We start from the raw sequence: 60,948 nt of genomic DNA, 5'->3' as shown, positions 1-60,948 counted from the left end.
TTCGAATGACCATTGGGTCTTCTCTCGGTCGTGGCTTGGCACCATTCGCATCGTCCTCTATTCTCAACGAAAATAGGATGATGGATTCCGACCTGACTGAAGCGTATTTCATCTGGCACGCTCAGTCTATCTTTCCTTCTTTTGGCACCGGGCTCTGCCGAAAGTGGAATCTCTTTCATTAATCTTGCTTCTGGAGCATCTCCTTTGCGGCCTATCTCATTATTCAGCCCGTAAAGTAAAAGAGAAGTAGTCACGCTTCGCTTGAATTCCAAAAGACTGAGATATCTTTTGTCCTTCAGGAAGGTTTTTCCTTTCTTGTTTTTCATCGTCTGGAAATAAATTGAACAGAAAATTATTGAAGCTTGGCACTCTGTCAATAAAATTTCTGAACTTACCACCAAATCGCAGTAAGTAATCCAGCTATTCACCATACATGTTTCCATGAGGGAGTAAAAGAGACGTTGCCACCATTTTTTTGATTTGCGGTCTCTCTCGTAGTAGGAACGCAGCTGGTTCGCCGTGTCTACACCGCCCATGTTATCGACGTAATCGCCAATAGCCTTTGGACAAGACTTTGTTCTGAACGAACCATCGCGCTGCTTCCTTTGCACCTTGACAGCCTCTGAGACGTGGAAGTTGGAAGCGACCCGAAACGGCTTAGTGTCCTTCCAGATGAAAACACCCTTTCTTCCCGTTCCTGGTTCACCGCCAAACTTGGCAACAAATTCGTCCTGCGGAAGGTTCGATTCGTTGACCGTAAAAATGGGTTGCCCCACTCTGGTTTTAAGAATCGTTCCAACCGCATTGATCCCCCTTTCGTCAAGTTCGTCCAGGAGGGCGATGCTCGTGAAGAAGCGATCAAAGGCTACTACATGTACGTTCTTTGCCAAGGGCTCGCAAAGATCAAGAACTACTCCTTCCACCATCGTAAAATTGGAATCCTTGAGTGTTTCACCAATTTGAGCTCCATGATAGATCTCAAAATTATAGGTGTAGCCTCTATTACAGCATCGACTCCAGATTTTGAAGCCGCTTTTGATGGGTTTGCCCTTCATCGTTTGCTGAAGCATGGATCGACCTTTAAATTTCACCATGGATTCGTCTATACTTTGCCACCTGGGAGGCCGGCGACACTCATTAAATTGCTTATTGAGTACGTCCACCAATGATCGGATCTCATAAATAGGATCCTTTCGCACCTACAACTGTTTATCCTTGTCTAATTCACCATGATCAGCGCAAGCCAAGTGTTTTGAAATGAATTTAAAACGCTCACGTGCCATTGCTTGATGAACGATTCCAAGGCCGTAACCAGTATCCGGCTGCCTTTCCCAATACATCGACAGCTCCGGCAAACGATGATAACCCATCAAGAACTGTATTCCGAGGAACGCAACAAGTTCATATCTGTCGACTAAACCTCCAGGAAGCATTTCGCTAGACTGCCTCCCTTCTGGTCTGCCTCCAAATCTCCTAGATGGTGGATTGCCCTTTTCAACGTAATTCCAGCAGTCTCGGATCCGCTTATTTGTCTTTTCTAGCAAAAGATCAAAAGTTTGGAATCCGCCAAGCATAGACCAAAAGATGTGGAGAGGAGTATCACCCGGATGGAACTTAGAAAATACGGGGCCCACAGGTTTCTCTGGAGTAAACTCGTGGGAATACTGCCGGTACTGGGTCTCCTGATTCTCATCATCATTCTCTTGGTAATCTTCTTCCACATCAGTCCAATAGCTCACTCCCTTCCAATGCTTGTTGATGGCTTTATGGTGTGCGATTAATTTAGCATCGGCCTTTTGTTGCATTCTAAGCTTCACCGCATCTGAATTGACCTTTTTAGGGGCTATGGATGGATGTCCTTTAGAACTGCGAGGGCCACGATGTCTCAATTTTGCATTGGTCAGTCCGATTTTTTTTCGAGCGAAGTAACGAGTCACTTCGTCGTCGGTAACTTGACCGTCAGAAGAGCACACTACCTTGGCGGTTGACCGGGTCATTCTTCTCCTCTTTTCAGGTGGCGAGGAACCACCTTCAAGATCAGCATCTTGTGCTTTATTTTTTTTTGCCTTCGTCGAACCATCCGGATTAAAAGCCAGGCGTTCCAACCTGACGGACACTTTCCGCAAATTGACCGCTGACTTAGCTTTAACTGGAGGTTCTTCGTTGGCAATCTCTCTTTCTTTTTCGGCAATTGGTTCCTCCTCATCAGCCGGCCCCTGATCAAGAACCGGTTCCCTTTCAGGTGACAGCTCCTGACCAGGTTCCTTAACCGGCTACTCAGAGGAACCGATTCCTCTACATTATTTTGAGCCTCATCTCCGGTATCAGTATCGATGGACGGCTCTTTATTCCCAGCTTCTCGTTCCTTTGCCTCTTTTAATTGCTGCCTTTTTAATACAGCTGCTGCGGCGGCTTTCTTGGCTGAATTTTTCACGGTTCCCGACTTAGTATATCTTGGGTCTCTCTTTTTTTTTATTTTTCGCCATTTTTAATCAATCTGAAAATAAAGAATCGAAAAAAAGGCACGATTAGTCTTTGTGAATTCGGCAAAAGGACAACGAATTGCCTTCCGTCCTAAGCCTTATATGACGGTCTTATTTTATCATGCAGGGGAAAAGCATGCACATGCAGGAGTTACCGGGGCTGATTCTTATCCAGCGCCTTTCACCGCCTTTCGGAGTTTCCTCACGAGACAGCAGTAATCAACGCACGGATAAGAAAGTACAAGAGGCTTTGTGTAAAATTTAATTACACGGGCACTAATAGCGCCTTGAAGACTTCAAAATCAATTCAAAAGAACCGTTGGACGGAAAGGAGCTCAGCTACGATGGAAATGAAACTACAACTAACGCCGAACCGGACAACTTCCCATTCTGCGTCTTCGTTCCATTTCCCAAAGCTCCCCGTCGATACCAAAGTTTTTGCGTCGAAGCTACTAAAGAAGTTTTGCGCCTTCTCTTCGCCTCTTTCGCCTTCCCTTCGATATCTATCCAACCACCGGCTTCAAATTCACTTGAACCCTTTTTTTAATTTGTATTTGAGGCATCGCGGACACTTAAGTCGCGCGGCACCCAGATAGGAATAAAAATAAATAAGGAGCGTCGGGCGGAAAGGAGCTCAGCTACGGTGGAAATGAAACTACAACTAACGCCGAACCGGACAACTTCCCATTCTGCGTCTTCGTTCCATTTCCCAAAGCTCCCCGTCGATACCAAAGTTTTTGCGTCTAAGCTACTAAAGAAATTTTGCGCTTTCCTTTTCGCCTCTTTCGCCTTCCCTTCCATATCTATCCAACCACCGGCTTCAAATTCATTTCATTCGACTACACGGACCGGAACGGAATAAAAATACCGCCTGGAAAAAAACTATTTAGAACTGACACTTCCCGTTCTGTTTTCGCTAATTCCCAGGGGAATTCATTACAACCACCCCTTCAATTTTCTTTCATCCGTGTAGACCAATATATTTCTGACATCTCTGATCTTTGAATTTCTGACATCTCTAACCGGCCAGTCTGCTCTGGCTTAATCGAATTTGCACCCGGCTCTAGGATAAATTAGGAGCCAATTCACGAGACATTCGTCTCTACGCCACTTCCAAAAAACTCTTAGGACTTTATTTTTGATTGCCATGTTTATTCAAGGCTTCTATATTGGCCAAAAGGATCCAATTTTATTTGATTTCGACGGTCTCCTCATGCTGGGACATGCATGCACATTCAATAATACGGGGTTTGTTTCTCATCTTATCCAGCGCTTTTCACATCTGCCGCAGATTGCCGCACATTTATGAAAAACGCACAGAAAAGACAAGACAAGAGGCATTGCTGACCACCCAACGGGCACTATAAATCCGGAAAGATTTCTGGTAAGATCAGGATCATTTCAGCCTCGGCCCAAAACCCGACAATCGGGCAAATGAATCGGAGTTACTCTTGTATTGGAAAGATTACTAGGTTTTTAAGTTTCATCAGTATTCGAACAAAATGTTCAGCAGGATGAATTGCACCGTTCGTCTATTATTTTGTCTTCCACAAGCTCGCATTCATCAAAGTCCCGGCAACCACGCCACTACCTGGTCGTCGGGACTTGGCAAGGTTCGATTTTTCAAGACTTAACGAATGGCTCATTGGTTAATTAATGAATTAATTAACGCCCGGTACTGCAATGGGCACGGGGACCAGCCCAAATAAACCTCATGAAGGAGTTATCTGCCAAAAAGCGCTTTCGTCTCTGATTCGAACCATTCACCGACCGCTTCGACCATATCCATCATTTAAAACCATTACGCGAACTGTGTACAGAAGTGGAATTCCACGATCTTGGACCGGTGAGTAGAACACGAAAGATGAAAACTACTAAGATTCGAATTGGGAATGAATTCTCCTCTTTTCGTCCCCAATCTTTCGCTTTGCTGTTCCATCGGTTATCAAGGAAGAATTAACAATACTATCACCATCAGGTATTCACTTCCTGATTGAGCAACCGACTTTCGAGACTTTCTTGGGTAAAATATGGTCGATACCCTCGTCTATCTCATAATCTTTCGGTTCGGATTTATATCTTCCGGCCGTAGACAGGTGGGCACTATAAGACCGAGAAGCGATGCAACGGAATCGAAACTGAATTCATTTGAAGCGGCGGATAGGAAAGGAGCTCTGGCCACAAGGAATGAAACTAGTAACCCCGAATCGGACAGTTCTGATTCTTCGTTTTTGACCCATTCCAACAGAGCTCCCCATCCAAACACAACTTCGAATTCATTTCTTTCACCCGCCATGCTCTCGAACTCATATATGCCCGTGCGGAATCAAAATAAAACCAATTGATGGTCGGAAAGAAGCTCAGCTACGATGGAAATGAAACTACAACTAACGCCGAACCGGACAACTTCCCATTCTGCGTCTTCGTTCCATTTCCCAAAGCTCCCCGTCGATACCAAAGTTTTTGCGTCGAAGCTACTAAAGAAATTTTGCACTTTCTCTTCGCCTCTTTCGCCTTCCCTTCGATATCTATCCAACCATCACTCGATCCCATTTCTTTCGACCGCGCCTGCCTGGCTGGTCAGCTCTACTTCTTTGTTTTTTTTTTAAATTAGGAACACAAATAAAAACTCACAATTTCTGACATCTCTTCCGGGCTTTGCAAATTGCAGCCGCCTAGAGGGACATATTTGGCGGAGACTTAAAAGTCACGACGGTTCGCGATCAAAAGGTTCTCGTGTAGACTTCGATCGGAGCCGCCTGACGTGCCAGAAATGTCCCTACACCAAAACCTCGTAAAACACAAGAATGGCTCGTACGAATCGTTTGAAACTCTTACCCTCGATCAACCGATGGACGATTGACATATGCTGAAAAGGCGATTCAATTTCGTAGGCAGATCATTGAGAAAACAGCTTAAGTTTTAGGCACTTTGTCTGGTTTTAATTTCTCGTTTCTGCCTACTAAGGCCCGCAAATTTTTTTTGTCCCGACGGTAGATAAAGGGTTATGGGAGCAGGATTAGAACGGCACATTTAGATTTTTTTGGGGAATATTTAACTAATTTTACAATTTTCTTGATTAAAACCACTATGTAGGGATATATTTACTTTATTAAAGCAGTATAACCGCAATATAACGAAAAAAATCTAAGTATTTTACACAAAAAAAACTTCGGACGTAAGGTACAGCTTTTTGAGATATAGAAGCAATTATGTAAGTGAATTATTAACATAAAATCATAAAATTTTGAAGATCATCACAAAAACCCTACGTTCTTCAAAACCATACGAATAAAAAATAGAATTCGAAAAAAGAAAGCAGGGACAATATTCCTGGATCTGATCAAGTTTGATCCTCGGCCACTTTAATCTTTTTTCGCATATAATGTTAAAATTACGCAATTAAACGTATGCAAATTGCACATCAATCGATTTGTCTCAAAATTCTACGTCGATTGATGTGCAAATATGATAAAATAATGAAAATTTTATTTTAAGAAAATTTTATGTCCGGCATTCGCATCAGCTGTCCGAACATTCGCAAAATGTAAATATTTTCTTTTTATGCTGTAGTTTCGTTAAATTCTACACAATCTTGACAAATGTTTATATAATAATGAAGAGCTTTTCAAGCTCTATCTTTTCATATAATTTTTTATTCGATTGTTCTAGTTAATACATAATAGTGAAATATTATTTATTTTATTTATTTTCACATCGATTTGATGTCTATTAGCACTGTGGTATAGCACTGGATTTTAATTGGATTGGTCAGTGGTTCAAATCCGAGATCAGGTGAAATTTATAAATATATAATGCTATTTTATTTTAAAGTATGGGTCAATCAAGATTTACTTTACTTTTTATTTTAATGTATATTATGTTATCCTACTATATTATGAAGTTCATTGTACCATATATATACAACTTTATTCCAAATTATTTTACTTAACTTTATTATGATATTACTGTAAATATTACTAAAACATTTTGCGTATCAAGGTAGTGTCGATTAGCGCTGTGGCACAGCACTAGATTACTTACATAATGGTTATGGTTCAAATCCAGATAAGTAATATCTATATTTTATAAAAATAGTATTTTAAAATTTTGATTTCATAATTGTTGGGATAGGGTAGTGGTATTGTATAAGCAGACGGACTTCAAGGATAATGGTTCAACTCTGGGATCGGTTAAGTCTTATGGTGACTGTATAGCACATCAGGAATACAAATTTTACTGTATTTTACTTAAATCTTTAAATACAAAGTAATTGCATTTATTTTACTTTACTGTATAGTAATGTTCATAGTACTATGAACACACTACACTTTACTTTATTACTTTACTTTATTTTGTAAAATATTATTTTCATATTCCACCATTATATGTTCATATTCAACCACTCAAACGTGTAAGTTCTTCTATAGACTGCTCCTTGGGTCTTGAGTATCGGGTCTTCCAGACGGGTACCAACTCGTCTTCTTAACCGTCTACTTTTAGGTGGTGTGGCCGAACTAAATTCGATAGTCCGGCACTTGGTCTCACACCTTGCGGAACTGAAGCGCTCTTGCTTACGGGTATATTTTGAGTATCGGGATTCGGCTCAGGAGTCGTCTACCGATTGGGAGATAGCGAAAGCGGTAGATTTAAGACGGTCTCCGTTAGGTAGCGATCTCCTCGGGTTCAACGGATCGGGTCGGTCCAGAGAGCCCAACCTATTGTCAATCCGCTTTGGCAGTAGCTCGTCGGGGTAGTCGATTCTACCGCAGCGAGAACGGTCTTAACCTTTCGTCTTATCCCGGTCAGATTCCAGTCATCTAACCGGTCTCTTTTCATTCTTATTTGTATTTTCAGATGAATACTGAGCAAAGCGTTGGCACCCAAACCATTGCTACGAAACGTCGACGAGCCTATCGTTCCGCCGACGCCAGTAAGTATTAGTTGCGACTGGACACCGTCATACGGTCTTAGTTCGCTGAACCACCCGAGAGAAATCTCGGTAGAATTTTCCTCCGTCCAAGGAAGTATTCAACATGTACTTTATTACTTAACTTTATTTTGTAAAATAAAGTAAGCAATAAAGTAAAGTATATTTGAAAAGCAAACTTTAATTTACTTAATTAGAGTAACCTATTAACTTAACTGTAGGCTACTGTAAAAAGTTAGTTAACTTGGTGGCGTATTATGCTACGTTATTGTATAATTTATTGGCTGAAAAATATAACCATGATAATCATATAATCATGACCATAATAAAGTATGGTTTTATGCTTTATTAGAATTTACTATACCCACCCAAAATCCTTGTATTTCCTCTCTACGCTCGGGCTCATTCCCGCTTAGTTACTTAACTAGATTAAGTAAAGTAAAGTGAATTGGATAAGTAAAGTAAAGTAAGAAGTTGGTCGGGTAAAATAGACTTTAACCCTTGTTTTCAGTGAATTATATTCAAAATTAGAATTCCCCGTTAAACGATAGGCCTACAGTGTTTAAAGGGAACTTTATTAAATATGTCTCCAATTAGAGTTCCTGCACTAGCACTAGATAGTGCAAAAGAAGAGCTTAAAGATATCTTTGTGTCCAGAAATAAAGTTATATGGAATCAGTGTTGCTCTAATGATTTTAATTTAGTTTTTGTAGCGAAACCAGCGAATAGAAATCGAGAGAAATTGAAGGGATTTGAAATCATTAATGCAGATGAGAATAATATGCAAAATATTGAGTCTGTTGCCCAGTTGCACAAGCATTACTGCTTTCAGTCATGGAAACCAAAGCACGATTACCAGTAAGCTAAACAGTGATAGCCTTTCCTATTAATGTTGTAAATTCACAAGCAATTATTGAATTTGCAGTGCATAGCGTGTCAAGGTCAACAAGGTGCTATATTTTGTAGAATAACATACACATGTGCCCTAAATGTCTAAGAAAGACTTTCAAACCCCTGATTTAAGCCTCCATTCTATTTTGTGGTTTTTCCAAATGAAAATCTTTTCTATTGCATTAAAAAATCCATCCCTGAAATGATCTCCGACACCCTGATAACAGTGTATGGTGCAACTCGATTGAGACAACTACCTCTTGAAGGCAATGATTTCCGTTCCCTAAGACAACTACATTTAAACAAGATTAACAAAGGAAGGATCTGTAGAAGACCTGTCAAAACTACACATCCAATCGCTGTAGACGTCGAGATGAAAGAATCTCATTCGGGTAATTGGTCGTTATTCTGGAAGCAAATTTTTTGAGACATAATTATATTTGTTTGATTGCAGATTTAAAAGTAGACTCTATAGAAGATGAAGATAAATCATGAAAGAAAAGAAAAGATAAATACTATTCTGAGCATTTCTATCCGGAGAAGGATCCTGTCATTACCGAATTCACTGTTTCGGTAAAACTTTGTTTCTCTTTCTGGATCCAGTTCACACAAAATTTTTTATTTTCTATTGCTTAGTCTTAGTCCAAATTCTCCGGTACCCGGGCGACTTCGAAACTTAAGTGCGACCTTAAAGTAACCTTACGATCAGACAACCTCATCGAGTTTTTTAACTATGCAATGGACAAGGGAATTCTCTTGTACCCTTTAAACCCGTTTTTTGAAAACGTCGTTAATTTAGGGCGCACCTCAATTTCAACAAAGGAAATCTGATCGGAAATCAGTGCATTACAGCATTCACAACAGTTTGGACAACACACAATGCTCCCCTGTCGAGTTAGAGGCAGCCATCTACGCCGCATCCAAGTTTGCCACACAGTCTCGAACCTTTTCCGTCATAAAAATTTACACTTGATTTGGAATCAGTGTTGCTACACTTGAGACCGATCTGATGCAGCAAAAGCAGATCAGCTACTTGTCCAACTTGTAATTGTATCTAGCAAACAATATTCTTATTCGTCCTCAGCGCCCGAATAATGCCAAGACGCTGCCCATGCTTTCGAATCGCTCATATTTAGCCTCTGCTTGTTGGGAAAGACCGAAGAGAGGGAAGTCAAGAATGCGTTGTAATCAGCCGCCCAGCTGAGTCGTGTCGCCAGAAATCAGCGCCACCGTCATTGATTGCCTCATTCGCTTGTTGCTTCAATTTTCCGGTTCCATGTTAGTCCTGCTGTGACAGGCCCTGGCTACCATCGGAAATACTAAACCGCCATTGTCCGCATCTGCAGCATTTGTCGCTATTCATAGCAACCAGCCGCCATTGTGGTTTTCTTCCGTTCGACGAAAACTTGTTCAGCTGTAAGTTTGATTCTCATCCTGTATTTTTATTTCTTGCATGTATCATTATTACCACCATACCTGTACTGATGATTTTGAGGATACTTAATTCTGAACTATGTCAACATCTTCTTATGTTGTCACTTCTGGCCGGCATTTATCAACGAACTTATCCACTACTTCGCCCAACTGCAGCATAGCTCACATTCGGAAGCTCACCGATTTACGTGTAGGAATCTGAAATCAACAAATAATAAGATTAAATTTGGGTGTGAAAATGACCTTTGACTGTCTTATTTTTCAGGAACGGTTCAAAAACAAAAATTTATAGACGCTGTTCCTTCGTTATCAACAGCGGCTCATGCACGTCGATCTTAAAGGCTTTTTGCTGCTATAAATCTTCCTTCCTCAGTTCCGTTTTTATTCTCACTTTACTTTGAATCAACACGGACGATGAAAGTCGGGCCCTTCCGGAAATCATCGGTCGCGTCATCATCCTCTTGCTGACCGCAAGTCTTTGCTACGGTGTTGCCTACAGAGAAAAGCGATTCAATAAATACCAATTCCTTTCCATGCTCATGACCGCCGTCCTAACATTCGTTCTCGTCGCGGTGGATCTCGGGCAGGACCTCTGGTTCGCCTATCACAACTCCAGACGAAGGTGAAATCAAAGAGAACTGTTTATTTTTATCAATGTTAATAATCGTTTAGATATTTCTACTACAGTCTTCATTTTCCAGGTTCCTGCTTCTCTCTACATGATCCTGGCCGTCTACAATTTGCTAGCGACAACGTTAATCGGCTTTTTCGTCGCTATCGTTCACTTGACAACGAACGCGTTACTTTTTCAGACGAGAAAATCGGTCAACAACGAAGTTGACATTTCTCTGATCATGGCTGATGTCGAATTGTATTTGACGGCCAACGTTGTCGGCATTTTCACTGAGTGCCTGAACGAGACTACGCTGAGATGGGCCTTCCTCGACCGTCGCTGGCGCATCGAGTCCACCATCAAATTGGACTACGAGAAGAGTCAAGAAGAGCAGCTGATACTGTCCATCTTGCCCAAACACATCGCCCACGACGTGGGCACCGACTTCAGGGAGGGAATCCAGTTGATGACAAGATCCAAAATGTCGCAGTCGTCCAGGAAACCGTTCGAGTGAATAAAACGCGATGATACACTTTTTGCCTTTCTGTGAATAATCATCCAATCGCTTAATTTGTTTCTCATACCAGCAAGTTACACGTCGAGATGATCCGGAAGTCAGTGTCCTTTACGCCGATATCGTCAACTTTACTCTGTTGACTGCAGCTCTCTCGGCGTCCAGCCTCATCTCCATGCTCAACGAATTTTTAGGCAAATTCAACGAGGCTGCCAAAGTAAACAAATTTTCATATGATTATTTTGTCTTCCCTTCAATTCAAACATTTTTTAAATAGGAAAACGATTGTTAAAGAATTAAAATCCTCGGCGACTGTTATTGCTGCGTGTCTAGAATACCGGACTCAACCACCACCCATGCTAAGAATTTTGTCGGAATGGGATTCAAAATGATTTAAATCTATCGCCAAATTAGGTAATAATACCCGGGGTACTGAACAAGAAACGGCGGAATTAGTCATTGAGAACTACTGTGTGTTTTGGAAAAGCAAGAAACAAATAAATTCTCGATATGATTAGAGAGGATCACCAAGTGGATATGGACATGCGGATCGGCATTCATAGTAGCAGCGTTATCAGTGGTCTGCCTCCGCAAGTTTGATATCTGGACCCGTGACGTGATCATAGCTAATCACATGAAACAATCGGTAATAGCTGGGTATAAAATGTTCCATACGAATCTTTAGCTTTTGTTATATTTTAGAGTGAGATGTATGTGTTTTATCATTGTATAAAGCTTCTTGATGTGAAATTTTTCTAGAGATAGTTGTTATAGTCAATTTAACAGAACTTGTTTTTCACCTCATTCGGTTAGTTATCACACGTCTCATTTAATTCCCTTCCTGTCTTTTTTCCTCTTTAGGTGTGTGCAACCGAGAATCTGCTGGAAGATTCTAATCAATTTAAGCCCGGGAACGGAATGAAACGTGATCCTTACCTGGCAAAACTGGGAATTGAGACCTTTCTAGTAGTTTCAACGAACGCCAATCAATCGAAGGAATCTGGAGTCTAAAGGATCAAAGTTAAAGCCGATCCTTTCGCATCGCTTCCCCGTATGAACGCTGTTGTTGCTATGACGTGTTATGAAGGGAGCTTCCACAAAAAATCATTGGGTTGACTGTGAAACAAACCATAAGCTCAATAACGATGCTGAAAAGTGAAAACTCATCGCTTGACATAGTCTGGGAGCTGGGTGACCAAAAAATGTTTTTTCTTTAGCAAAAGGTTTGAAGCTAAAATATGGTTAGGGGGGGTATGACACACACGAAAAGCCAAGTCTGTCGACTGGCGGCCGGGGCGTTCAAGCGTGACGCGATCCCGAAGTCGGCGGGAACCGTAAAAAAATACACTTTGTTTAGAAAATCTGAACTATATCTTAAAAAATAGAGGGATATCAACTTTATTTAATTTCCGACAGACAGACGTCATAATCTGGGGCCTTGGGGCCATCAGACGTTGGTGTGTAAGAAATTTTAGGAAATTTCAGTAAATTGTGAAAATGGCAACGCTGCATCCTTAGCGCCTAATTTTAAATAGAGAGATTTGGGGAGGATCTGTGAGTTTTTAACTAAGTAAATGTGAACAGAAAATGCATTTTTCGGTTTTTTAAATAAGATTATGCATTAATTTGGTTGAACCGATCCCTTTTTGATTATTTGGTTTGTGTTATTGGCGGTTATAATTTCTTCCCTATATATTCCCAGCTTTTTTCTGCTCCTCTTTCGTGAGCGCATATCGAACGTCACGGGAAACCCTTGACTAACAGACATTATGCTTTTCTCCCCTTCTCCGTGGTTGTGTTGACCATCCGCCGGCCTTGGCCGTTTCCGTAATCGTCCACCTTTTAGGCGTCATTCGGTCATCCGCGTTCCAGTGTCGCAGGGCGTGGTAAATGGCCACCAAGGCAGAGATGAGCGTCTTCCCTTCGCCGGTCGAAATTTGTCCCATCCGTCGTGGCATCCGTCCGGCTTGCTGCTGTTGATCATCGGAAGAGACGAAAGCGACGATTGCAGTGAGTTGAACGTCTCTCGGCACGTAGTCCTTTTTATCGTGAATCAATCGACAAGCAACGGGAAGAAAATAGTCCACCTCCAATCGCGCCTCCAATGCCTTGTCGCTTGGGTCCTCTTTTTTCGGCGTCCGTTTTCTAGCGTGATAATATTCTTGCCGTTTGCTTTGTATTTTTCCCGGATGCATTCGATAAGCTGGGCCATTTCACTGCTATTGCCGATGACTTTGCACGACTCAGAATCTCGGCTCATGGTGGCCAACAAGCCTAGGCTCACTATTTTCCTGTGAACGTGAAGATTTAAAAAATGTTAAGTATTGGACGGATTCCTACTTATTCAAATTCCTACTTATCCTACTTATTCCTACTTATTTCATATTGATATTTCTAACAAATGGGCTTTATTTACATGATTGCATTCAACCATTTCATGAAAAAAAAAGTTAAAAAAGTTTTGAAATGTACAAGTTACAAATGAGAAACGAACTGGACTATTACTAACATAGTTTCATTGGCTGAACGGTGTCGGATCTTCGTTTCAATCGACTTCTGGCAAATCCGACAAGGATGCCAAATCTTCTATCTGTTGTAATAGGACAGGTAGAAATAGGACAAGTGCATGGTAGAAATAGGACTGCTCGTAAGGAGAAATAGGATTGGCAATAATCAGTTGCAAAAAGTAGTCCTAATTCGACCAGTCCTACTTCTACTTAGTCCTAAAACGTAGTCCTAGTTCTACCAGCCCTATTACGTTTAGTCCTAAACACCGCCCATCGCTGGAGTGGCCGGTTGAGCTGGTGTAGCTAGTGGAGTTGAAGTCCTCTGATTCTACACACTAGTAGGTAGTATCAGCAACTCGTGCTGGAAATGTGTAGTGTTTTTGTAGAAAACGTTTCACTACTACCAACAAAAATACTTAACTAAACAGGCAACTTCGGACCAAGAAAGACTACGAACGGTCCAATGAGGAACAATAGAATTGTCTTTGATCATTGATCCTTGATCATTTGATCTAACATAAATTCAATTGTTTTAGAAACTATGTTGCTGGTGTTTGAGATTCTAAAGTAAAAATAGTTGAAATCTCATGTTAAATAACAATTATTTGCTTAATTGGTTTTACTTTTTTTTCTAAGTTTTTCTTTTGAGTAAATGTACCGTAACCGACTGATCTTTGATTCTTGTAGTAGGTTTGGGGGTTAAGAGGTCTTGGTGAAGCAGGTATTATTGCAGATTCGATCACTGAAGGATAGGTTTATGTTGTAGATGTGTTGTAGGTCTACTTTGGCGACGAATACATTTTCATACATGTAAAAATTTACATATAGGTAAATAACTGATTCTTTGGACGATATTGACTCCATTTACTTTCGCTGATGTAAAATTATAGGTTTGCTCATAACAAGCAACAAATTCTTTTTCATCAAAATGGTGAAGACCTCCTATAGATACAGTTTTATGTTTGAAAGAAGTAAGAAGTAAGAACCTTCATTCTATGGAAGCAGATTAAGGATAATGCATCCATTTTTTTCTTTCTCTTTGTGGGCAAGTGAGGTGCCCGGTGTGGATTACATTTAAGTTTCACTCATCTGATTTTGGTTATTTTCTGGTTTAATCTTTGTTGTGTTGGGAAGGGGGGGGGGGTTCTTCTTCGAGCAGCTTTTAGAATTTTTTGTAAGTTTTTTGTATGAGTTTTCTAGTTGTTTCAGATGAACTTGAAACCTTATTTGTGTTTGTATCCCTTAAAGGATACCCAGCTCTCAGATAAGCGCTGTTTCCTAATAGGAAACCATTGTTTAGAAATATCTAAACAAGAGTCGTTTGCCACCTCCTCAGGGACATCATGTTTCCAAAATGTTGGAAAACAAATTATGTTTCCCCTTAGCAAAACCTTATTTTTTTAATTTCTGGGTGTATCAGAAGACATTAGAAAACCCCCAGTTATACTGAAAGCAATAACCTTGTTTTATTACGCCCCTTAGTTGCATATTTTGCAATTAGAATGAAGTTTTTAGATAATGAAAACTTTGCTTAGAAATAAATGAATCAATTTAAAGTTACAGCATTTATGAAATTCTGCCTATATATAGCTCTTTCATCATTTCTTATTTAATAGATTAGATCTCGTGATATTACATGCTATATAGAATGCCAATGCCTATTTCATATTGCATTTTCCAGATCGTTTGTAAAATACTCTGATGTATTAAAAACAAGTAAAGAAGGAGTCACTTTCACTCTTTATTTTGAAAACCAAAAACAAAAGAAAAAAATTCTTTTAGCTTCAATTAGTTATTTCAAAAAGTGATTCTCATTTGTTTCAAGAAATCTTAACACAATTTTCAATAATGGTGGGAAAAAACTATCGAGAATGTGGTAATACATTAGGAGGTAACCTATTAATTGTTCAAAAGATTTGGAATCAAGTGCGACTGCTGTTTTATCAATCTTTATGAAATATGCCCCATTAATATCTAAAACACCAGGTAACTTTTTGTTGGGCAGGCTGTGTGTTGGCTGCGGCGTGAAGTAGCACCTGAAAGGCCCATTTCGTTTGTTCAACCACATATGAGAAATTTTTTTTATGAAGTTTTATATGCTTAATATTTATACATTATACTAACCGAACTGTCCTACAGCTTCCTTTTGTCTCTTTAAGATTGCCGAAATGGTCAAGAAGTCTCTGCATGGCAAACTCTCGTAATTGACTCTCCGCCTTCTGCCAATTGGACAGGAAGGTTTCCATAAGTCCTTTCTTCAGTAACAAAAATCTTCTTTTATCTAAAAAAGAAAATATTTAAAGAAAATGTATAATAACTAAACCTCATGTCCCTCAAAACAGAAAATCTTACGGACTCCGTAAAATCTTCCAGACGCGGGTAAATCGCTTCAGTTTTGAAGTAATTTTCATCAAACATAGCATTTCGTTGCTATTGTGATTTCTTATATCATATGAATATAAAGGCGTCAACCTCATGTATTCCTCGGCCTCCATTTGTTCTTCTTCTGTGTAAAAATCGCTTTCTGGAAACATGACCATTGTACCCTGCCTACAAAATATTCTAAATGTAAGATACTTAAATGAAATCAGAAAAGACGAAAAGTTTTTACCGTTCAGTACGTTTTTCTGACAATTTTTTCCTGAATCTTTTCCCTCACATGTAGGATTCCAGTGAACCTTTACGGGTACATGGATCAAATAACATATCCTGCAATAATTATGTAAACCTCTTACATGCTGCATGCAAACATTGTTGATGTCGACTCACCCATGGTGTCTTGCTATTGTAACTCCCAGCCGACGTGAATTAAAAACTATGGACTTTGCTATTTGCAGAATCTCGTCGTTACTAGGAAAGTTTTTTCGCCTATAAAATAATATTTAAGTTACCGTAATGATATTGTAAAAATATAGTATTAAATTAAAGCCTGCATTTTTCATCAGCCAGGTTCCTGAAGTCCAAATAAGGTATGACAGGTCCTTTTGTGAGCACTGTCTACTCGGGAAATCGACTGCCTTGAAACGGGCAATAATTTCCTCGCCTGTATCTCCCTTTACCCCAATCATGTCTTCTTTAAGAATGTCAGCCACAGAGGAAAGTTTGTCCTGAGCAAATAAGAATGATTTTAATCCCTTGCGGGATGATGAAAGGGAATTAGACAATATATATATACCGGCTGAATACGTTCCACAGCTCCTTCCTCAACTGGCCCAATAATTTCTTGATCTGGTGTAAGTGTAGGCTCTGCTGCTATAACAATAAACTGGATTGGCTCATTTTCTTTAGTCGCAGCAGGTGCAGCAAACTAATTTGTCACGACGCCAGCAAACTTTAGCATAGAGGCATTATTGCCTTTTTCGATTTACAGTATATTAAGAACCTCTGATTGGTCGTTAATAAGAAATAACACTTAATTATCCGAGAGAATATCTTCAGATGATGTGATTATTTCACACTTGCTTTCAAGGAAAAACGCAGTTGCACCTTAAAACTAAAAGACAATATTACGCATAAGCCAGTGAGCAGTGTAATAGGAAATTCTCCATTGACAACTACTTACCTTTTGAAAGAAGCTCAGCTAGGGTGGAGACGCAAAACAATTTAGCTCTGGTGTTTTCACGAGCAAAGTCGAATAATTTGACAACGTGTTTCGACATTTTATTTGGGTTTTTTAAGAGAAGACGGCTAATGGTAACTAACACACGGCCTGCACCGACAGTTTTCACTGATAAAACTGATAGTTTGCATTTATAACACTGATAGTTTGCACTGATAACACTGATAATTTGCTGTGATAGTTTTTCAATTAAACAAAAGAGATGTATCACTTGCTAGATTCAGAATAAAACTAACTAAAAGTACAAAAACAAAACAAAAAGGTTTTTCTCTGGAGGGAAGGATTCGGATTGGACTGACTGGGAAGGGTTCGGTTCGGACTGACAGCGAAGCTCCACACAAAATATGGTAGTGGAGTCGAATAAAATAGTTTTCATTTCTTGTGTACATATCGAGAGGATGGTAGTCGCAAATGACTTTGATAGTGTAAAGTCTTGAAATGGCAGGAGCTTTCGGCATTAAGAAATAACTATGCAACGGGGAATGAAATTTGACGGTGTCAACCAATTGAACTATGAAAATTGGATCCTTTACGCTTTCAAAAATGATAAACAAAATTTTTCCAAAAACGAAACCGTATTTCCCCCATCCCATAACAAGTACTAAATTTCTTTGATAGATCGTGCCATTCATTACGACGCTTTCCCTGATTATGATGTTGTCCATTTAAAAATCATATTGAGAGAAGTTTTCAGCGGTTGAGACCTCATCCGTCAAGATGTCGCTTGCCTAATTGTAAAAGAAACGAAATCAAGACTTGTTTTCTCTGTAAAAGTAAAGAGAGTGACGCGCATAGCCTTTTGTAAGCTGTAGTGTATCAATGATTTTTAAAAAATTTTCATGATATGCACAGGAACTTTGACGGCACCATTTAAACGCTCAAAGTTCATGCACCAAAAATTTCTTAAGGGAATATTTTTGTTTTCTATGGAAGGATAATGGATTAGGAAATGCATTGTTGGCCTCATATTTTCGCGTGGATAGCAAGCTTTGAATTTGGAAATGAAGGAAGTAAGTAGAGACGAAAAATATGCCAAAAGTGAATCAGCTGTTAATTTGGGCGCCAATAGAAGGTCAAATATTTCTTTTAATGTTAGAAGCAAATCAATATATGGAAAAAAGCCTGCTCACTTTCAATAAGCACACAAAACACGTGTGGCAAAAAACAAATCAAATCTAAAGACTGTGCCGCACTCATTTTTGGTGAAAAGTCGTTGTCAGGTGCTAGCATTTGTTTAAGTTCAGACGGCGCGCTACGGTTACCGACAATTAAAGAGCCAAAAAGTTTTGAAAATTCAAGATTAATATTGACCACATCTTATATATCCGAGATTTAGTCCAATACATTCCCAGAAAACACTGGGCCGAAGCCCTCAAGAACAGAATACATGGAATAATTGAAACAGTTTTGCATTACGTGATAGTACTCAAGGTCGTTTAAGTCGCATACAGACTTTACACTGCGAAAGTGAGTTCTCTCTGGAGGTAAATTCTCCAACATTGAAATGTCAATTACATATTCTCTTTGACAACGCAATTCTAATTCTTCTTTCGAATTCGTCTGCATGTCTTCGCGAGTTGCATATCAAAGAATACAACAGCAGTCCCCTTTATACAACTTTCCAACCATCAAAAAATTTGGTTCATGCCTAAATTACCAGCTGTGAATTGCCCTAGGTTCACGTACAGTGTCATTTTCTCGCCTTTATAAGTTTTTATAGCGATCCCATTTCCCCTAAATCATTAAATTCTTAAACAACTTTACTCAACAGTTTGTTAAAGGCGTCTTTATTTTTTTTTGTTATTTGTTTGGCACATAGCAAGGAGGTGGATGTTAGCTAGCGTACTGCTGTATCTTTGGGGAAAGGAAAGATTCGTAAAGTAAAACATTCCGCTGTTGTTTTTGGTCGCCTCTGCCTTTAGTGGATTAGTGAGTCCAAGGTTATCGTAAAATATTTGAATGTATGACTCAATTTCTGGTGGGTCATTAGCGGACAACTCCCTAAATCTTGATCCACTTTGAAAGCAAGAATAAATACAATTTTCAACTTGAAGTTCTTTCATGAGTTTTTTAATGTAAATTAGGGTCCTTACTAAGCCATCACGTAGATAAAGAAAACTAGCTAGCTGATCAACTATATCATCAGACTAAGGCACGAAAAGTTCGAGCAACATATTTTGAATATGCCTCACCCTAAGCGAAAAATCATCTTTACTCAGAAAAGAATAGAAGCCCAACTACTTAAAATCACTTAAAACTTGGCAAAAGAAATGCATTCAATGACAAATCCCTCAAACAACTACGATGGCACCACCACAAAAACCGGAAAAACTCAGTGTGCCTCCACAGACTACGGGTTGACCACAACTACTTTAACTCGTTCAGCCACAGGATTTAACAAGATGCAGATCTCAGATGCTGATTCGGCTACGTTTCCGTAGAAAACCCCTAACACATACTCGTATGTTGAAACACAGACTACGAAGGAAAGACTGAAATTGGTGCCATTAGCCTGAAAGGAACAGCTTGGGAGATGTTTGAGCTTGTCGCTAGGGCGCAGGTCAATAGAGTTGGAGAATTTTTTAGGTATTTTCGCCGTTTCCTTACTGATTACGTGCTTCACACACACGGGATTTGCGAATGTTCTATTAGGTGCATTTTTTTGAAAGTTGCAACCATTATTATCCATTGCCCTTCACAATGACCCGTGAATTATTTCATAATATTTGAAGGTCATAATATCTGATGGATATGGTGTTTCCTATTCACAAGAATTTTTTGCACCTGAAAGGGGTAGGGATAAAGACTGGTATCTTGTAATTCATTAAGACAATGTAGACTTGAGTATATATAACTGTTTCTAATGCGATTTCAGGTCTGTCCCGCATTGGGAGGCGTCTAACTTGGGTTACATCGTTCTAGTAGGGACTCTAAGATTTTGTTCTCTTGGTCGTAGGTGTGGACGCCAAAGATAACTACGTTTTTTGTGGAAACCGAGAATTTGGGGAGATAGCTTTTGATTTGCCTGTCTGCCAGATCGATGATTCCTAGGAGGGAAGTTTGTTTGGGGTGTTTCCTATAGATTCGATTCTTCTTCTTCTTGTATCTCTTGAACTCTCTCATCTCCAGTGGCAGGAAGAGCTCTTTCACGATAAGAAAACAATTTCCTAATTTTGTATTTTCTTTCTAAACAAAAATATTTTAGCAGCAGCATCCGCCGCAGTAGATAAGCCCATCCGAACGTGACCCAATGTTCACAGCTCCTTCTCTCATCGAGAAAGGGACAATATCTTAAGCTTAAGCTTTAAAAGAATGTTGGTACGCAATTTTTTTTTACAAAAATAGTACTTATAAAAAGGATGTAAAACAAAAAGATTTATATGTGATTGACTCGGTAGGTAGAGTTATTAAAACAATGTCATTTGGCATCCTTCAAAGTTGTACTTTTTTATAATCAGAAATAGTGCATGACCTGAAATGGCAAAAATTGATCTTCAGTCTCTTTGTATATAACTGTGTACGCTTCAATTTAAGTATAATAACAACAATTGTATAACAAATTGTAAACAACAATTGCTGCATGCTGAAGTGAGAACTATTATCTGCTTACTTCCTTTTCGATTTCAAATATCAATGTGTGTGTTCTCATCATTCCCGTATCAATTTTTTTAGGAGATGTTACTACATGGTCAAAATAACCACTCACCACGTGACAGCGGATGTGAAGTAGGGCTGACTCAGCGTATGAAAGCAATCAATCATTTTAAAAAGTTTATGGAATGAAATTGTTGTGAAATTCAGGTAAAATTTTATCTAAAATTTTTATTGAATCTTCATTAATTTTTTATATTTGTGTTCTATCATGTTGAAAGTGAGTGAAGGATTCTTAAATACATTTGAAAACCAGCCTAAAGTGGTGGAGGTGACTTGCTGCGTGGTGAAGGCGGTGGAGATGGTGGGAAGAAAAAGAATTCTCATCTTTCTCACGGAGGCGGAGATGGAGGTGGGGAACCAGGTAGCGTACCAGGAGGTGACGGTTGGCCACCCGTAGGAGATAGAAATGATTATTAAGCAGGAGGTGAAATCAAGGTAGGTTTAATTTAATGAATTAGTTTACAATACATTTAAAAAATAAAATTTCTGGTTTTAAAGTAGGTCAGATAAAAAAGGGCAAAAGGTGTTTTTTTCACTGCCAGAAAGGGAATTTTGTACATCGCCGGCGTTCGGTTTACCGTATATGCATTGCGCAAAACTCATCGCTTTGGCCCTGCCGATGATCGCGAATTGCAAGCAATGGAATAAGAGCAATTCCGCCCTCCCAAATTACCCCCTTCTCTCCAAAGAAGCCCACAGCATTAGCCGGAATCAGTATCTGTTGGAGCTTCGTCACATCGTCACGTTACCCTGACAAATTATTTTGATTTGTTTTTTTTTGTGCATTTGACAAAAATTCTTAACACTTATAGAATATGTGAATGATGGATGAATGAAGTAACACAATTGTTTTTATCGTGTCTAAAGGTCCTTTCACACTGGCAGAAACGCAAGGTTCTGTTGCAAAGGGTAGCTTAAGCAGCACAAGGTGTCACGGAGGAATATGTACTGTAGCGTAAAAGAGTGTTTGAAGCTCCTTCCCATACTCAACACCCTTCACTAGCGTGTGGAGGAGCTGGGGCTTTCGTTTCTGACCTCATATCACTAAGGTCACCCATCATGAGATGGGCACTAGTTAATTGACGGCTGTCAACAGCTAGACTAGACTCTTAGTGGGTCAGCATGGTTGGGTCCAGGGTAAAAGTCGTGACATAGGGCAGAGGTATACCCAAGATTAGTTAAGCTGGTTGGCTCGCCGGCATCCAGTCGGACGCCACGTCGTGGGACTTGACATTCGATCGAAGGTGGCAGCAATTCATGTTAATGATATGAAGGTCGTGAATGAAGGAATCGAAGGCAATGTTTGCAGTACAAGGCATGGCATTTTGAAAGGCGTACAATTTGCTATAATTATCAATGCAAATGATTGCAATTGCAGTGCAATTCGCCTTTGCCAACAATGCCACCTGTGAAAGTAAAATATTTTAATTCAATGTATGAATTTACATTTTTAACCATTTTCGGACATTTTCAGCTCCCTCCAAAAGCCCATTTAAAAATTCTCCCACCACTGGAAAAAGTTGTTCAAATTCTGGTAAGGCCGTTTTAAAACGTACTTTTGTTGCAGTATTTTTAAATAAAATTAATTTCACAGTTGCATGGATAGCTGCATCTCGGTAAGACCAGAACGCGTCACGTCAATTGACGCAGCAGAACGAAGTCAATCTGGTAATTTTTAGAACCTTGACGAACGAAAATTTCCTAACTATCAGAATAATTTCGTTCGGCAATAGAAGAATTATGCTGCATGCTATTAAAGTTAAATAAACAGTTTCCCCATTGATCAATGTAAATCAATTGATAGGGTAGTGTCACTAATTCTGGACACTTTTGTGGCTATGTCATATTTGCGTGCTTGAGATAGGCCAAACGTCTTCCTAAAGTTGGACAACCGTCAAAAATCTTGGACAGTTTGTAAAAATTCTGGACAACCACCAGCGCCATCTATGAGCAGAAACCACAACTTAATAAAACGGGTCTTCTTTGAATGATTCGACTGTGATTGTGATAAAATAAACGCATAAAGTGGCACCATAATAATAACGTTTTCATCAATTCAGTTTTAATTTATACCTCTCTCAGAGTGATCTAAGACCATTTTCATAGTCTATGCTGAAAATATTGGTCAGCATTATGGTTTAAAGTTACCCTTACCATAGTAAATTTTCGACCCACATAGCTAAAGTAGTTAGAGGCTTTCCTGAAGAGTTAAGGTTAACCAAGAGTTCCCAGGTTCGAATCCAGAATTGAATAAAAATATTTTTTCATGAAATTCAGTTGAAAATCGCCTCAGGCTGTCCAGAATTTATAACACGCTAGAGATGGCATGGAAATGTATTATTTTGGGAACTTTCATCATTCTTCAAACTGTTTCAATATTTGCTTTGCACAGAGATTACCCATGTAGCTAAAGTGGTTGAGGGTCTGCCTGAGAAGTTGTGGTTAAACTAAAGTTCCTAGGTTCGAATCCAGGATTCAGCAAAAACATTTTTTCATGAAATAAATTTGGAAATCGCCCCAGGCTGTCCAGAATTTATAACACGCTAGAGATGGCTTAGAAATTTATTATTTTTAAAACTTTCATAATTTTTCAAACCATATTAACATCTTTTTCTCTCAATAACAGCCGCTATAGCTCTGTTGGTAGAGTGCATATTTTCCAACGGTCGTCACTATCGGCGCCGTTGTTCAAATCCTATTTCAATTGAAATCAATTTCATTAAAGTAATTTTGAATTCTGGGCGTTCTCCGCTTCATGAAAAATAATTTTCGGAATGGGATTTGAACCATGGCCTTAATCGTAAACACAATCAGGAAGTAAGCACTATACCGACATAGCTATATGGGTTATCGGAAATTGAAATCGATATTAATCTGATTTTTAAAATGGTAGAAGTTTTTAAAATAATAAAATTCTAAGCCATCTCTAGCGTGTTATAAATTCTGGACAGCCTGGGGCGATTTCCAAATTTATTTCATGAAAAAGAGTTTTAACGGAATCTGGATTCGAACCTACATACAGATGATAAAACCAATTTATCGGCAGGACGGCATTATACCATATTAGCTACATGACTTCTTTCATTAAATGACAAATGTTGTAATACTTTGAAGAATGATCAAAGATAAAAAAAGGAAAAAATAACCAAGCCATCTCTAACGTGTTATAAATTCTGGACAGCCCCAGGCAATGCCCAAATACTTTATAAAAAGAAAATTCTTGGAGCAAAATGGATTTGAACCTGTCCCCCGTGAACAGGCCGCTCAACAGGTGGACGCTATACCGATACAGCTACGAATGATAATATACTGCAGAATAGATGTCTATATATTTTGGTTAATGATCTAAGTTTAAAAAAGAATATATTTCCACGCTATCCCTAGCGTGTTATAAATTCTGGACACCCTTAGGCAATTTCCAAATTATTTTCATGAAAAAATTTTTGTTGAGATTTGGATTTGAACCTTAAGACACCCAAAATCCAAAGTATTACCAAAGAAAGCTCTTACCACACAACCATGGAAGCTTGCTAATATATGAAATTGTTTAAATGCAATCGCAAAATAAAGCAATTATTTTTTTTTTATTATAGTCTATTTTATTGAATGTATAGATAAGACACGAATGAGGTCAGTATAAACATAATTGCTTTCACATGTCAAGAAGCTGAAATCAAAAAGAACGAAGAAATGTGGCGTACACCTCAACTAGCGACACCCTGTGGCTTCTACAGTTGTCCAGATTTAGAAAGGGGGGGTGTCCAGCTTTTGTGTAATGGGATTTATCGCCAGCAAGCTTCTACTTAGATTTCTTCCATGAATTTGCAGTTTTGGCGCAGTTTTAAGTACTGAAATGTGAAGAATGAACAAAATTCTTTCGTTTGAGCCCTAAAACAGCAAGAAATATCATCTAGAAATGTTATTCCAGCTTGATTTATGAGGCCAAGAAACTTCATATTTTCTAAGTTCTTTTCAGAAATTTTATTTTAATAATTTCCTGAGATTTCAGGCATTTAGAGTAAATATTTTGCAAACCCAGATAGAATAGCAAAAATTCTTCATAATGGTATAGTTTTCGCGATATTTGCTCATCATATAGGACTTTTAAACCAAAATTTCTTCGGTTGTCCAAAATTTGTAGCGTTCAGGCCTGTCCAGATTTTGAGACATTACCCTAACCATTTTTTTCTTTAATTAGGGCTGTGCCACTAATCACTAGTGTTGGATGAAGTCGGCCTACCTGATTATTAAAGACGGGATTAAGGACGGTGGATGGTTTTCATGATTCTGGTTTAATTCAAAAATTGCTCTCAGACACGATTGTGACTGTCAATTTTATGTCTTATGTTTGTCTTGAGGATTAAGTATCACTGTTTATATACTAATATAATATATATAAATACAAATATTATTAAATATATTTTTGTTTATATTTCGGTGTTTGAAATGCTGTGCTGTTAATTTTCATTTAAATTTGTGTTTGAGGGAAACAACTGTAGGATGGGAGCTGCTCAGGTTTCGAGGTGATTAATTTCTTTCTTTTTGGGAATACTTGGTTTGTTTCTTTCAATTATTGGGGAGTAAGGTTGGATTAGGGACCATAAAAACCCCTAGTGTACCTCCAGCGTCCGTTACACTTTAACAATGAAAGAACCATTCTTCTGGGCTCTTTACCAAATCATTTGTGCGTAAGACACTCGTTGCCAAGAGACAAAAGATCGTAATTATCCCACCAGCCCTGAACTGTAACTTGGCAGCAGTGATCACGCCACCAGTCTTCACGCACATCGGTGAGACCCAACCTCTGCACGGGGCTACTCTATCCTTGCACTCTGTCCCTCCTAGTCTGTACAGGCTCAGTCACTAAATTACACAAAGCTATAGTGAAATTTTTCAAGAAACAACCCTTGCAACCGCTTCCGAGCCCAACAGGTAAACTTCTAACTCGGCAAAAGTAGAACTTGACCTCAAGCTCACCATAGATGAAATAAAAACGTGGGAAATCAGAGGTAAGCAACAAAACGTAAAATTAATTCAAAAAGTTTTAACGAATTAAAAATATCATATTGATCTTATACAGCTTCTTCCTGATTTAAATTTAAAATAACGATCGAAAATTCACCGTCAATTTCATGAAAAAGACGAAATACAACTCAAAGTGCTTACTATCCTAATTAGTCTGGAATTTTAGGAACTCTGATACATAGTTTACTGACTTGCAGTCGTACATGTAATGACATGTACGATACCAAGCGCGGCAAAAAGCTTATAAGTAACTTGAAGAATAATGTTAATAGTGAAGAATAACAATATTGAATTGGGAACGCCTTCAGAGACCGATAATTTAAATTACATTCATCATTGATTCGTGTTGGACGAATATACATGTTGCCAACCGATCTGGCCTCCCAATAATTTTTTCCACTTTTTAAACATATACAATAAATAAAACTATATTGAACCGAAAAAAACACATACAATAATAATCATAGCCTATGTTGAACAGTGGAATTTCAAATACTGTAATCTCTAATGTTAAAAAATTACTTCCATGTCCAAAATAAAACTGAAGTTCACGTCAAAAAGTTATATTATTCTTAATGAAATTATTATATGTTTCGCAATCTGTCGAGAGACGTGAGCTTTTTACTTACGATTTCTAAAGATTTTACTGAGGTTTGCAAACAAAATATATAGCATTGCCAATTGAAATTTAAATGTCACCACAATAGGCCTTCAAATGGTAACAAGGGTTCGTCTTAACCACACTTTGGCTAACTTAGGTAGCCTTAGTGTGCATATAAACAGTTAGCTGATATTTCTTAATTTTTATTGGTTGATAATCGATATTTTTTCAAAGGAAAATATCAGCTACGTTACCAAATGAAATTTAAGCCCCTCAGCTGTCATTAGTGTATATTGTCATTAACAAGGCGAAGAAAATGAATGGTCTTCTTACCAAAGTTTTTATATCATAACGATACGAAAATTGTAGTATTAAAAATCCATATGTGGCTGAATCGCAAATCATTTTTCCAATGCTGATTAAATTGGAAAAGGATTTATTTACAGACAATTTAAAGAGACAAAGTAATTGGAATGTTTAACTTTCTGCACAATACTGTGACACGCTATCCCGATATTCAATTTTAATTTAAATTGATTTTCATTTCAATTTCAAAATAAAATTGTACCTGTGCAAATACCATTAAACACAAATTTAATTGATGATCATTATCCTTCCGCAGGAAACCTTTATTCTAAATCTTAAATTAAAACTACATTAAAGAAAACTATTATAATTTCAAAACTCATGGAAAAGTGATGAATTCTGAAAGTGGCAATGCTGTTATCTGTAAATTAATTCAAGCTGTACAAGAACTTACAAAATCAGCTGATCGAAAACTAATTCGATCGAATGCCAACTGGACGCACCCACTGCTTGGAAGCCCAATTTTTTTTGGGCATTGTTGTTACTTGGCAACATCGTTCTTTCCCTCCTAGAGAGTTAGAAGAGATATCATTTCTCTTATTCAATAATGTTCGAAGAAATCCTGCATTAAACATTCCAATAATTAAAGATGATTATTTCTGGACCTCAAACAATAAGATAATATAAGATATAATATAATATAATCAGTAATAACTTCAGATAAAAAGCTAATATAATATCTCATGTTATATATTTACATTATAGGTCTTCTCCGACGTATTTTACGATGCTTAGAAAACTACACAAATATTTACGATTTAAAATATCTACAATTTTATATATTCTGAAATAAATAAAAGTGGGATAATTTGCCTCACTGATTATGCACAGTTTGTTACAAATCCATAAATAGTATCGTTACTTCTTTGTTGTACTCCAAGTGCAATCAATATTACGTATTTTAATTGTTCTCCGTCAACTTGTTAAAATTAAGCCATTGTTCCTAATTAAAATGGTTCCTTTGTCATATCCATATGCTAATTTTACCCATCTTAAACTTATCAAAGCGAATTAGTGTTCTTTTCGAGAGGAAAATAGTTCCCTTTTTTGAAATACGAGTTACAGTTCCGATTTCCTCAAAACAACCAATATTGGCATACTGTTTTATTTTTTAAGATCAATACAGAAGAACCAAGAGTCAAGAAACAAAAGGCAGTCAAAAATGAAGGAACAACATAAATTAATAGGTCATTACAATTTTTAAAAAAGAAAAAAAAACTAACTTACTTCGCATTGATTCCGAAAAGCGATGGCTTCAATTTTACAGCGTACTGAGAAAATAGTTCCTTACTCCTTGAACTTTTGCATACAACTAGCGGTTCTCTCCTCGAGATCGTATCATCATCACTTCATTTCTTTCCATCTCATTTTTTTATAAATAAATAATAAAAAAAAGGAGGGACGACGGGAACAATCGAACTGAGCTAGCTTTTGTCCCCACTAGCTATTGGATGGTAAAACATGAATAAAAGACACTCCACCATCTTGATCTTCTTGCTTGGTTGGTAGGCATGGAAAACTCTTGCTAATGGCAGCTGCGTAAATGTGTTTAGTGTTCACAGATGGGAAATGTTTTTTGGGTTGTATTCTATCGCACACAATATTGACAACCTAGATGCGTTCCTTGTGTCACAAAATCTTCATTTTCCAATATAGTTCACAAAAATTGCATTCCCTTTCTGAAAAAATTTAAGAATTTAAATAATATTTGGTGCAACCTGCGTTTAAAAGCTTCGTGTTATCCATTTTTGCATCATACACTAAATGAAATGATTTTAAATGTTCTGTTCAGACTATTCCTGTGTTTCATCTTCAGTTTCATTTGGCTTCCTATTTAATAGTACTTGTGGTTTTCCAGCACTGATGTCGCCACAGCGTAATTTTTCAATAGTTTACGTAGCCTAATTTAGAATATGGACCAACTTTAAAACCCACGCTTGACACTTCCGCGTCATTAAGGAGAATAATCAACGATTATCCGTCAATATAATTTTCTTTTGAGTAATCCAGGTTGAAATTAGAATAATTATATGCCACTAATGACTTTATTTAGGAATTTATCTTTTAGAATATGGTTACCTTTTCGCCAAACCCGTTGTTTTTATAAAACACTTCTATGTTTCATATTCCACATTTTCATTCCATCATCCATTCATTCATTCCATCAGTTGGTCCCTTTTGTTAGTTAAGCAATTGGTTTTCAGTATTTCAGAGATTCAAAGATAGTTCGCAAGGCAAGGGTCAATTAAAATATAGCAAAGAAATAAAATTAGTTATCTATATAATGTAACGGAGCCTGACCTATTTTTTACAATCAAAGAAAAAATAAAAAACAAATCAAGTAGCTCAATCAATATGCATGAATGGATACTTAGAAATAGAAATTTTTCTTGATTCCACGAAACTCTGTTTTCAACACCGATAATACAAGGAAAATTATGGAATTATTTTGAACACTAATTTTTTTCATAATAGAAAATTTGGGAAAACCAAATTGAGTCTTGTGTTTGCTCCCAAGCGGATCAACAAATCTACATCATTAAATAAAACTTTGAACCTAACCGTAAAAGGGAATCATTTTAGAAACGGATGATTCGAAAAATTGTCATCATCCCTATGAACGTAAACAACCGTCAGTCAATTTCCTTAAATTAAAAAAAAAAGTCGTCGTTTTTAAAACAACGATGTCAGTGTGTGTTTGACACTGATGTAGGGGAGAAGGGGGCTAAACAAGACGAGTTTCTTATTTTCATTATTACTTCCGAAACGAAACAAATATACTTATTTTCTTTTAACAATTCCATTCACCGTGCCAAAATCTTTTAGTGGGAATGTTTTAGAGAAGATCTGTTTGAATCTAAAGGTGAAAAAGGACAAAGGAAATTTTAGAAAAAATAACTCGCTCGATTCAACAAAGGGGTAAGTAAGGAAAACTTGTAACGGTTCCTTAACCGTACACATAGCAACAGCCGAGACACTCTCCTTATTAGGCGGTAGCATGCAAGCTACACGCCAGATACACGTGAACGATCCCTATCTGGATTGTCTGGAAACTGACCTACAGTCTGTGCCCTCAAGGCACAGCCACGTCAGCATCCTCACTAGTATATAAGCGGAGTCTACCTGAGACTCCGCAGGACTGTATAACCCAACTGTTACTGTATGTAACATGTACATCTGTGTTTCATACCAATACAAGTTGTCTCCCATACTTTGAGTTCGTCCATTTACTTATTGTAACTACCTGTTACAAACTCTTTGTTAGGATAAAGCCAATAGCTCATCAATGGTTGCAACTAGAATTTTCTAAAAAAATACAGTGAAGTACGCTATCTTGTGACAAATCATAATATATACAAGGTGCTATGTTTTTTTAAAAAAAGGGGAAATTTATTTATTTTCCGAAAAGCCTTCAAAGTGATTATACAAGAAAATGAATAAAATAAACAGAGGGAAGGGGGAATTTTAAAAAATGGAGAAAAATACAAAAAAAATTGAAATGAACACGGAAAACATTGTAAAGTATACGGAATACGAGCATGATAACTGAGTTGACTGTTTACTGGAAAAGTTGTCTGGAAAATATTACATCTCCGGTCGTCGATTTGGATTAGTCCTACGATCGGCATGAGATGTTGTTTGCGCAGCGGTGATGTAGGCAGGTCGATAAAGTGGATCAATTTCCTTATTAAATTAAATTATATAATCATCATTATCTTCTTGGGGCAAAACGTTTTCGTCGTTCACGGTTGTCCACATTGCAAGTTTCCGCTTGCCCCGTGACTGTCCAGCTGAGGACTTGGGTGCTTTTTGTTTTTCCGCCTCTTCAATAGCATTCTTTTTTGGTGTTGCTGTAAGAATTCTTGTCTGGCCTTGTGTCCTTTTGCTTCCTCCTAAAGCGGAGACCAGGCTTACTCGAGGAAATGGGCGTAAGCTTTCAGGGATTACAATCTGTGGACGGCCATTGTCAGACCTGTGATTCTGAACTGGAGTTACTGGGGCTCCATGAATCAGCAAATCAGTTGAAGGAGTTGCCACCGGAGACAGTGGCTTTTTCCGAAAATTCATTGGCGCCTCGGTTGGAGCTGGCAGTTTCGTCACGTCGGCGCCAAGTTGCACATAATTATTAATTATTTGCATCATTAACAATATATTAAATCAATGAAAAAGTAAAAAAAAAAGATAATTGAGCTACCAACTACCAATCGGTCGATCAGTGACAAATGACGATAGAAAGCTAGAACAGGAAAAACATCTCTGTTTAAAGGAGAAATGCCGCTATTTGTGAATCCCGAGATGATGCTTGCTGGCGTGCATGCTTTCGAAAAAGGATTCCGGGTCAACTCAGCAACTTCGTTAATGCTGTCCTCTTCCCAGGATTAAGATTGGTCTATGTTTGAAAACTGTTACGCAAAGCTTCGTTGAACGGACCAAAGATACTGACGTTCAACGCTAAAGGCAATGCGAGCAGAGCGGCGGGAAGGTTAACAAATGAAGCCCACTAGGCTTGGTAAAAAAACCACCTTGTAGTAGAGATGACTGCTGTGGTTGTCCAGTAAAAGAAAAATTGGGTTTTCGAGGAAACTATCTACAAACTTGATGAAGCGTTGAAGCGCCTTCAAAAACGTGTCACTGTTTATCCAACCACTTGGATCAGCATGACCAAGACAGCCAGGGGTCCGTGGCGAGACATTCATGGGAGAAAATTCTTCCGATGAAATACAGTCATCCCTGAAAGTTTCTTTAGCCGGCAAATGGCAATCTTTTCTTTCATTTGAATTTGACGGAAGGGATACTAGGTTGTCTACCATATCCCCTGAATTTTTCGCCTTTTTCTCTTTTTCTTTCCATTCTTCCCTACCTTTACATCTTCTTTCAATTTTCCCACCTTAAATGCCACTCCCTTTTCGCGTGTTTTTCGGGGGGTTTATGCAACCAGCTTATGAAATTGACGATTGCTCGTATTGCTCGCATTATTACTTCAGTTCACAATTGTTGATCGAAGATGGCAGACGAGATTCAGTCACCTCGTTTAACTTAAGTCGAAAAAGAAAAATTAATTGGTTTTCATCAAGCCGGCTCGTCCCTAAGAAACATCGGCAGAATTCTTAATCGTTCACGTCAAACTGTGAATCTTTGGATTCGCAGATATCAAACTGAAGGAGAACAAGGATTAGTAATGCGTTCTCGTTCAGGGCGGCCACGTTTGACTACTATTGAACAAGATATGGCCATCATTGTTGCACGTAGGGTAACTTGGATATGTCGTTTAGAAAAATTAATTATTATTTTTTAAGGTATTGTTAACCCCTTTGATAGTGCGGAAGAAGTGAGGGAAAATGCAAATGTTCACCAGATTTCTCTCAGCACTTTAAGAGACGGACTGCGCGAGGCTTGAATTTATGGTTGCCGTCCAGCAAACAAAATTACTTTACTGATGTACGCAAGGCAGAACGCTTAACATTCGCTCGTGAGCATATTCATTACACAAATGAATTCTGGAGGAAAATAATTGGTCCGACGAAAAAACGTTTTCAACAGAAGGCTATTCGCCGCAATGGGTTCATCGCGCTATGGCGACACCCAAAGGCTGCTATCGCTCCAAAACGGTACAGCTGCAGCACAAACAGCAGCAGCCGCAGAAGCAAAAACAGTTGGTACAGGTACATCAGCAGTAGCAGCAGAGGGTAAATTTTCAGCCAAAGCTGCCACCAAAGCTGCAGAAAGAGCTGTGGATAGTGCTGCAGTGGTGTTGACCATATTTGTTTCTTTGTGATTCATCTTGATTACTTTGAAGAGTCTCTTTTCCTCTAAAGTTCTATTTTGGCTATTTCGGTTGATCTTTCTAGCTTGTTTACAGCTCCGGCAGCTCAGACGTCAAGTACGGGTTTGGTAATTAACAGTTGGGACAATTCCAATGAGCCCACAACCGTCTCCACTACCACCTCTCCCTCAACTACCACCTCCGCTTCCACCTCCATCTCGACTTTTTCCCCTGCCTCCACCCTAGCCTTCACCTATTTAAAAAAATGACTAGATCAATTATTAATTATCATTTAACTACAGGCCTCTTTGCAAGCCAAGAAGAAGAGCACCTACGCTTCCGCGTGCCAGCAACACTTTCGTTCGTGCGCGAGGGGTTGGTGTAAGAGAAAAATGGAAGAAGTGGATGAAACTGAAATAAACTACCAACCTTCAGGGAAAAGCCGAAAGCTGCTGCTGGCGGAGTTTGATAATGAGGGGGTTGTACAGAGTTGCTGATTCGCCACAGAGCTGAAAATATATAAGGGGGAATCCGACAATCCTGGCTGACGCGATCTTTTGGCCTTTATTTCCTGTGCCATGGCTATCTGATGGCTGATGATTGTGACGTTAATCCCCCACCTTATGGTTACACGGCTGTCAATGCGCCGCACACCACTAAGACCGTCGCAATAAAGTTGCCACGTAATCCGTGCCGCATGACCATACATCCAGCAACTACTACTATGGCATCATAATCATAATCTAGCTTCTTTCTACACTATCCACAAAAAATATAAGTATCAGCTGCCGTTATATTGTTTTCTGCTTTTGTTTCACGAGACAATTATTAGTACAGTCAAAGGAAACAGCAAAAGAAAGAAAGTTTGGAAGGCCGTTGTCAGTAAACGGAGCCCAATGACAAGAAATATATTGAGTATGTAATTTATGTCACTATATGTGGAAATGTGCAAAATGTTTCGATGTACGTATAAGAATACAGAAAAAGAACTCTAGCGAATAGCGACTTCCCCAAAACATAGACGGATTTACACACGGTGAAGCTACCCACATCAGTAGCGGATGTGCCAGTTCTTAATTGATCGGCGCTCGTTTTCTCAGCTTCCACTTTCTGTTGCCACTCCGTTTTCTCTCTCTTTCTCTTTCGCTCTTTTCTATGTGCTTCAGTCTCTTCTTCTTCTCCTTTCACATCTTTTATTTCCTCTAAAAAAATGTATTATGGAAGGGGAAAAGACGGGCATCCGAAACGATCTCCTTCCTATCGCTCATCATCGCACACCCCCAGCTATTAGATGTAAAATGTTGGAGGCATTTATTTTCCAGTATGAATTTGAGCGCGCAGCGCAACTGTGTATCTATGATTTTTGGTGCTGCCATGGTGATGAAACGCATCAAACTCTGAAATCCTGATGCTCCCAAATTTCCTCTTTAGATTTCTGCACTCGGTTCTCCTCTGCCCGTAATCATTTCCTGCCGTCCCACACTAATATTATACTCCATTCCCCCTTGCCCAGCAGCAGGCTGGAGTATTCTCCCTTTGGCTAAAAGAAAAAAAATAGGAGCGCTAGGTGTGGGGTCGCTCTTGTATGTTTGTACAGTTGCCCAAGTGATCTGACTCTCTACTTCCCATCCCCATAGGGTATACCACCTCCGAAATGTCGGTCCTCCTAGTTGTTGACTTTTCAATCGGCGCTCGGGAGGAAATAAAACTGTCGATCACGGATTTTCTGTTCTCAGTATCTATTCGAGCTAATTTTGACTGAATTAAAAATCCTTGTAAGCTTTGGCTGCTGTCGCAAGCAAAAAAAAAGGTTGACGGAACCAAGGCTTGAATCTTCTTTTTTTCTGATCGTCCAAATGAAATGATTTCCCATTCGGCAATTGAAGCAAGACAGCAGAAAAGAAGCGAAGAATAAGAGCTGACAATAATTCTCAACAATCCGACACAACACACAAGGTCCCAGCTCAAAATAAGAAGAACATTTAGATCGCCATTCGCTGATAAATTAGCAACGACTAACAAAACCATCAAGGAGTTTGCTATTTTTTTTTTACTTTTTAAGTAGAGTTTTGCTTTTTCTTGAAACCGCGTGTTTGGTTTCCAAAGGAAGATGCAGAGATGTGCAAGTCGATAGAACCGGTCACTCCATGGTCGCTGGCTGGCGCTGACCGATCAGTGACTGACTCTATTTACGATCGCTGATGGACGGTGGATTGACGGAAATTGTCGACGACGCAGACCCAAACCAAGCTAGCTGCTAACTATCCTGGAAACCCCCTCTTTTGACTGGCCAAGTGATCATTAGTTTGCCCAACGAGAGGGCAATTATAATTCTAAACGGAAGAAAACCCAGCACAGGGCCACCAAAAATCACCTACAAAATTCAACAAATAAAAAGTGAAATATAAATGAAATGAATGAGAATAAAAAACCCAAACCTTTCGGTTGCCATTTGGGTTGAAGTGAGATTTATCTGAAAACGATGAATGACCCGTTCGGTGATCTGCCTGATGTGCTCATCTACTTTGAATACTTTTTCGCAACAGGAGATTGAAAAGGAAAGGCTTCTCACCAACCTCCATCAAGCATGTGTACGTTGCAGTCGACACAATTTAAAACTTCAGTTGAAAAAGTGCCGGTTCTTTCTCCAGGAGCTTCCGTGGTTGAGTCATGTCATTGGCCAAGGAACCCTAAAGCCGGGCATCAACAAGATCGCCGCAATCGTTAAGATGCCTGATCCATCCTGTCCAACGGATTTAATCCCCCTCCTGGCCATATTAACGTACCTGTAAAATTTCTGCCTAAACCTTGGCGGTCTCACTAGACCACTACAAGATCTTCTTAAAGCGGTTGATGCGTGGGTTTGGTAGGAGCCTCAGTTCGCTTCCTGTACTACGCCTGTCTGACCATTCGCTGCCGCTGGACGTGTCAGTCCATGCCTTCCATTTCAGCATTGGTGCGGTGCTTCTTCAAGATGGTCAGCTGGTCGCATACTCGTTAACATCCATCACCGTGACGCAGAAGCGGTACTTCCTGGTCGAAAAAGAGCTATTGGTGGTCCAGTTTGGGCTCTTACGCTTCCGGCAGTATGTTTATGGACAATATAATGGTTGTGGTGGAGTCTGACCCCAAGCCAATGATTGGCCCTCTGGACAAACCTATACCGTCTTGTTCTCCTCGGATCCAGCGGATGCGCCTCCAGCTAAAGCGGATTGACTTCAAACTCATCTACATGCCAGGCAAGCCGCTGTTCATCGCCGACACGCCCAGTCAGGCCCCGTCACCTAGCCTTTTCTGTAATGATGTCACTCAGGACTGCGAGGAACAGGTGCATGCTGTTCTTAAGCTCACGATTCGACTCGTGTAAAATTCACGGCGGAGACAGCGGCTGACCTGACTCTTCTTCTCGTCAAGGAAATTCTCGTTTGAGGATGGCCAGAACAAAAAGTCCAGTGTCCGGTGGCCGCGAAGCCATTCTGGTCAGTTCGCCATCACCTAGCTGAAGTGGATGGTCTTTTACTTAACGGCAGTCCCCTGGTTGTTCCGATTAATCTTCGCCAGGAGGTCTTGGCCAGAATTCATGACGTTAGGTAGAATCAATGCTGGAGGAAGGCAATGATACGCAGCGTCTTTTTGGTGAGGTCAAGTGCATCCTCCACACCTGGTCGGCGGTATACTGGCCTAGTTGCGAGGACCAAATTATGAATATGGTGGCCAGTTATCCCATCTGCCAGGCTCATCGTCATTCGAATCCAGCAACACCTGTTCGTCCGGTACTGTTGCCTGTATTTCTCTTTCAGTGGGTGTCTGCGGACATTTTTATTCACGGTGGAATAAAATACCTTCTCGTGGTCGACGCTTATAGCAACTTGCCAACATGTGTTCCATTGCACACCTTATGTTTTTCATCGGTCATCGCGGTGTGTCAAGTGGAGCGCATTTTTAGCGACTTTGGGACTCCTGAGATTATCAAGTATGATAATGGTTCGCCGCTTGACTCTGCTTAATTTAGGGCGTTTTATGACAGCCGCGACGTTCAATCCGTCACGTACAGCCCAACCTATGCTCAGTCGAATGGCCTGGTGGAGCGCCATATTCAAACGGTGAAAATAACTCTCCTTAAAATGTTTGAAAGCGGACGTTCCCTGTGGGAATCTTTGGCGGCCATTCGATCGACGCCCATTTCATTCGATCGACGCACATTTCATCCGATCTTCCGTCTCCGTTGATGCTGTTGCAGAGTCGTCACCTTCGAGGAAAGCTGCCGTATCTCCTCAGCAGTCGTGTGCCTCAGTTCATGCCAGCCCCCGCGTCAGCGACCGCGTCAGCGACCGCGTCAGCGACCGCGTCAGCGACCGCGTCAGCGACCGCGTCAGCGACCGCGTCAGCGACCGCGTCAGCGACCGCGTCAGCGACCGCGTCAGCGACCGCGTCAGCGACCGCGTCAGCGACCGCGTCAGCGACCGCGTCAGCGACCGCGTCAGCGACCGCGTCAGCGACCGCGTCAGCGACCGCGTCAGCGACCGCGTCAGCGACCGCGTCAGCGACCGCGTCAGCGCCGTCAGGCAACCGCTTGTTTCTATAGCGGAGGACGTCCTGATGTTACGTGGAACTTGACCGTTTGTGTCCATCCATAGACCCACTTTTGCTGGTGGCCTGCTTCCGGTTTTATCATCGCCGCTGCCGATTCCTCAAGCACCAGCTGTGTGCTATCCTTTAGATCCAGTCGCTACATGTCCATCCCTCAATCAGCAAACGCTTTCTCCTACCGGGCTGGTTCCACCCTCTTTGTGTGCCTAATACACCAGAGACACGCTCGGCTCAGTTTCCACGTAATCGCTCGACGCCAGACCCACTGTTTTTGTCTGGAGTCGCTCTGCCAGTCGGCGATATTCATAGCCTTAGTGCTACTTGTTCTGGCCGCTCTTACTTGCGACGTTTTTGACGTGATTCTGGATTGTGTGTCATCTTTTACTGTCAGTCTCTCATAATCATTGTTCTTTCCTGTCTTATTCCTGTCATTGGTCATTTTTACTGTCACGGAATGTTGTTTTAATTATGTGGTTTGTTTTTTATCATTGTGCGAGGGTGGACATGTTAGAGTGTCTTGCTGACCGCTACATGCCAATCCAGTCAGAGTGGTGTATGTCCCCGCTATGCAGAGCTTCCAATACAGAGTCTTACACATATACTTGCCGTTACAACAGTACCAAAGCGCAATAGCCGCTTCGGTCCAAACCCTACTCACCCGATAAAGGAGTGAAAGACGTGTACTGTCAGGCATAGCTTACTCGATGAACTAGTTCAATTCTGGAGCTTCCCTATCTTGCCGAATCCTATCTTTTCTCCCTATCTTCTCTATCCGTGCTTTCGTTTTGACGCAGTCTCTACCTCCTTTTTCCCAAGGTCGAATGTAATTTAGCGCATTCTAGTGATGGCGAAGGACAACTTTAACAAGCGATTCGCCACTCAAAGAGAATGTTTTGGGGTTTGTTTATTTAGCGGAAATCGTCATTTGGGGTTTCAAAAATTAAGAAGTAGATGGGTTTTGTGCAATCTTTTTTGATTAGTCGATTGGTAAAAACCGCAATCGCCTAGTTTTTGTAGTTTGGGATATATTTAAAAAAAAAACTGAGAGGGGGAAGCCGAAATTTGGACTTTTTTCTGGTTTTTATGCAGCAGTTTTCTCGTCAACTGCTGCACCTAAAATATTCTAATCGTTTCAAAATAATGGGATAGCCCACCTCTTCAAATCATTTTCATGTTTTTGCGATACTCGCGCTCAGAAGCCAAGATATTCACGATTGAAATTTTGGAAAAATCCCTAAAAATGTCTTCGTTATTCGGCCATGCCAGGCTTAATTCTATAAGCCACCTAGCGCCTAGGCCTACCTTCTAACAGACTAGAAAAATCAATCTTTTATGTATGTGCAGTTGTACATGCCTCCTTGGAACAAAACAAATATTAAATTATCACTCATTCATACTCTCAATCTTGCAAGGTATGTTTAAAAGTGAGGCATAAAGGATTGGACAAAACAAACATTAAAGTAACAATCTTGCAAATTTCTTTTAAGGAGAGGCATGAAGGAACGAGAATCTATGAGTAATAACCAAAACAAGTTTCCAAATCGAAGGAATTTAAGAAAGAGTTAGTTGCTGAAGTTGGAGGTAGTTTTTACATTTAAATTAAGGTTAATTTGTAAAAAATTTTAACATTTAAGTTTTATCATAGTATGTATTATGTAATTTGTCTTTAAGTTAATTTTGACAAATGTTAACTTTTCTAGGAGGTTTTGACGTGTACAACGTAGAAACAGTGCTTCCCAAAATTAAATGGGACACCGTAGAGGCTAATCTTCGAGCAGCCAGTGACGAAGAAAAAAGGGTAAGCATTTATATATTATAATGGACTAAACCAATCTAAGTTAAAGATTTAACATCACATGTCTGATGTTAATTTTCACATGTCACTTCAATTTTCTTTGTTAGACATTTTTTCTTTATCCCCTGCTTCTTGAATCATTTGATATTACTAGATCGTTATGTAAAAAAAATTTTGAAAACAAAATGTTCATATTTTAGATTGCCGGAAAATCCATTTAAAGGAAAACCTATTTAATTGTTTATTTTTTTAGGGCATGTTACCTGCACGATTCATCGATTGCGCGCACAGGAATTTTGGGGAAACTAGATCAGTCCCAATACTACATGTTATTAAGAGATTATTTACGGGTCGCCATAATTCGTCATCGTCATCGTCATCGTCTGCCCATAGGGGGCTAAAATGCGGGATCCGCTGTGGATGCCACCAGGGGGCACCACTGGATTTCAAATAGTCATAGGCTAAAGTTGTGCAAGTTTATCTAGATTTTTATGCTTGTTTTATTTTAAAAATAGGCAATAATGAATTAAATCGAATTTTTATATGCAAAAAAATTAAGAAAATGTTCCTGTATTCTGAAACATTCACGCATAGAAAACATCAAACTAACGTTAAAAATAAAAATATACGTTAATTCCGAAAAAATAGTCGGCGGATTGTCGTAGATAACTAGACATCCTATAACAAGTTATAAAACCACGCTTCAATCAGAACCTCTGAGAATCTAATTATAATTAGGATTTCGCAAATAAAATAGGGTCTGATACATGTGTATACGTTTATATAAGAGGGTACACAAGATACGGAAGCACATAGAACGGTCAAGTCCATCAAAGCATGTGATATTAAATATGATTATATGCGGTTATATATTATTGCACATAATTATATATATTTTAATATATAATGGTATATATAAATATATAAAGTCGTATATGCACGTAGAACGGTCGCGTCCATGAAAACATGGGATATTAAATATTATTATATGCGGTTATATAATATTGCATATAATTATAAATATTTTAATATATAATGTAACAATATAATGTTATATATAAATATATAGTCGTATATAAATTCAAGGTATTCTCCTATCAAATTAAAGACAGATAATTTTCCAGAGGTGACATGAAAATATAATAACTAAGCACCACGTATTTTATCTTGAACGGATCACATCATCGCACTCATAAGTCATAATGTCAATATATAGTTTTAAGTATTTAATGCATTACACCAATTGCATTAGCATTACGCTAATAGAGCTAGACATTCAAAGATATTTGTACTACCATGTTCGAACAACAAAAAACTGTAGTGGTTGTTCGAAATGCCAAGTAGAAGTCAAGCGGCTCCCTCTGGTGGCCGATTCATGATTTCCACAACACATTCCGCAGTTTAGTCCCTAAAAGACGATGACGATGACGATGACGATGACGAATTATGGCGACCCATTATTTACTTTCAACCTGAATACGCCACCGCAATAAGAGAAATTAATTTTATTTCCCTCGGCCACTATTTTTAATTAGTCACGATTTTTATTCGGGAATTAAAAACATTATCTATTAATTTTTAGAATTAATAAAAACAAAAACTCTTTATTAAAGTGAAATTTTTACAGAAATATAAAAATCCGTTGTTCTAAGGAAATATGTCGTTTAAGAAATTTGAGCCCAAAGAAATCGCATGTTATTGGACAGCAACGTACATGCTTGACTGACGAAGTGTTAACCACAGAGGGTCAAGGGTAGCATAGCTTATCCCTGTCTCTTAGGCTATATTGATAAACCCGCCTTCACTTCCCCAGCCACAGTTAGAATGGCTTCGTTTTTTTCTTTGCCTGTGAATTCGATTGAAAGTTGGTTTTCTGTTCAAAAATGAAAGAGTTACATGTTAAGTAACAATTGGAAAACTGAACAAATTGGATTCGTGATAAAAATTGTGGTGACTTCAGCTAATACGAGTTGTGTAAAAAATTGGCCTGGGAGTTGTTTCCACTCGTGTTTGTCATAAGAAATTTAAGTGTCCGTCGGAATATTAAAAGAATGGGTAATCCGAGATACGATCCGTTCCGTCGTCATTACAAGAAAGATACACGATTCCTACTCGATCTCTACACTCTAACTTATGACTCGGGAGAAAGTCTTTGCACAGTTGATTGCAGGGTCGGTGGAAGCCATGGACGTAGTACGTGATATTCTGAAGTTTTTAAGTTGTTTCCAATTCAACTTCTGGAATTGGCAAAATTGTCTTTCCATATTTTCGACATTCTTATCTATAAAAGGGTATTCTAGTAAATTTGGTTTGAATAGCTGTGGTAAAAATTCTTATTTTGTAAACTAAACCTGTCGACATAGAAACCACGTCTACATAAAAAAAGTACCGCTATGACGGTTGCAAATGTAGTTCCTGTTTCAAAACCCACGTTGTACTTTGTATTTAGAAAATTTCGTGTTTGTTTTTTAATGCTAATTTACATTTTTCTTTTCTCAAAATTTTTGAAAAATTTGATTTCGATCAAATCTTTTTTTCTCGATAATTAAAGTGGCCAAGTGTCGTCTGTTCTTCGCTCTTGCTGCTCTCATCTTCTACTGCAGCAAACTCAAAATCGCAAGCTTTCGTTTCAAAGAATTTCAAGGTTTTTCAGAAGTCGGCAATCAGGAAGAGCACTCTGTAGTCAACGGTGAATAGCCTTTATACTTCGTCCGGATAAAAAGCAGTGGAATCAAATAAAAGGCACAAACAAAAAAAGCAGTGGATTTGGAGGAAATCGGACCCAAAGCACTTTTTCGGTAGTGGATGTGGAGAAAATAAGAGCCGATGCACTACTTAAAGCAATGGCTTAGAGGCAACTGGAGAATTTTATGGAATCAAGAGAGCACAAATAAATTATTGTTATGAGAAAAAGTGTTATGAATTAATACTTCTTGTGACCGTAGAGTTGATGTGATCTTCAGAAATTGGGTGATTTTTGTGCTCATGTTGAACGAATCAACAAGGAACTTCTTTACGTCTGGCTTGGAAACCACTTTCTATTTCTTTTTCATGCCCTTGTATCTATCAACACTCTGGACCAAGTGGAAGGAACGCGAGCGTATATATCAACACTGCTGGCCAGAGCGGGATGCCTTTCAGGGTTTCTCCCATCACGAATGGCCCAAGTCGAAGGGGAAGCGCATTTCAATGAAAATATTGACATATACGACGATCCATCATTTACTCACCAGGGAGTTGTATTGCTTCTTACTACTTAGAAAATATAACAAGATAAAATGGAAAATAGGCGAAAAGACAAACCAACGTTCAGAGAATATAAATACGCATTAGATTACTGTTCAAGCCCACTTACGTGAAAGCTTTTTATTCATCTACAGCCCGATAGTCCGTCGTGCCAAAAAAGCAAAAGCTACCTATTAGTTGTTGTTGTACTTGGTGCGTCGGAAAATTCAAAATAACCGGCAGGTTTTTTTTAGTTGTTTTTGCCTTCAATAGAGTGCGCTGATCTCTAAGAACTTCGCTTAAAAAGAGGTGGAGACTGCGTTAAGACGATAGTATGGGAGAGATGGGGAAGCTCTAGGCTTGAACTATTCCATCAAGTTGGCTATATTCAGACACGCTTCAGAATTAGGAACACCTCATTCAGGCAGCGTTGCAGAAGAAAATTATATTGATTATTAAAAATCGTGTTTTTATATTCATATTTTGCATGGGCATTGCTGTATATTCAGCCTGCAATCCTGTATCTCAGTCAATCAGGCGACAGCGTCGTCAGCAGAAAGTTTCCAACAGATAAATGCAAAGAATTTCAAAGAATTTAATCCCATGGAATTGTTTTGGGGGGGGGGGGGGATTCACAAACTCAAATGTATCTAAATTTTATTTCTGATCAAATGCTGAATAGCAGAGTCTTCAGCGGAGCTGCCTGAGCTACCAGAGCTACCGGAGAAAAACCGTTTCCTTTACAGACCGTTTCCAATAATGTAACAGGTAATTTAGAACATTCCGTTGAAATTTGGATCAATTTCCTCCCTGGCATAATCGGCAAAGAAGCAAGCGAGAACAGTTCTCGCAACGTTGGGTAGCCACTGTTTCTGGAGGGGTTTAAAATGAAAAACGAACATTATTAAATGTAAATTTTAAAAAATATATATTCTAATCTTAGCATACTGATGTTGCGCCATTCCATCGGCTCAGTGGGAGACGAGTTGATGGATGGATACATACCCATGGCAGAAGAAGCAGCACCAGCAGGGACAGCTGCAGAAGGAACAGCTGTGGCAGGTACAACTGCAGCAGCAGAAAGTACAGCTGCCACTAAAGTTGCGACTAGTGCTGTGGATAGTGCTGTTTTCCATCTTTCTCTCCTTTTTCTTCTTCTATATGACTTGCTAAATGCTAAATGGGCCCAACCAACACCCCCACCTCCACCTCCATCTACACCTCCTCCACTCCAACCTTCACCTATTGATAAAAAAATAAAATAACCAGACATATTATCAGTTTTTAAAATGTATATTTTCTGAAGGAATTAGTGACGACATTTGTTTAAAGGCCCGTCAGCTGACAGCTGTCAGCTCTACAGAATACAGAAATCCGGCAGTCAGCTCTACAACTAGCTGCAACTAAAGATCCAGAAATGGAAATCAACAGAGCTGCTGTTGCATCGAGTATTTTATTCTGCTGCTTTGTCTTTTTGATCGCTTTGAATATATTTTTTCTTCTTGAGTAAATCTTCTGTTTCTTCTGCAGGAAACATATTGGAAACTGCCATAAGGGTTTGAAGTGTTGCAGTTAAACCAAATCCAATGTTGAGTAGGCCCAGCTTCCCTCCCACCAGAACCTCCATCTCTGCCTCCATTCCAGCCACCACCTATTCCTTAAAAATAAAAATAAATATATCATACCTTATAAAAAGACATACCCCATGCCCTTAAATACATAAAAATATACTATACCTCGGGACACAAACGTAGACATTTTGACAACAAGCGATGGCCTTATGGCAAGAGTAGTCGCCCCTCAAAAGTCTGTAAATATACATTAAATATGACAACTTTCAGCTCCAAATCTTAGACTAATTAACTAAATCTCACCTGAGATACACAAATTGCACTAAAAAAAATAGAAAACACTGCTTATTAAAAACAAAACCACTTTCAAACGGGGCACATTAACCGCGGTAAAACTGAGCCAATGATAAACTCTCAATCTGCTCTCAACGGTCAAGTTTCGATACGTTACCGCTGCAATTCAAAATGCAAACTGCATTCAGGTTTTACCTGAATAGTTGCCCAGCCCAGTTCCCACCAGGAGTTCCTCCATATGCCTCCAGGATTCATGACCAAAGATGACCGGAACGTTATAAGGTAGGTTCCGCGTGGATGCTGAAGTCCCCACCAGGTGCTTCTAATTTTCCGGATGGGGAGCGGGCCATTCGCCCAACACCATGTCCCAGTCTTCATCTGGGACATGGGGGCGCCTGGGGTGCGTTCTGCCTCGCATTTGAAGCATTTTGTTCTTCGTTTGAAATTCCATTCACCGAACCACTCATATCTCCAATCACCATCTGATATAAAAAATATATAATTAATGCCTTAATTTTTTGGTTAATGAATTAATTAAATTATACCTCCACCACCACCACCGTTACCTTGACCACCACCACCGTGACCTCGGCCACAGCCACCACAATCGCCATCGCTATCGCTAGCTCTTCAACCACCACAGCCGCTACCACCACATCAGCTCCACTCGCTGCTGAATCACCTTCGACTCCTTCAGACTTAAGAGGATGTTTTCGTCGATTTTTTCCACATTCGGAGACCGAATCTTCATCGATCCTGAACTCGGCAAGTGACCGGTATCCTGGGAAGCTGAAAAAAAAACAAAAAAAAACATAAAAATGTTAATTTAAAAATAATATTTTAATCTGAACTACCTTTTTCTATGCAGTCCATAGGCTCTGTGTCATCATTTGGGTTGCTGGCAGGAGTCACGGCAGAAGTATCATCATAATTTGACTTACTAGAATTGAACTCACAATCTTCTTCTTCAGAAAGAGTTGATGAGGCAGCCGAGGCAGTAGCAGCAGCAGCGAGTATTTTGTTCTGTATCTTTGTCTTTTTGACAGCTTTGAAGAGGTTTCTTTTTCTTTTCTGTTAAGTCTTCTGATTGTCTTACAGAACACACACTAAATTCGGCCATGAGGGTTTGAAGAGTTGCAGGTGGAGCAAATAAAATGTGGCCCAGCCCGGCCTCCATCACTCCTTCCAGAACCTTCATCTCTGTCTCCATTCCAGCCACCACCTATTCATTAAAAAGACAAATAAATGTAATCATACCTTATAAAAAGACAAACCCCATCCCCTTAAATACATAAAAATACATCACACCTCGGGACACAAACGTAGACATTTGAACAACAAGGGAAGGTCTTCTGGCAAGAGTTGTCACCCCTCGAAAGTCATATGACGATTTGTAACTCCAAATATATGACTAATTAACTAAAGCTCAACTTAGGTACACAAAGTGCACTGCTAAAAATAGAATAAACTGTTTTTGCAAACGAAACTCACTTTCAAATGGAAGACACTTAAACCGTGGTTTAATTCAAACCAATGTCTAAAATCTCAACGGTCAAGTTTCGATACGCCATCGCTTCAATTCAAACAGTAAAGTTGCAAATGCAAACTTTTCAGTGTCCGGCTTGATGTGCGTCAACCCAGAGCTATAGATATGGTGGTAGAACCACCAGGCTCCGCCAGATGCATTAGTGCAAACCTGGGCGGAGCACTAATAAAAAAATATTATTAAAAATACAAATAATTTAAGGGGAAAAAAAACCTTGTATCGCATCAATGAGGATTCGTCTCGCCCCGAACGATTCGATTCCGATTGAGGATAGGTCCGCGTCAGAAAGGGTAATGAACATATTCAGGTAACGCGAAAAATTTTCTAAAAAAGAGAGGAAAATTACTGTAATAAATTAATTTTAATAAAAACAATTTTGTTTTACATGCATAACCAACGATTTCAACTGCATGCAGAACATTCGTCAAGGTACGCGAGGATTCCATGCTGAACTGAGTCCCATAAAAGACCGTTTGTGAGAAAACTGCGAATTCGGTCCCCGAAGAGATATCCGGTGGATCGGTTTGGATGGAGGGATCAATGTATGGGAGTCAGAAAACTCCCACTCCATGCAATCTTTAAAAAAACTGTTTTTTTTTCGCAGAAAGCACAGTTGAACCTCCCATGCATGATAGGCATATTGCAAAATGAACATATTCGGTCAGTGAGCCCAGCTCCGCCTCCACTTCCACCAGAGTTTTATCCCTCGCCTCCACTTCTACCAAGGTTTTGTTCCCCTTTTTCACCCCAACCAACACTCCAGACTCCACCTATATTATTATACATTATTATAATAACAAATAGTTTTCTAGAAAATGTAGTTTTAATTTTATACAATAGCTATTCAATATTTGTCTCTACATCGAAAAAACAATTGAATTCGAATAGTTATTCAAAAAAAATCAATGTTGTTAGATGTATCAAAAAACCGAATTCTATTGAAAATTATTTACCTCATTAGTTGTGTTAATTAGTGCATTTCAATAATTGTTTGTTAAAGTCTAAAAAGAAACTCGTCTGCTTGTTTACATCTAAATTTAAAATCAACGACTTTGTGCAGAGGCGTCTGCTTTATTGTTGCATTTATTTTAGTAAGAAGCTCTCCCATTGCCCTTTTTATTTTTCTAAGTCTAGTATAAAAGCAAAGTCTTGATATGTCTTGTTTTCTTAAATGTAGCAGTTTTGGTTAGGTTGGGTTAGGTTTTGGTTCGGAATCGAACTTAAAATAGTTTCTGAAAAAAATTGACTTCGGGTTGCTTAAAGACTAAACTTGAAGGAAACTTGCACTAATTGACTTAATGATAAATAATTTTCAATGAGTCGTAATTATTCTTTTCCTGTTTCCTTTGTGGGGTTTTCACCGGGATCGAGATCCAAACATCGTTTTTTTTTACCTGATCTCTTATCCGGCAACGATCTGCTTCTCTTTGGGAATGCAGGGGAATTCGATTTTTTAGATTTTTCATTCCTCAACACATAATGGCAACGGCCGCACTGGAACGATATCTTAAAGGAAACAGCTGTACCAAATAGTTTCTTAAATGACCCTGTACGATAAAATTAACGAACTGCATGTCAAAAGACACTTTTTTCTTTTCTATTTTATCCATGGCTTAAGTATATGTTGTTAGATGATGTTCTGTGTAAGCCATGCTGTCAGTGGAAACAATTTTTCCTTCCAATTTTGGCTTGTCCAAACATGCTTCTTTCCTCAAATTTGCATTTTTTAGATTGATAACAATTTTATCAACAACCGCAGCTCCGCTCTTGATGTAAAGTGTAACCAAATACATTATTCCTAAGATATCTACCTCTCATGATTTCCCTGTTGTAAAAGTTGCTCAGTTCAAAGAGACTATGCGCAATGACGTCAATCGTAGCTTCCATAAATTCAAAGTGGTGATTTCGCTGTCACCATAGCAGGCCCAAAAACCCAATTTGTCGATTGCGACATGGATTTTTTTTATAATAATAAGAGAATTGCGAAGTCCAATTTTTTTTAAACCTAGTCAGTTTCTCGAAGTAAAGCAACTTTAGTCGGCTGCATGAACAGATTTTTCACTTCTCGTTTCAATCTTCCTCTTAGGAAGGGGAGGTATTTTTTATTGTTTTTGATTACGGAAGCCTCATGATCCGTGTTGAGATTGTTCTCATGAGAAAATTATTTGCACTTTTAATTCCGGTACAAATTTAAGAAGGTATTGGGAAAAAATCGTAATGATTAACTTGATTTAAACTTACTCATAGGCTATTATTTACTTTATTTTATTCAAATTAAATTAGGTGTGAAATTTTTATTTATTATTGGGGAGAATTAGTTAGGGGGGCTTTAGTATGAGGGCAATAGTTTTGAGGGGCAACAGTCTGAGAGGGAACTGTAAAAGACGCGAGGGGCATTTGTTAAATGTGGCGATCTTCGCTATACCAAAGACACAGAGGTGGCAAATCGGCCTGATTGTCGGTCGCTTTAAATTTTTCCATTAGATTTTCGTAATAACAAATCATCGTGAGATCCTCATGAAGAATAGTTCGTTTGCTTTATCCAGTTTCAACGGGCTCCAACCAACAAATTATACAAGCTTTCCTGTGTCCAACGTTTCAGCGCTCAGATTCTGTTGTACATTCCGAACTTGCTAGGTCACGAGGCGCATTAGTTCTGTGACTTCCCAAATCACTTAGCGCGCTGTTTACCTATGTCGATATAGTTGCTTCGGTGGTTTTTCAGTAGTCTTCATTGCTTTTTGTACTGACTTTGCAGTTCGGTAGAATTGAGTCTTATTTTGTTATGGAGTGGCATTTCCGAGACAGAAATTAACAATTTCGTCTCCATTGTATTCGATTAAAACTAATCCAGGGATCGTTGGATGATAATAAATAATCTGCTTAAAGTTGTAACTGAATAACTTCCCTTTTTTGGGGTAGATCCCGATTTCCAATTTAAAATACCCACATATCCCTTGATCACCATCCAGTTGAAAATTCTCTTTGCCATTTTGCCTCCAACGGTACCCATCGGCACGCCAGTCGTTCAAATAGCAACACCTGTTGACTCTACCACATTCTTTGAAATCTCAACATACACTAAACTGTGAGTAGGAGTAAGAATATTGGTTATTTGACGACTTTCAATGGAATTTTACACGACTACGTAACGGACAGTGAGAGGAAGGAAAAAACAAATGAAAAGCATTTTTATACTTCAAACAAGAATATTTGTGGTAAGACACGGCTATAACTAATAAACCAATTACCAAAAAAGATCAGTTCATCAAGTTATTGATACCATATTATTGCTGAGTAGTTGTGACTTGTGCGTGTAAGTTTTAGTCTAATAAATCAAATATTTTCTTAAAATAGATAATATACGATTCCCTTTCTCTTTGAAACTCCATATACTGCTGTTTACCCGCCCAAAAGATATTCAAATAATCATGTATAATTTGTGATACTTTTGGGATGTTTAAATATAATGCATTTAATGCATCAAATATATTAAATACAAGTAGACGAAATATGAATTATTACTCAACCACTTTCGATAGCACAAATAATACATGAAATTGATAATTGGCATTATTGAAAAGGAAAATAAATTGGTCCTTCACGAACATTATAAACTTGGATCTCCGATCTATTTCTCGATCTCCCACATGCTAGTCAGATTCTCTGCCAATGAGCTATTTCTGTCACTATATCAATGAAATACCTTTTTGTTTTTCAGTTTTTCGGGTCTCAGAATTGGGACTTTTGTAATTCGGAAATTTTTTTTAAAAATTTTTTGTAATTGTTTTTTTCTTAAGGGATGTGATTTTTTCCCTAAGATGGGTAGCCATTCAATAAATCGCTGGTGTAAAACCCGGTAGCATTTCAGATTTTACCATACATAAAAAAACTTTTGAAAAACTTTTTGTAATTGTTTATTTCTTTAGGTGATGTTATTTTTCCCTAAGATTGCTGGAAATTCAATTAATCGCTGATGTAAAACCCGGTGGCATTTCAGATTTTTCTATACATAAAAGATTGGATTTTATTTATTATTCTTATCAATTATAGAAAACGAACTTTAATCTTAAATAAATTTTACATAAAAAATCAAAATGAAGTCAAAATACTGTGTTCCACCTATTATAGGAATACGATATACTTTTTATCGGTAGTCGAAGTGGAATTAAACAAGAATCATTCCTAAAGATCAATTTAACCAATCTCTAAGCCTCCTACATCAAAATGATGTAACTGATTTTCTTTATTAAGTATATCATTCCTTAAACATTGTGATTACGTTGTCCAATGTTGGACACCATTGTATTTCATGTCATATTTCATACACAAAACTTTAATTTTTTCAAATAAATTACAGAAAAATTATGTGAAATTGATGTCGGGATTTTTTATATGGATGTCTAAATTGCATTAGCATATCTTATTGACATGGAATTTATATGCCTGTGCTACCTGTGTACTTCAAGAATTAGCAAACCATGGGAAACGCAACATCCACGGGAATATTACTAAATTATATCCAGTTTTGTTTTATATATTTGTGAAAAAACTCTCATTTTTGACATTGCAGATCAGAACATAAAATGTCTTCATTTGTCTCCTTCATACCATGAAAGATTTGACAGTTTCATTGTCACTGCAAGCTGATACCATCCCCTTCCATGTTGTTACGCTTGGTAAAGTTATAGCCCGGTGATCAACTGATGCCGGTTGTATCGTGTAGCGGCAGCATATAGCTTGTAGTATCGTGTAGTCCGTATAATCATGCCGTTCATGTAAGACAGGTTTTCATGTGCAATGTACGGGTATGGTTAATAAGTACGGAAGCTTTCTCGGGGAAGAAGTTTTGAGTCATTTTGTCGAAGATAAAGTCGCCAATAAACTTATTTATGAGATCCGAACGAATTCATTACAATATTCTTTGTCGTACATGAATTTAAAAAGATTTAAATTAACCCAAGCTTTTCTTACGTCAAAATTTCACGAATTATTTTTTATTGGAGGCTTCTACTGGAAAAAATGGTCTTCAATATCAATAACTACGTATTGCAGAAATCGACATGGGGAATCAGGGATATTATTGATTTCGGAGGTAGGAAAATATATTCTTTGTTTGAAAGGTATAGGCTATTTACCCTTCTTACAAAAATTAAACAAAGGAGGAATTGGTATAACACCGTGGGGTGGAAATGTGACTAAATCCCTTTTTAATTTCAAAATGACCTCTGTGCGAAGTAACAAAGGTCCCTACTTTAAAATTTTTTTAGTCGTTTTAATTTTATTTTTTCTCTTCTTACAGACCGGCAAAGTAGCTGATTTTCAATCAGGTTCTACGGCGTAATCCCAAACTTTTATATTTATTTCTAGCTACTTTCCCCTTAACTACAAAATCTGGAAAAAATCTGGAAATAGCTAACCCATATGGCTCATGGTAGTGCATTTTTTGAATGCCTTGCCAATGGACCAACCAGCCCAAACAAAATATTGGAATGGAAGGAAATAAGAATCAAATCTCTGAAAGAAAATGCTATTTTCTCAGTAACGAACGGAGGAAGTAAACCATCATAGCATTTTTAAAGTAGAAGCGTAGCGTTAGAAGTAGCATCAGCAACTCGTGTTGGGAAGTTGTAGTGTTTTTGTAGATAACTGTTCCCTGCTAGCATTCAAAATACTTAAATATGCAGGCAAATGTGTACCCAGAAATTCTTTAAACGGCCCAATGGGGATTGCTAGTACTTTCCTTGGTCATTGATCCAACATGGATTTAATTGATCTGGAAACTATGTCACTTTTTTCGAGATTTTAAAGCAAAAAAAGTAGAAATCTAAATTTACAAAATAATTATTTACTTACGTTGCTATAAATTTTTCTTCTGAGTTTCAATTTTAAATACATGTACGTGACAGGTGTGTTATGCTTGTGACTCTCTGATCTTTGCAGTGTTCGGAACGTCACGGAGTTTTCAGTGACTTAGAAAAAATTTGCACGTCATACGTCATTTGAAAACCTAACGTCAAAAGTCAAAAAAAAAAAGTCAACGTAACTGCCAAAAAAAATTACGTCACCGTCATGACTTAAGTCACAAAATAAGTCATGTATTTTTACGCTATTTGACAGGTGGTTTTTACAAGTTTAAAGCAATTTTTAGAAATATTAACATGTCCAACATTGAATCGGACAACTTATTTCTTCTTATTGTTAAAATTAATGCTGCTAAGCTAAAAAGACGCTCTACTGGAGCGCTAGTTGGAATGACAGTATTATATTTTACAAACAAAGATTTAATCTGTGGATAATTATCAAGCATTCCTATAGAGGTGTCGCGATCTTTTAAAAATCGGTCTACCTCGTCATCCGGTCTGCCTGAAGGTTGAATTTCATCAAACAGCAAAAACTCTTCGGCTAAAGATAGCTGCCTGAGTTTTATTTTGGCTTCTTCTTGGCTCCTTCTGTCTTTTATCCAATGTGCCTTAAAGCACGGATGAGTAAGTGCTGCCATCAAATACCAAAGATTACAGACGAAAAAATCTTCCGATCCACGGCATTGTTCGTTAACATTGCCAGATGACGTTTTTATTTTGACTTTTTTTAAGATTCCAAATTTTTTTCACGTCAAACGTCAACGTAAAAGTCACGCATAAATTTTATTTCAGTCGCAGTCGACGTATACGTCAAAATTTGACTTAAGTCATGACTTAAGTCAAAATTTGACTTAAGTCAATTGGTGACGTTCCTAACACTGGATCTTTGATTCTCGTTGTTGGTTTGGGGGAATGGAGATTTTGCTCTTGGTGAAGTGTGAAGTGAAATGTGAATATTTTCAGTTTCGGAGACATTCAATTTCTATAAATACTAAGTTTTTTGTTTGACAGAAGTATCTGAAGGTTATAGGGTAGCAGATTAGGAGGACGACCTCGGTCGATATATCGATGTCATCATCTCGGGGCTGATAAGCGCCAGTGTTAGGAACGTCACCAATTGACTTAAGTCAAATTTTGACTTAAGTCATGACTTAAGTCAAATTTTGACGTATACGTCGACTGCGACTGAAATAAAATTTATGCGTGACTTTTACGTTGACGTTTGACGTGAAAAAAATTTGGAATCTTAAAAAAAGTCAAAATAAAAACGTCATCTGGCAATGTTAACGAACAATGCCGTGGATCGGAAGATTTTTTCGTCTGTAATCTTTGGTATTTGATGGCAGCACTTACTCATCCGTGCTTTAAGGCACATTGGATAAAAGACAGAAGGAGCCAAGAAGAAGCCAAAATAAAACTCAGGCAGCTATCTTTAGCCGAAGAGTTTTTGCTGTTTGATGAAATTCAACCTTCAGGCAGACCGGATGACGAGGTAGACCGATTTTTAAAAGATCGCGACACCTCTATAGGAATGCTTGATAATTATCCACAGATTAAATCTTTGTTTGTAAAATATAATACTGTCATTCCAACTAGCGCTCCAGTAGAGCGTCTTTTTGGCTTAGCAGCATTAATTTTAACAATAAGAAGAAATAAGTTGTCCGATTCAATGTTGGACATGTTAATATTTCTAAAAATTGCTTTAAACTTGTAAAAACCACCTGTCAAATAGCGTAAAAATACATGACTTATTTTGTGACTTAAGTCATGACGGTGACGTAATTTTTTTTGGCAGTTACGTTGACTTTTTTTTTTTGACTTTTGACGTTAGGTTTTCAAATGACGTATGACGTGCAAATTTTTTCTAAGTCACTGAAAACTCCGTGACGTTCCGAACACTGATAAGCGCAATGTCAGAGACAACAAACGACTCGACATTGCATGAAAACGGGAAGAATTGTTCAAATTTTTTTAAAAAATTAGGCGCGCTTATAATAAAGAGGGAATTCATTTGAAGGCTTCTTAATCATAATGACCATTTAACGCTGGAAACGGGTTTCTTTCATTTCACAGCTATTATGGCTACAGGAATAATCCTACACCTCCGCCTGTGGGTTAGAAAACAGGTTACGTAAAAGCAAATATCAAACAAAAAATCTCGGTTCCTACTGCAAACAAAGGACAGAGATTTTACTACCTATAAATAGTAGAACGGATTAGGCGTTCTATTTCTATTCAATCGATCGCACGATACCAGAATCCATCAGCGGAGAAGAAAGCCAGGCAAGGCTGGCCGACGCGTAAAAAGGTATCTATAACCTATAATGTCGCGGTCAAGCTACAGCTCGTCCAAAGCTCGAACGAAACTTTTAGGATTGAACGAACATTTCGGATCCTCTGCAGCTCGATGGCGTCTCTTTCTGTATGTATATATATGCATATAATATAGTGTAGGTATTCGCATGCTTTTATCGCTGTACAACACAGATTTAGGGACCGCATCAAACCTTGATCTCGCTCCCATCGTCCAGTTTCGAAAAGTCACCGTTTATAGCTGAGATCGATCACGCAGCAACACTAACACACACACATCCGAGTCAAATTTTTTTTCGTCTTCTTCCATATTAAAGAGGAATTCACACACTTAACAAAAGTGATATTATCACCATCACAAGCATTAAGGGGGAGAAAAATCCCCCCCCCCGGGCGTGAAAACAAACAAAATATTTCTAATACAAATGAGGGTTACAAAATAATTTGTGCAAAAAAAGAGAAAAGAAAACAAAAACATATCTTTTTTACATAAAAGACGTTTTTCACAATTTTGTTGGTGATCCGCACGCCTCAAAGGTGAGAGTGGCGTGCGCGTAGGAGGTGGAAATGACAATTTGGGTGGTTCCAAACCTTCTCGACTTTCTCACGAAGGGGGAGAGCTCTTACTTTCCGTTAGTAGTGCTCCAGGAGGTGACGGGAGGGACAACGGTGGAGGAGGAGGTGATGGAAGAAAAAGAGGAGGTGGACGAGATGAGTCAAAAGGAAGGGACTGGCGATGCCTAGAGTGTAGGGAATGGAATCGTGAGTGGTGGTCTTTTTGCTGGAAATGTGGAGCTCCGCGCATCGGCCGTGCTACAACATTGCTTCGAATCGAAGAAGAGGAAGAAATGAAATGGGAGACCACGACCACGTCTCCCCCCAAATATAACGAATGCAAACGACCCCGCACCAAGGCTGGAACATGATCTTCGTCTCCGCTGCTTATTCGTCTTCCTGGAGACGGTGCATCGTCCCACAACCCTCCAGTACGATTCGACAGGATCACGTCTCGTCAGTTAACTGAGCTGCTGGAGGATGTCGGCCTCAAACGTCATGCGGCCATTTTCCTCGAGAACGACATTGATTTGGTCATATTCCAAACATTGACCGACGAAGCCTTACTCACCATCGGCATTTTTTCATTGGGCGCAAGAAGATTAATGCTCAATGTCATTCAAGGTACAAAAATCCTTTATTCCTTTTCCTCCTTCATCATGGCTAATCGATGCATATCTAATTTTTATTTCTTTAATTAGAACTGTACCATTAATAAATTCGCAGTACCCAGTGCAAGCACAATGCTGCGGAATCTAATCTTCAAGCGCCGATGCTTGCGGAGAATCCGTTTGGTTGACGAACAAGGGATCAAGGATAAATTTGTCAATGCGCTCCATTATGACGTAGACCGATTGAGGTTCTAGCTGAATCCAGAACTCGTCAAGTGACCTGACGAAAGGTGCAACGGCAAGTTTCGAGTTACGGTATCTTTAGTTGGCTATGGTGAAGTGTGACTGTTTGACCGTTGTGTGTAAAACAGCGGTTTGTCTGTCTTCAGTTTGAAAGATTTCCTTTGCAAAAACAGTTTTTTTTTATTTCTCAAGGCAATTTGAACTAAGGTTAGCTTTATTAGTTATTTTATTAGTTTTCAATTAAAGAAAATATAATAAAGTGAGGCTCAAGCCTAGTTGCATGGCGATTATTTCACATTACATACACTCAAGTTTATGAATTTGCAAAAATCAACTACAGTTATACACATTATTTTTACGTAGTAAAGAAAATTCCCAGACGATGCTTGATGTTACTGCATCAGCTTTTCATAACAAATCATATTTACATACATTTGAGTTTGTGAATCCCCCCCTACAATGACGAAAACATTCCATGGAATTCAATGCGTTTCTTTACATTTTTCTGTTGGCAACTATCTGCTGACGACGCTGTCACCTCATTGACTGAGAAACAGGATTACAGGCGGAATATACAGCAATGCCAATGCCAAATATGAATATCAAAACACGACTTCTAAAAATCAATATATTCTTATTCTGCAAAGTTGCCTGAATTAGGTGTTCCTAATTCTGAAGCGTGTCTTAACATGGCCGAACAGATGGAATAGTTCAAGCCTAGAGATTCCCCATCTCTTCCGTGCTTTCGTCTTGACGCAGTCTCCACCTCTTTTTAAGAGAGGTTCTTATTGAGATCAGCGCACTCTAGTGCAGGCAAAAACGTATTTATATTCTCCGAATGTTGTATTTTTTTGTTTTGCCTATTCTTTTTGTAAGTACTGAGATGCAATATAATTCAATGGTGAGTAAATGATGGATCGTCGTATATGTCAATATTCTCATCTTCATTGAAATCCTCTTCATTCGCATCAGTAATTTCACTTCTTCCACTTCGACTTTGGCCAGCCGAGATGGGCATGCATTCCACTTGGGCCAGCAGTGTTGATATATACGCTTGCGTTCCTTCCACTTCGTCCAGCAGTGTTGATAGATACGCGGGCGTTCCTTCCACTTGGGCCCGCAGTGTTGGTGAAAAACACTGGCGATTATTTCATTAGAACCAACAGTATTGGTCGATTTGCTGACGTCCCTTTCACTTCTGACATCAGTGTTGATAGATTCCGTGTTTTTTTTAGCACTTCTTCTTAACAAGCGATCCACGACTCAAGTAGACCGAAATCCCGGTGCGGCTTTCAAGATCTAAATCCGAAAAAGGCCTTAAAAATATTTTTAAAAAATATTATTATGTTTGTCTTTGCAGGCCGGATTTACCAGCGTTTGCAAAAAGACGAAATTCCCACCCGTTTACGAGATATTAAGAGTTAAAGTTAGGGTTTTTTAATTTTGTCAGAAATGGGGGTACTTTGACATCACTTTTCTGAAAAGCGGGGGAGCAAAAGCAAAAAATAATTTAAAAAAAAGGTTTATTACTATCTCAACCACCAAAATCCAAAAGGAATTTCTTTTCCGGATTTTATTGGTTGAGATATGACTAATTTAATGGGAGGCTCATTTTTCCCTTTTCCCTCTCTGCCTGGCAGCCATTTTTTGTACTCTCCGTAGCGCCCCTTGCGGAAGCCAGCTTGGTTCCACTAATCATTAAGGCCGATATGACTTCTATGGGTCTAAAATTAAGGCCAACGGATAAAAACTTCTGCTGGCTTCCGCAAGGAGCGCTACGGAGAGTACAGTAGCCTATAATACAGCATTCTCATTGAAAAATCATACATTTCTTTGTGGTTTTAACATTTGATAGAAAAAGTAAGATCTAGTTTCGGGGAAAGCAGTTCGTATCCAAATGCATTAAAACTTGAAGAATGGAAATGGATGGTATTTCAAGGCTAACGTAACAATTTCAAAAACGTTTGATGAACATAGTTGGAAATATATTAAATGTTCTTTGTTTAGACCTATTTTCCCTAGATCAAAGATACTTCTGTTCAATTACAGGTAATTTCCTATTCAGAAAAAAAATGTCACACGAAAGAATTATAGTTTATCCGAAATTATTGGAGTTGTTTGAAAAAATTTTAGATAGCATAGTTTTTTCTTCACGCAATTGTTTGACTGCTTTACCGACTTTAACTCCTGTAATTTGGGACGAAAAACATTGTATTGTAATGTAGTGTATTACATAGCGTAGTATTTATATAGCGCCTATTCACAAACAGTCAAAGCGCTTCAGTTTATTGAGATGAGTTACACATACATCGTATATTTAACGAAATTTGTCTTGAAAGCAATCTTAAAAGCAACCAAGAATCTGTGTTGTGCTGCCGTTAGAGGTGCGATTAACAATTTGTTGACGAGTTCAGCAGGGATTTGAACAGAGAGTCTTTATATTGAAGCCTTGGCGCTCTAGATCACTCACCCATACATCCCTATCAATTAGGAAACGATAATTACATGAAAACATACTGAATCATCAGCCAAGTGGATGATAAGACAACATAAAAAGAAAAAAATGCTGAACCAGCATACAGCGAAGAGAGCGAAGAATGAAGAGAGCCAGCAACAATCGGCAGCCCCATCTTAAAAAACTTGATAATACAATTGCTGTGAATATGTATGTTTAGTTGATGTCCCATAGGCATCTTCATCAATGACAATGTCACATGCTTTTTAACTAATCTATGCTGCAATCGTTTTTGCTTACTGGCATGAGAAGCTTCATACAGGCAAGACAACAAATCTTTCTTGGCCACCTTCTTCTTTGGCCACCCCGGGCCGCCCAAGCAATTAAGCCTACATATCAAGGAACTGATATTCAAACTTTTTTTTAACTATCGTGCTTTTAGCCAGTTACTCTATCAGACACAAAAACGTAAACAGAAATACAAAATAATGGACCCTTTAAACAATTGACTAGCGAAACCACGAAATAAATTGCCTCTATATTAGTTGTCATTTTGAAAAGAAGAGACTGCTTGCCATTAGAAATGATAATGGTTTGAGGTAAAGCAGCGACTGACGAGCAATTGAAATTCCTAAAAAGGTCGAACGAGTATTCAACACCGGAGAGCACATTTTATATGAAAGTTAAAAACATCGAGAATACGACTCCTTAGTACCCCTTATACTCATACCTCTTCAGACTGTCAGTGTGAGACTCTTCATGTCAGCGTGAGACTCTTCATGTTGTTTAACAAGTATGCTAAACTGGTCTGTCTAAAAGAAGAAAAGGTATTGAGAATATCTTATGAAAAAAGTGTTGATATTTCATTAAATAAATTACAAGTAAAACTCGCTCCTACGAATCATTAACCCGAAATGTTTACCCCACTGAAAAGGAAAATGTGTTTGAAATAAAGATAACAATGCAAAAGGTCCTCCAAAATGAAGTAAGTATTTTTTTAATAGTGTCATTTTCTTTACTTTTGGTCTTTACCAATTATTTTTATTCAGAAAATGAAAAGGAAAGAAAGTGGCTCGTCAATTTGAATTTGTTCGAATTGTTCTCTAAATTCTACTTTAATCTCTCCCCAAAATCCAACTACACCCCTTAATGAAGGAAATCTATTTGCAGATTCTTCTACCGGGTTCTATCATGCAAATAAGTTTTACGATTGGTTGAAAAAAGAATTTTCTAAAACTCATGTTAGAAATATGAATATGTATCCATTTATTATTTCAGAGCTATATCAGAATAATAAAAAACTGCTTGCTAAACATTTGAATATTTCTTCCTACATAAACAGATTTCCTTGCATGAACCCCCTACAAAACCTTCGCATATTGTTGTTTTGTTTCATGACAAAGACTCTATAACAAAAAAAACAAGTAAATTAAAAAAATGAGATATTCTTCAATTAAATCAAATATGCCTCTAGATCAAATGGTACAGTTCGAGTTACAACAAAAATTGTTTTCAAATAATTTTATTCTGCAAATTTGACACGGATTCGGTTCGGTTTTGCTTCAGTAAAAAATGCACCGTTGGCACCCATAAACCTGTGAATTGGCTCTAGCAAAAGTAGCTTTATGCATCAGTCTAAGGTAGCAACTACATAAAAAACAAATTCATTCAACTTGGTCCGTTCCACATATTAACGTCAATCTTAAAAGTTAATGGAAAGTTTATCTGAGAATAAGGACTCCCCCACGCCCTTTGGAAAGAGGAGTACTTGCTCAAGCCCAATTCATTTGCTAATAAGAAAAGTTATGAAATTTCTTCTCATAAACTGTAAGTAAATTTCCGAATTTCGCCGTTTTCATGAGTGAATTACTCGTAAACCCTGTCGTTCAAACTCTTCACACTGCCATTTCGAGGTTCACTTACCCTCCTAAGCAAATCAGTTCCCAGGCCAATTTCGTCAAACCCCGGAGGAAATAAACAACTCTCTCTGTACGACGGCTACCATACAGTACTATCCCTTTTTCCCATAGTAATGCGGTAGTAAGTATATAAGAGATCCCGGGATAATAAAGAATAGCATTTGATTTATTCCTTCGATTGGATTTTACATTTCTCACCCTTTACCAACTCACGAAAAAAAGACCTTTGCGATGAAAGCCTGTCACGACAAATTTAGGTATTAATTTAGATAATTAAAAGTTGTCGTGGGCAGCTAGGCGTTTGTTTCAAAATTTTTGCCGTCGATAAAGAAAGAAGAAACAATTTACATCGTCATCAAATTTAAAGGATTGTAGGGCAGTGGCCTATAGTGAAATCTTCAATCTTATCTTAAAACACCATTCAATGGAACTAGCCAAACCGATTCGAATGGCTTAAGGAAAAGTTTGTTCAAATGAACGCATCCCTGAGTAAATCTACATTAAAGTTTTGGGTTTACCGGGCTCCCGTAGGATCTTTGGACGCCACTTAGCCCACCCCTGAACCCCCCCCCCCCCTCTGGTTCCTTGAGGTCACTTCTAGCAAAGGGTTACTGTATTTCAAATTGGTCACAAGGTTGTTTTTCCCTGATTTTCTTTTTCCTATGATATTGTGATTTTTTGATTCACAGGGTTAAATAGTTTTGAAACCGTTCTGGGACAAGTCTGTAATACAAACTATTGCCAAAATCTATAAAAATTAGAATCAGTGTTAGTACTATCTCGTTCCTGGGCTTTGTGACTTTCGGCAGTGAGTGTTGTTAATTTTTTACTCCCAACAGCGTTGGGGTTCAACGAATATTTCAGGAAATTTTCCACAAAAATACAAGAAGAAAAAAACTATGAGGATAAAGACCAGACAGAGTATGACGGTGCAAGTAAGTCATAATTCAAATACGAGAAGATGTCGAAGTCACAAGAAAAGTTATCGAAATTAATCGCCAGCAGTGGCTATCTTCTTTGAAGAAAAATAAGCCAACGAGGCAGAATGGCGCAGGGAGAAGGACATCATGGAAATATATTTCTCAATATCCTCCAACATTAAAGTGCAGCAGCCCTCTAAAAATGTACAGCAGTATTACAGCATCATTCTCGGATCTCAGGACTGGCCAGAAGGATATCAAGACAAATAAAGGTCTAAAAAGGAAAAAATCAAAGCATATAATTCTTTAGTTTTTAGATTAACAATACTTCACTAAACCAGATTGAGCAGAAGAAATCACTTCATCTTTCCTGACGAGTTGCTACAGCAACATAAACGTCAACTCGACATTCCAGTTATGTGAAATCCCAAAGGTGAAGGAGATTGTAATCACCATTCTCCAGCAAAAAATGGGGTATCAGTCAGAAAAATAATGAGCTAAATCATTTATGCCACCTAGCATTGATCCAACGATCCCAGTATTAGTTTTAATCGAATGCATTGGAGACTAAATAGTTAATTTATGTCTCGGAAATGCCACTCCTTAACAAAAAAAGACGCTCCTTTCTACCGAACTGCAAAGTCAG

The 60,948-nt window shown here is 38.6% G+C and overlaps 1 protein-coding gene and 3 long non-coding RNA genes across 4 annotated transcripts; 3 read left to right on the top strand and 1 right to left on the bottom strand.

The window, feature by feature from the left end:
* Positions 1 to 216: 216 nt before the first annotated feature.
* Positions 217 to 804, top strand: LOC124206164. Its single transcript, XR_006879600.1, has 3 exons — positions 217 to 235; positions 300 to 407; positions 499 to 804. It is a non-coding gene; the product is annotated as an uncharacterized LOC124206164 (long non-coding RNA).
* Positions 805 to 10,547: 9,743 nt separating this feature from the next.
* On the top strand, positions 10,548 to 11,074 carry LOC124206163 (adenylyl cyclase X E-like). The gene is made up of 2 exons (XM_046603846.1): positions 10,548 to 10,861; positions 10,939 to 11,074. Exons 1-2 carry the CDS (start codon positions 10,593 to 10,595, stop codon positions 11,006 to 11,008), a joined length of 339 nt encoding a protein of 112 aa, XP_046459802.1. The 5' UTR covers positions 10,548 to 10,592; the 3' UTR covers positions 11,009 to 11,074.
* A 1,899-nt stretch (positions 11,075 to 12,973) lies between these two features.
* Positions 12,974 to 24,823, top strand: LOC124206161. The gene is made up of 3 exons (XR_006879597.1): positions 12,974 to 12,985; positions 16,318 to 16,321; positions 24,334 to 24,823. It is a non-coding gene; the product is annotated as an uncharacterized LOC124206161 (long non-coding RNA).
* LOC124206162 lies at positions 15,731 to 17,201 on the bottom strand. Its single transcript, XR_006879598.1, has 4 exons — positions 16,548 to 17,201; positions 16,142 to 16,479; positions 15,984 to 16,081; positions 15,731 to 15,922 (listed from the first exon to the last, which is right to left on the bottom strand). It is a non-coding gene; the product is annotated as an uncharacterized LOC124206162 (long non-coding RNA).
* Positions 24,824 to 60,948: the final 36,125 nt, after the last annotated feature.

Source organism: Daphnia pulex, chromosome 10 (genome assembly GCF_021134715.1).
Source record: "Daphnia pulex isolate KAP4 chromosome 10, ASM2113471v1".
NCBI classification, from domain to species: domain Eukaryota; kingdom Metazoa; phylum Arthropoda; class Branchiopoda; order Diplostraca; family Daphniidae; genus Daphnia; species Daphnia pulex.
Note: the sequence above shows the minus strand (reverse complement) of the source record. Positions and strands in the feature narration are given on the sequence as shown.

Bases quoted from the DNA above. Each gene is read 5' to 3' on its own strand.
- LOC124206163 (XM_046603846.1), top strand. From the start codon at position 10,593: ATGGCTGATGTCGAATTGTATTTGACGGCCAACGTTGTCGGCATTTTC. The intron at 10,862-10,938 runs GTGAATAAAACG...TTCTCATACCAG, and splicing joins TCGTCCAGGAAACCGTTCGA to CAAGTTACACGTCGAGATGA.